Here is a 57,847-nt window from a genome sequence, read left to right on the forward strand (position 1 = left end):
GGGGTTTCCCCATCCCAGAACAGAGGGGACCCCACAGCACCCAAGCCCACCCAAGCTCATTGTCAGTACCAGAACCTCAGACCCTGCTGGCTGCACCCTGAGGAACTGGCTCACTTCTTTCTTCAGGTTCTCAGGGGACAGGCCTCCCAAGAGGAGAGACCCCTGTGAGACTCTAGAGCACCCCTAAAGAGGAGACTCCTGAGATGCCTTTGTTAGAGTCACCAAGGATGTGTTTCTCAGCTGAGACCTCTCATGCTCCCTCTCTTCCGCAAGCCCATAGGTCCCATCACCCCCTCCTGTGCATACTGTGCCAACAGTAATCATTATTCCCACTCCAAAGTGTTGGTGTCACATGCTTGAAGAACACCTTTAGTCCCAAAGTGTGACACAGGGTCTTTTGGGGACACAGGTTCCTGAAGCTAAGGAGAATGCAACCTCCTTCTTCTCCTCCTATTCCTCCCCTTTTTCTTTCTCTTCTTCCTTCTCATCCTCCTCTTCCTATTCCTCCTCTTCCTCTTCCTTCTGTTACTTTCTGATCCCAGGCACTATGAAGATTTCTGCTGCTTCTGGATCACCAGGTCTTCTCCAGAGTCCTCAGAGAGCCTGCTCCTCCCCCACTGCCATAGAAGTCACTCCATCAATCAGATCAGATCAGGGCTCCAGAAGCCAAGAAGAGGACGGGCCAAACACTTTGCAGTCCCTGCCAGAAACTGTGCTCTTACTTGAAGATGCCATAGATGATAAGGTAGCTGACCTGGTGGCATTCCTGCTTCTCAAGTATAGAACAAACGAGCTGACCACACAGGCAGAAATGCTGAAAACTGTCAGCCAAGATTACCAGGAGCTCTTCCCTGTGATCTTCAGCCAAGCCTTTGAGTGCATGCAATTGGTCCTTGGTGTTGATGTGAGGGAAGTGGATTCCAGTGATCATGCCTATGTCTTAGTTACTGCCCTGGGCCTCACCTGCGATGAGATGCCGAGCAGTGAGCAGAGTGTGCCCAAGACTGGCCTCTTGATAAATATCCTTGGTGTGATCTTTATGTATGGCAACTGTGCCCCTGAGGAGGATGTCTGGGAAGTGCTGGGAGTCATGGGGGTGTACGATGGTCAGGAGCACTTCATCTATGGGGAGCCCAGGGAACTCCTCACCAAAATCTGGGTGCAGGAAGGCTACCTGGAGTACCGGCAGGTGGCGGGCAGCAACCCTGCCTGCTACGAGTTCCTATGGGGTTCCAGGGCCCATGCCAAAACCAGCAAGATGAAAATCTTAGAGTTTTTGGCCAAGGTCAATGATACCATCCCCAGTGCCTTTCCTGTCTGGTATGAGTAAGCTTTGAGAGATGAGGAAGTGCGATCCCAAGCCAGGGTTGCAGCCAGGGATGTAGTGGGAGGGCCAGCACCAGGGTCAGTTTTAGGGCCATATCCAGCAGCTTGTCTTGCTCCAAGGGAAGTCTGAGGCAGTTATTTCATTTTGTGTTTGAAGAAAGCAGTCACTGGTATAAGTGTTAAAGAGGCAGAATTGGGTTTGGTGGTGGTGGTAGGGTTGGGTGTATAACATCTTTGTGTGCTTGTTCCATAAGAATGATTTGGAATTTCCTCCTTTTGGTATTTTTCAAATGTTGCTCCTATTAATGGAAGATTTAATTAACATCAAGTACTAAGTTTATAAATGACATTAGTCACAAATATATTGCTACTTACTCCATTTAATAAGTATCTTGTGTGTTTTATACTTAGTTATATTTATTTCTTTTGTCTTTAACTTTCATACTAGCTTTATAAGCAATTAATCCACTACCTTTACTATATATTTAATTTTACTGGTGAGATTTATACTTTCATATGTTTTCTTGTTACTAATTAGTGTGCTTTCTTTTTTTTAATAAATTAATTTTTATTGGTGTTCAATTTACCAACATACAGAATAACACCCAGTGCTCATCCCGACAAGTGTCCCCCTCAGTGCCCGTCACCCATTCACCCCCACCCCCTGCCCTCCTCCCCTTCCACCACCCCTAGTTCATTTCCCAGAGTTAGAAGTCTTTATGTTCTGTCTCCCTTTCTGATATTTGCTCTCCCTTCCCTTATATTCCCTTTCACTATTATTCATATTCCCCAAATGAATGAGAACATACACTGTTTGTCCTTCTCCGATTGACTTACTTCACTCAGCATAATACCCTCCAGTTCCATGAGAAAATGCTCTGCATCACTTGCCATCAGGGAAATACAAATCAAAACCACAATGAGATCCCACCTCACACCAGTGAGAATGGGGAAAATTAACAAGGCAGGAAACAACAAATGTTGGAGAGGATGCGGAGAAAAGGGAACCCTCTTACACTGTTGGTGGGAATGTGAACTGGTGCAGCCACTCTGGAAAACTGTGTGGAGGTTCCTCAAAGAGTTAAAAATAGATCTGCTCTAGGACCTAGCAATTGCACTGCTGGGGATTTACTCCAAGGATACAGATGCAATGAAACGCCGGGACACCTGCACCCCGATGTTTCTAGCAGCCATGTCCACAATAGCCAAACTATGGAAGGAGCCTCGGTGCCCATCGAAAGATGAATGGATAAAGAAGATGTGGTTTATGTATACAATGGAATATTCCTCAGCCATTAGAAACGACAAATACCCACCATTTGCTTCAACGTGGATGGAACTGGAGGGTATTATTAGTGTGCTTTCTTAAGGAAATCCCTATAACATTTCTGGCCAGTTCAGTGGTGATGAACATCTTGAGCTTGTGCTTGTCTGGAAAACCATTTATCTTTCCTTCAATTTTGAGCCATGACTTTGCTGGGAAGAGTATCTTGGTTTGAAGGTTTCTTTTTTCTTTCAACACTTTGGGTATATTGTGCCACTCTCATCTGCCCTGCAAAGTTTTTGCTGAAAAATCAGTTGATAGTGTTATGGGAGTTCCTCATAACAAGTTGTTTTTCCCTTGCTGATTTGAAGATTTTCTGTGTTTTGCTATTTTGTAAAACAAATTAGGAAACCTTCCGTCTCACTTTGAGATGTGGAACAAGATAACATAGCATTGGAAAAGAAGTTTCCTTAAAAATGTGAAAGAAGTCAGCGATAAAACAGATGGAGTCAAGAAATAGAGAAACAAATGGGGCACCTGGATGGTTCAGTTGGTTAAGTGTTGACTCCTGATTTTGATTCAGATCATGATCTCAGGGTTGTGAGATCAAACCCTGTGTCAGGCTCATGTGCTGGGCACGGAATCTGCTTGAGATTCTCTCTCTCCTTCTCCCCCTGCCCTTCCCCCCTGTAAAAAAAAGAAATAGAAAAAGTAAAATTTAGTTAATTATTGCTTTCTGTTCTCCCTTGGAGTGTATCATTCTATAAAATTAAAAGCTGTATTTATCATGGTGAACATGGAATAATGTATAGGATTGGGTTTTTAAATGTTTTTACTTAAATTCCAGTTAACATACAGTGTAATTTCAGGTGTACAATTTAGTGATTCAACACTTTTATACAACACTGATGCTCAACAGGACAAGTGGACACCTTAATCCCCATCACTCATTTCACCCATTCCCCTACCCACCTCCCCTCCACAAACCTTTAGTTCTCCAAAGTTAAGAGTCTATTTCTTGGTTTGCCTTTCTCTCCTTTTTTCCTTTTATCAATTTTTGTTTCTTAGATTCCACATTTGAGTGAAATCATATAGTATTTGTCTTTCTCTAACAGACTTTTTTACTTAACATAATACACTCTAGTTCCACCCATGTCATTGCAAATGGCAAGATTTCATTCTTTTTGATGGCTGAGATATTCTGTGTGATTGTGTGTGTGTGTGTGTGTGTGTATACACCACAAGTTCTTTATACATTCATCAGTTGATGGACATTTGAGCTGTTTCCATAATTTGGTTATTGTAGATAATTCTCTTATAAACATTGAGGTGCGTTTATCCCTTCAAATTATTATTTTTGTGTTCTTTGATAAACACCTAGTATGTAGTTGCTAGATCATAGGGTAGTTCTACTCTAGAAAACAGTATGGAGGGTCCACAAAAAAATTTTAAAGTTAAAAATGGAATTGTTGAATCACTATGATTATATAACTGAAACTAATATAACATTGTATGTTAACTATACTTCAATTAAAAAATATATACCAGGATATACTTGACTAATTCAAAAGTGTCTCAGATATTAAATCTTAATAAATAAGACCCCTGCTCCGGGGTTATTTTATTCCCCATTCATTAAGTAGGCACTGACTGTTTAGAAGGCCTGGTGTAAATGGTGAGGATGCTAGCATACACAAGACACCCTCCCCCCCGCCACATTCCATACAATTATAAAGTCTAGGAGCAGAAAACATATCAGGACAATAGTGAGATAATTTCTAACTCCTAAATAAGAAACAAAAGAAGGGATGAGAAAGGGGGGTGTACAGGTAATAATCAAATGTAGATGTCTCAAGCCTGGGAAGTTTGGAATTGTGCAAAACTGCGATTCCTTTTGTAGGAGTTAATTATAGTGAAGTTGAGGGGAGCCAGCAGCCAGATTCACACACGCTGTGTCTTAGGACTGAAAGAGGAGCCAGGAATAGAAAACTCAACTTAGCAGGGTGTTTGATTCTTTCTTTATGATTAGTGGTTAAACCAGAAAAGAATCTCTAACTGACGTAGATAGGAAGCACTGCACTCTTGTCCTGGTGCAGTGGAACAGTGTACAGACTAGGTGTTTTTTTTTTTTTAAGATTTTGTTTATTTCTTCATGAGAGACACAGAGAGAGAGACATGCAGAGACACAGGCAGAGGGAGAAGCAGGCTCAATGCAGGGAGCCTGATCCGGGACTCGATCCCAGGACTCCAGGTTCACAACCTGGAACAAAGGCAGATGCTCTACCACTGAGCCACCCAGGCATTGCTGAACTAGGAGTTTTATATGCATCATGTGCAGGGATTTCTGGGGAAATACAGTCCTATATTCCTTTGAAGGAGCTCCGAAGACTCTCGACTAACTCTCTTGTTCCTGACCACGGAAAGTCAGAGCCCATGGCATCAAAAAGACATTTTAATTTGGTTCTCTCGAGTGCCATCGGAACAGCTGTACATCAGCAAGGTCTAGGTTTGGGCGGGGAGAATTGAAGGAAAGCAGTGGTTTGGGTGCAAGAGCAGCCGGGAGGGAGGGAAGGAGTCGGTCTTTGACTCGAACTGTAGGCTTGTCGCGCCTCTGTGTTGTATCCTGCTGGGACAACTCTCTGCACCCGAGTTCCACACCTCGCCTCCTATAGCCCACGTACAGCCCCTGATTTAGAAAATGGATTAAGTTTCATATTTGAAGCACCTTCTCTGGCCGATTCGCTGTTCCAGGTCAGGTTGAGCTGCAGGCACTCTAACTCTGGCCGGGCTAACAAAACCTATCCCAGAGGAGAGAGCGGGAAGCCCCGGGGTCAGGACAGCATTCAACATAGCTGCCGTTCATCCAGGTTCCAATATATGCCAGATGCCATGCAAGGTGCTTCCCATCCCCGACACACATTCCTGCCGTCCGACGGGGCAGGGTGGCTCCAAACCACATACTTCAGAGGTGACAACCCCGAGGCTCTCAGGGTTGGTCCTTGTCCCAGGATCACATGGCTGGTGAGTGACGACGCGGAGACTAGAACCCTGGTGTGAAGCCGTGTCGAGTCCACGCTGTCCCCTCCCTGCCCAGCCTGTGGCCTGCCTTCTGACTCCTACATCAGGAGTGGGGACAGCGTGGTGTCTCCCAGGTGACAAAAGGGAGGATGCCGTGGCGAAGGTTCTGAGACCCGGGCTAAGGAAGGCAGGTGATAATGAGAATCAAACAGGATTTGGGTCATGTCTGTGGGCTTGTTAACCTAGAGTTCTTGTGTCTGAGCCCCAGAGATCTTTTTTTTTTAATAAATTAATTTTTATTGGTGTTCAATTTACCAACATGCAGAATAACACCCAGTGCTCATCCCGTCAAGTGTCCCCCTCAGTGCCCGTCACCCATTCACCCCCACCCCCCGCCCTCCTCCCCTTCCACCACCCCTAGTTCGTTTCCCAGAGTTAGGAGTCTTTATGTTCTGTCTCCCTTTCTGATATTTCCCACACATTTCTTCTCCCTTCCCTTATATTCCCTTTCACTATTATTCATATTCCCCAAATGAATGAGAACATACACTGTTTGTCCTTCTCCGATTGACTTACTTCACTCAGCATAATACCCTCCAGTTCCATCCACGTTGAAGCAAATGGTGGGTATTTGTCGTTTCTAATGGCTGAGTAATATTCCATTGTATACATAAACCACATCTTCTTTATCCATTCATCTTTCGATGGGCACCGAGGCTCCTTCCACAGTTTGGCTATTGTGGACATGGCTGCTAGAAACATCGGGGTGCAGGTGTCCCGGCGTTTCATTGCATCTGAATCTTTGGGGTAAATCCCTAACAGTGCAATTGCTGGGTCGTAGGGCAGGTCTATTTTTAATTCTTTGAGGAACCTCCACACAGTTTTCCAGAGTGGCTGCACCAGTTCACATTCCCACCAACAGTGTAAGAGGGTTCCCTTTTCTCCGCATCCTCTCCAACATTTGTTGTTTCCTGCCTTGTTAATTTTCCCCATTCTCACTGGTGTGAGGTGGTATCTCATTGTGGTTTTGATTTGTATTTCCCTGATGGCAAGTGATGCAGAGCATTTTCTCATGTGCATGTTGGCCATGTCTATGTCTTCCTCTGTGAGATTTCTCTTCATGTCCTTTGCCCATTTCATGATTGGATTGTTTGTTTCTTTGCTGTTGAGTTTAATAAGTTCTTTATAGATTTTGGAAACTAGCCCTTTATCTGATATGTTATTTGCAAATATCTTCTCCCATTCTGTAGGTTGTCTTTGAGTTTTGTTGACTGTATCCTTTGCTGTGCAAAAGCTTCTTATCTTGAAGAAGTCCCAATAGTTCATTTTTGCTTTTGTTTCTTTTGCTTTCGTGGATGTATCTTGCAAGAAGTTACTGTGGCCAAGTTCAAAAAGGGTGTTGCCTGTGTTCTCCTCTAGGATTTTGATGGAATCTTGTCTCACATTTAGATCTTTCATCCATTTTGAGTTTATCTTTGTGTATGGTGCAAGAGAGTGGTCTAGTTTCATTCTTCTGCATGTGGATGTCCAATTTTCCCAGCACCATTTATTGAAGAGACTGTCTTTCTTCCAGTGGATCATCTTTCCTCCTTTATCGAATATTAGTTGACCATAAAGTTCAGGGTCCACTTCTGGATTCTCTATTCTGTTCCATTGATCTATGTGTCTGTTTTTGTGCCAGTACCACACTGTCTTGATGACCACAGCTTTGTAGTACAACATGAAATCTGGCATTGTGATGCCCCCAGATATGGTTTTCTTTTTTAAAATTCCCCTGGTTATTCGGGGTCTTTTCTGATTCCACACAAATCTTAAAATAATTTGTTCTAAGTCTCTGAAGAAAGTCCATGGTATTTTGATAGGGATTGCATTAAACGTGCAAATTGCCCTGGATAACATTGACATTTTCACAATATTAATTCTGCCAACCCATGAGCATGGAATATTTTTCCATCTCATAGTGTCTTCCTCCATTTATTTCAGAAGTGTTCTATAGTTTTTAGGGTATAGATCCTTTACCTCTTTGCTTAGGTTTATTCCTAGGTATCTTATGATTTTGGGTGCAATTGTAAATGGGATTGACTCCTTAATTTCTCTTTCTTCAGTCTCATTGTTAGTGTATAGGAATGCCATTGATTTCTGGGCATTGATTTTGTATCCTGCCACGCTACCAAATTGCTGTATGAGTTCTAGCAATCTCGGGGTGGAGGCTTTTGGGTTTTCTATGTCCAGTATCATGTCATCTACGAAGAGGGAGAGCTTGACTTCTTCTTTGCCATTTTGAATGCGTTTAATGTCTTTTTGTTGTCTGATTGCTGAGGCTAGGACTTCCAATACTATGTTGAATAGCAGTGGTGAGAGTGGACATCCCTGTCTTGTTCCTGATCTTAGGGGAAAGGCTCTCAGTGCTTCCCCATTGAGAATGATATTTTGAGCCCCAGAGTTCTTCGGGAACTGGCTGCCCAGGTGCTGGCAATGTTTGCAGACTTAGCACTTTCCCGATTGGCAGCTCCTTCCCCTGGTTTTCCCCTCGTGTTCTTCTGTCTACCTCTTGGACCTGGCCCGCTAATGAGTCATCATTGGTCTGCGTAGAACAGGTAGGAATCACCTTGTCTCCCCCGACACAGAACCTTACTCTGCAGTAGCCTCTGGCCATTAAATGCATAAAGCGAATCGTCCCCGCTGAGATTACAGAATCATTTGAAAACTAGACGTGGTCCTCTATTTGGAAGTAGGTGTCACACAAGAGATGCTTGAAAAAGTTCAAAGAATTCCAAGGCAAATGTGACCTCAGAAACTCCTCCCAGGGATACAGTCAGTTGTCACAACAAATCACGTAGTCGTGTTTGGTTGAGCACCTACTGTGTAACAATAGTGTCCCTGGCTCAGGAGGCCTCCCGGGGCTTCTGAGGTCGTGGTGTAGCAGGGGCGCGAGTCATGTGCTGTGGCATGATGGCTGGCCTGTGCCACCAGGACTGGCCCAAGGTGCACATGTTTGCGGGGTGGGTGGGAATCCTGTGGAGATGGCGCCTTTTCTTATTCAACTGGCGAGGAAGGGTGGGCTCCAGGGCAGGAGAAGGCGCGTGCATGGGCTGAGAATCTCCTGATAGACCACGTTTCCTAGGAAGGAAGCACCGTGGACCATCCTGTGCAGAGCATCCCCACCTCCAAGATGGTGTTTGGACCTGGGAAGAGACGTCCATGGTGATACCCTCTTCTATATTAGTTTCCCTTGGAATTCTCGGGTATGTGAGCAGTTGGAGAACTGTGAGTTTTATCCATGAAGGTGGAAGGCCCAGGCAGGGGGCACGCTCCACATTCTGTGTCAGTGAATGACCCTACAGCAACTTGATTCACATACGCATATGTATATGTATGTATGTATGTATGTATGTATGCAATTTTTAAGGAAACATGGAAAAATTCCTCTGATAGGTGGATTTCTGGTTGAGTACAGGCATATATATGCCATTTTGGGTTACTTTTTTTTTATCATTTTGGATTACTTTTTAATACTCTGCTCCTGACATCCTTGTTAAGGCTGAGCATAGGTCCACCAGAATTCAACATTTACTTCCTCTAACCTTGCATCAGGCAGCTGGAAGCTCTGCAGTAACTAAAAGTACTCATGAAAAACAGAGCAAGGACAACTTTGGGTCCAGGAGGTAGCTTTCCATGAATCCGTCATAACGCCCTTTACCTAAGTGGAAAATGTCCATGATGCAGGGAGGACAGAGGGGACCTCACAGGGTTCAGGCCCCAGGGTCAGCCCAAAAGACCCCAGGGCTGCATGGAGACAAGGTCAAGTGTGACTTCTGCATCCAGGTCCCAGAGAGCCTGTGGGCCTGGTGGCAGGAGCAGATGTTCAGGCAGGAGAGGTGAGGGCCCTGGCGGGTATCGGGAGGGAAGGCAAGGGATGAAGCCGGAGGGAGGACAGAGGGAAGGAACCCCAGCAGGAGGCCATCAGCGATGTCAGGCCTGCATGGCCCCTGGGCTGGGAGGGGGAACCGCGGGGAGGGGGGCAGCACAGTCCGATTTCGACATCCGGGTTTCCCGAGAGACTGACGGCTCCTGGATTCAGAAGCAGGGTGTCCCTCAGGTGGACAGAGCGTGGACCCAGGTCCTCCTGGTGAAGATATGGAGGGATGATGGAGGGACTCGGGACTTCAGAAACGTCAGCCCGGGAAGGCCGCGCGGGAGCGGGATGGGGACAGATCGAGGCGGCAGGTGCGGCAGGCCTGGCACATCCAGGTAGCCAGAGAGCAGGAGGCCCGGTGTGGCGGGAGTAGATGCTGAGGGCGGAGGGAGGGTCGCGGGGCTAAGGGGAGGCGAGGGATGGACCATTGACAAGGACAAAGGGGCCCCGGCGAAGGTCAGGGCCCACGGTCACCCCGGGAAGGCCACGGAGGAGCGGGATGGGGCCAGATGGAGGCGGCAGGTGCGGCAGGCCTGGCACATCCGGGTAGCCAGAGAGCAGGAGGCCCGGTGTGGCGGGAGCAGACGCTGAGGATGGAGGGGAGGGTCCCGGGGCTATGGGGACTGAGGGATGGACCCTGAGGGGGACAGAAGGGACCCGGCGGAGGGCAGGGCCCACGGTCACCCCGGGAAGGCCGCGCAGCAGCGGGATGGGGCCAGATGGAGGCGGCAGGTGCAGCAGGCCTGGCACATCCGGGTACCCGAAGCCTGGGTGCAGAGCCTGGGTGTGGCGGGAGCAGATGCAGGTAGACGGAGAGGAGGGCCCCGGCGCGAAGCAGGAGGGGAGGCAAGGGATGGACTCTAAGGGGAACAGAGGGCACCTGGCAGAAGGTCTCCAGGGATGGGAGCACCCCCATTCCAGGCCGACTGGAGATCTTCCGTTGGGCAGGTGCCAGACGACCCGACTTTCCCGTCTGGGTCCCTAAGAGACTGGGGTTCCTTGGCGTCAGGAGCGAGGCCTGGACGGTGGGCAGAGGGGGGCGGGGGACCCAGGCGCCGCAGGGATTTCCGGTGAGCAGGGGGAGGAGGGGCGGGATGCGGAACCCTAGACTCCAGGGGGGTCTGTCCCCGGACGGTGGGGGGGGTTGATGGGGGATCAAACACGTGATGAGGGCCCAATTCCGCATCCGGGTCTCTGAGAGACTTGGCGTTAGGAGCGGCTCTTAGGTGCTCAGAGTCCACGGCTGAGGAGCTACGGGGAGGCAAGGTACGAACCCCGAGGGAGGACAGAGGGGACCCGGCGGAGGTCAGGGCCCACGGTCAGCCCGGGAAGGCCGCGGAGGAGCGGGATGGGGCTGGATGGTGGCGGCGGGTGCGGCAGGCCTGGCACATCCGGGTACCCGAGAGCCTGAGGCCTGGTGTGGCGGGAGCAGATGCTGAAGCGGGATGGAGGTAGGGTCGCGGGGCTAAGGGGAGGCGAGGGATGGACCCTGAGGGGGACAGAGGGGACCCCATCGGAGGGTCATCGAAGGCCCCCGTGGGGATGGGGACCTGCCCTCCTGTGGGAGTATGGGTGCTCAGACCTCCACATCCGGGCCTCTCGAGGCACTGGGGGCCCCTGGCGTCAGGAGCAGGGACTAGGACATGTGGGCAGAGGGGAGGGCCCCGGGTACTGCTGGGAATCCCGGTGAGGATGTGGAGGAGGCCCCGGGGACCCCACACCCCAGCCCAGAGTCGGTCCGGGGAAGGTCGTGGTGGGGGTGGAACACGTGGTGAGGCCCCCTCCCCATCCGGGGTCTCAGAGACCAGGGGCCTGGTGTTCAGAGCAGGGCCTCCCTGAGGGGGCAGGGGGTGGGCCCAGGTCCTGCTGGGTTCCTGGCGACAATGTCCATGGAGGACGGAGGGACCCCGCACCCCAGTCCACAGTCCGTCCCGGGAGGCAGGCAGTGGAGCCAGGCAGAGGCCCAGGCGCCCAGGGAGCCCCACCAGCAGGGGTGGGGAAGAAGGGCCCAGGGAGTCTCTCCCCGGCCCCCCAGCTCAGCCCCCTCTGTGAGCCCTGGGAAGCCCCCGGGCTGGGTCGCGGTCCTGATGGAAAGACGGTCACTCCCTGTCCCCGTTGGGGTCCGGGCAGACGGGAGGGCCTGGGTGTGAGCGGCCCGGCCTCGGGACGGCTGCCCGAGGAGACTGGGGTCAGCTAGGGCTGGACGCGAGGACCCCCGAGGGACTGAGACTCCCGAGGGAGTGGGTCCCCAGGGAGCCCCCAGCACCGAGACCCTGCCTCTGCTTCAGCTTCGAGAGGCTTCAGGGGGTGGACAAGCCCCGAGCTGCGTGGCGGCTGGTGCGTCGGGGCCTCCCACACTATGGGAGCTGGAGCTGGAGCACTGCCTCCAGGGTGTGGGCGGTGGTGGGGTCAGGTAGGGTGAGGGGCAATGGCCCACGTGTGGCTGGCAGCGAAGGCCAGGACTGCAGGGGCACTGAAGCCCTAGGGACGCAGCCTAGACTGGGTCCTGGGAGCCACCCAGGCCGATGACCACCTGGGGCGTGTTCTGGCTTGCCAGCCAAGTCTCCTCGAGCATGGGGGCTTGGTGGAAGGAGCAGGCTGGGGGCCCGCCTGGGGCCTGGTGGGATTGAAGGTGAGGACCAGAGGGAGGCTTGACGGGCCCTGGGCCCCAGCACGTGCAGTCCAGGGAGGCGGGAGGCAGGAGGCCCCATGCAGGATGAGCCGATGCTGCCGTCCTGATGTCCACCTGTGGGTGTTAGAGCCTGAGGGCTTGTGCTTCAAAGGAGCAGGGCCTTGGGGGTGGTTGGGGTGACGGTGTGTGTGGAGGGCACATGACCTGCGGGGAGTCAGAGTTAGGACCTTGGGGACACCCTGGCTCGCCCCACCCGGCAGGTGAACAAAGAAGCCAGTGCAGCAAAGTGGGTCGGAGTGAGGCCCTTCCCCGTGGGCAGCCCACCGAGGATGGGAGAGCGCTGGCCCTCAGTGCCATGCTGTCCCTGGGGCGGGTGGGCGGGAGGAAGGTGGGCTGACCTGGGGAGGGTGAGGTCTTGGTGTGAGGGGCACGTGTCCTCTATAGGAGGCTGGGGGCCCGGAGGAAGAGCAGGCCCTGGCAGGATAATGCTGAGGACCCTCCCGGGAGCCTGAGGGCATTCGCAACACAGGACAGAGGGGCCGGATTCCAGGCCTGCCCTTCCTGATCTTGCTGGGGGACTTCGTGGGGGGTTTTGTGGCTGTGACCCACCTGAAAGGGGACACGGGACAGGATGGGGACACAGGACACAACAGGGTACCTCCTCCTGCTCCTCTCCCAGTTCTCAAGGAGGTGAGGACCCCACTGGGAAAGGTCCCAGTCAGGGCCTGGGAGGAAGCCCACCTAGAGGATAGATACCCAAGAGTCCTAGGGCCTGCCAAGAGTCAGTGCGGGGACCCCTGCCCACCCCACATTGAAGGGGTGAGTGGCTCCCAAGCCAGCCCTCAAGCCCAGGAGGGGATGTCCCAGAAATCTGGGTGCCCCTCCCTGGCAGCCCTGGGAAGGAACCCGGGGCGGGGCCTGTGCCACCCACAGAGCCCCTCCTCTTGTTCAGATCCCTGGGCTCAGGGAGGGGAGGGCCTGGGCCTGAGGGTCTGGACTCAGGTCAGCAGAGGAGGTGGGTGCCCTGCCCTGGTTCTGTACCCAGCCCTGGCGGGGGTCGAGGTGAGAAATGAGGGGATGCCTCCCACAACAGGATCCCTAGGGACCAGGCCACCCCGGCCACGTGTGTGGGCCATGGGGAGAGGCGGGACGGGTGGGCCGACTGATTTCTCTGGACTTTGGCTGGTGGCAGGTCGTAGCAGGGGCCTTGCAAGGAACCAGGCGGGTGTTTCAGGGCCAGCTGGAGAGTCTTCCCAGGCCTTGTGTGGGGTCCAGGTGAAGACCCAGAGTTGCCCCATCCCAGCCCAGATGGAAGCCAGAGCTGGCCCATCCCTTGTGCATGATCCAGGACCAGTCCTGGAGACTTTGGCAGGTGTGGCCACGGCTGGGCCCCTGGCTTCCTTCTGTGGAGTGTCGGGGCCCTGTGTTCTTGCAGGGACACTTTGGCCTGAGAGGGACAGGGCCGGGGCAGACCCTTGAGAGGCCCAGGGGGGGACCGTCCCACCTGGACTGCCGGGGACCTCCCAGACTGTAAGCCAGCCCTCCTGTCCACACTGGGCCCCAGGGCTGGGCTGGCAGTCTGCACCCTGAGGACCCTTCTCCTTCCCTCCTGCAGGGACTTCAAGAACTGGCAGCGGAGGCCTCGGTCTGAGGCGGGGGTCCCTCAGGACACAGAACAGAGGAGGCGCGGGCCAGAACCACTTGTCCAGGTGAGGTGCACGCCCTCTCTGAGCCCAACACAGGGGAGCCCTCTGCAGGGGAGCCTGGCAGGGCCCTCTCTCAGCCCTGGCACTGCAGGCTCTCTTGGCTGGGCTGCACTGTGAGAAGCCATTCCACCTCTCTCTTCAGGTTCGGCCGGACACTGACACCATGTCCATGGAGCAGAAGAATGAGCTCTGGAAGCTGGAAGAAGACCCAGTAGACTCCCAGGACCTGGTGCATGCACAGTTGTCTGGGGCTGAAGAGGATACCTCCTCTTCCTTCTCTTCCTTCTCCTCCTCCTCCTTCTCCTCTTCCTCCCTCTCCTCCTCTTCCTCCTCCTCCTCTTCATCCTCCTCCTCCTGCTCTTCCTCCTACTCCTCTTCCTCCTCCTTCTCCTCCACTTCTACCTCCTCCTCCACTCCTTCTTCTTCCTCCTCTTCCCCTTCCTCCTCCTGCTCTGCCCTGTTCCTGATCCCCATTGAGGAGGGGTCTGCTGCTGAGTCCCTGAGTCCTCCCCAGGGCTCTCAGAGTGCTGACGCATCTCCTAGCAGCGGGGAAGCCACTGCCTGGAGCCAGCCCAAACATGGCTCCAGCATCCCAGATGAGCAGGGGTCAAGCACCTCGGAGGAGCCGGAAGATACCCAGCCCTCAACCCAAGGAAGGCTCCACGTGAAAGTGTGTGATCTGATGGTGTTTCTGCTCTTCAAGTATTGCACCAAGCAGCCTACCAACAAGGCAGAGATGCTGGAGATCGTCAGCAAAGAATACCAGGATGACTTCCCCATCATCTTGGGCCAAGCCTCCGAGTGTATGCGGCTGGTCTTTGGCATAGACGTGAAGGAAGTGGATTCCAGCGAGCACTCCTACATCCTGATCACCATCCTGGGCCTCAGCTGCGATGGGATGCTGAGTGGTGAAAGGGGCCTGCCCAAGACCAGCCTCCTGGTCCTGCTCCTGGGGGTGATCCTCCTGGAGGATGGTTGTGCCCCCGAGGAGGAGGTGTGGGAGGCGCTGAGGGTAATGGGGGTGTATGATGGCCAGGAGCACTTCATCTATGGGGAGCCTAGAAACCTCCTCACCAATGTCTGGGTGCAGGAAGGTTATGTGGAGTACCGGCAGGTGGCGGGCAGTGACCCTGCCCGCTATGAGTTCCTGTGGGGGCCCAGGGCCTACACAGAAACCAGCAAGTTGCAAGTCTTGGAGTATTTCCTGCAGGTGAATAGGAGGCAGCCGGGCTCCTCCCTGTCCCTTTCTGAAGAGGAGGGGACTGATGAGGAAGAGTAGACCTGAGCCCCAAGGCAGCCAGGCCCATTCCAGCCTTTACTGGGGTACACAGCTTCTCCTGTGATCTGGGCATTAAGGGAGGCCTTAGGGTGCTTCCTCCTCATGTTATTCTGTTGGGTGTGTAAAGAGAAAGTCCTGGATGTATAAGAAGTTAAGGGGCAGGGCAGGTTGGGGGAAAGCAGGGCCAAGAGCCTGGGCTCTGTGATGACTCTGAAACCCAGAGCTTAGCGTCCTTGAGGAAGCGCTCCAATGTTTGTCCCTTGGGATAGAAGGTTTCCTCAGCCCAGCGTGTCAGTGACACACCCCCCTTTGCGTTCGCACTTCCCCAGTTCAAGAGTTAAAAGTTTTGTCATGTCCTGTAAACCAGTTGGGAGACCTTCCCTCCTTGTTTGGGTTGTGGATGAAATCACAGGGCACTGGCGTTGGAATCTGTTGGAAAGGACAAGGGTGCAGCAGGCAAGAGCTGGAGCGTGGAAATAGGAAAATAAACCTTCTTCACTTTTGCTTCTTACCCGTGCCGTGTGTCTTTTTTCCAAAGTAACATAGATGTGCGCTCGTGCATTCACTTGGTTTTTCGGGAACGTGAGAGAAGGGTCCTGAGGCCAGGGGAGCCCTGCTGGCGGCTCCCTCACGGCCACACAGCGGCTGAGCTCTGCTCCCTGCAAGGCCCTGTGTGTGAGCAGTGAGGACACGAGGGCCCCGGGGCCACACTGCCTTTGGGGAATGTGTCTAGCGGCTGCTGTCCTGCAGGAAGGCGGGGAGGGGTGCCCTGAGACCTGGGCCAGCCTGCCAGCCCCAAGTGGCAGAAGGATGAGGGGGTGGGGCAGCTCCTGGGCCAGGCTCTGCAGGGGCCAAGGCCCCCGTGGCTGGGGTTCTCTCGTCACGGTGACTCCTTGTGTGCAGCTGATGACCATGATGTTGAGGGGTGACACGCCCGTACATGGAGACAGGGTGCCTTAGGGGTGGGAGCAAAGTCTAACACGGACAATTGCTCTGAGAATTTCCTTCTGGATCATGGACGAACCAGAGAGAGTCATGTCTTCCAGGGGCAGGAGAGGAAGCTGTCCTGCACTCTGGTCCCAGTGCAGTGGAACACAGTGCACAGACTAGGTGTTTTATATGCATCCTGTGCAAGGATTTCCGGAGGAACACAGTCCTATATTCCTTGAAGTGGAGCCCCGAAGACTCTCCACTGACTCTCTTGTTCCTGACCGTGGAAAGTCAGAACCCACGGCATCAAAAAGACATTTAATTTGGTTATCTTGGGTGTCATTGGGACAGCTGTACATCAGCAAGGTCTAGGTTTGGGCGGGGAGAATTGAAGGAAAGCAGTGGTTTGGGTGCAAGAGCAGCCGGGAGGGAGGGAAGGAGTCGGTCTTTGACTCGAAGTGTAGGCTTGTCGCGCCTCTGTGTTGTATCCAGCTGGGACAACTCCCCACACCCGAGTTCCACACCTCGCCTCCTATAGCCCACGTACAGCCCCTGATTTAGAAAATGGATTGAGTTTCATACTTGAAGCGCCCTCTCTGGCCGATTCGCTGTTCCAGGTCAGGTTGAGCTGCAGGCACTCTAACTCTGGCCGGGCTAACAAAACCTATCCCAGAGGAGAGAGCGGGAGGCCCCGGGGTCAGGACAGCATTCAACATAGCTGCCGTTCATCCAGGTTCCAGTATATGCCAGGCGCCGTGCAAGGTGCTTCCCATCCCCAAAACACACATTCCTGCCATCCGACGTGGCGGGGTGGCTCCAAACCATGTACTTCACAGGCGACAACCCCGACCGAGGCTCTCAGGGTTGGTCCTTTCCCCAGGATCACATGGCTGGTGAGTGACGAGGCGGAGACTAGAACCCTGGTGTGAAGCCGTGTCGAGTCCACGCTGTCCCCTCCCCGCCCAGCCTGTGGCCTGCCTTCTGACTCCTACATCAGGAGTGAGGACAGCGTGGTATCTCCCAGGTGACAAAAGAGAGGATGCCATGGCGAAGGTTCCGAGACCTGGGCTAAGGAAGGCAGGTGACAATGAGAATCAAACAGGATTTGGGTCGTGTCTGTGGGCTCGTTAACCTGGAGTCCTTCTGTCTGAGCCCCAGAGGTCTTCGGGAACTGGCTGCCCAGGTGCTGGCAATGTTTCCAGACTTAGCACTTTCCCGAATGACAGCGCCTTCCCCTGGTTTTCCCCTCGTGTTCTTCTGTCTACCTCTTGGACCTGGCCCGCTAATGAGTCATCACTGGTCCGCGTAGAACAGGTAGGAATCACCTTGTCTCCCCCGACACAGAACCTTACTCTGCAGTAGCCTCTGGCCATTAAATGCATAAAGCGAATCGTCCCTGCTGAGATTACAGAATCATTTGAAAACTAGACGTGGTCCTGTATTTGGAAGTAGGTGTCACACAAGAGATGCTTGAAAAAGTTCAAAGAATTCCAAGGCAAATGTGACCTCAGAAACTCCTCCCAGCGATGAAGTCAGTTGTCACAACAAATCATGTAGTTGCGTTTGGTTGAGCACCTACTGTGTAACGATAGTGTCCCTGGCTGATGAGGCCTCCCGGGCTTCTGAGGTCGTGGCGTAGGAGGGGCGCGAGTCACGTGCTGTGGCATATCACAGCAGGGGCTTGCAGTCACGTGCTGCTATGCTGGCCTGTGTCACCAGGACTGGCCCAAGGTGCACATGTTTGCGGGGTGGGTGGGAATCCTGTGGAGATGACGCCTTTTCTTTTTTTTTTAATAATAAATTTATTTTTTATTGGTGCTCAATTTGCCAACATACAGAATAACACCCAGTGCTCATCCTGTCAAGTGCCCCCCCAGTGCCCGTCACCCATTCATCCCATCCCCCGCCCTCCTCTCCTTCCACCACCCCTACTTCATTTCCCAGAGTTAGGAGTCTTCATGTTCTGTCTCCCTTTCTGATATTTCCTACCCATTTCTTCTCCCTTCCCTTCTATTCCCTTTCACTATTATTTATATTCCCCAAATGAATGAGACCATATAATGTTTATAGCCATATCACCCTGAACGCGCCCGATCTCGTCTGATGGTGCCTTTTCTTATTCAACTGGTGAGGAAGGGTGGGCTCCAGGGCAGGAGAAGGCACGTGCATGGGCTGAGAATCTCCTGATAGACCACGTTTCCTAGGAAGGAAGCACCGTGGACCATCCTGTGCAGAGCATCCCCACCTCCAAGATGGTGTTTGGACCTGGGAAGAGACGTCCATGGTGATACCCTCTTCTATATTAGTTTCCCTTGGAATTCTCGGGTATGTGAGCAGTTGGAGAACTGTGAGTTTTATCCATGAAGGTGGAAGGCCCAGGCAGGGGGCACGCTCCACATTCTGTGTCAGTGAATGACCCTACAGCAACTTGATTCAATACGCATATGTATATGTATGTATGTATGTATGTATGTATGCAATTTTTAAGGAAACATGGAAAAATTCCTCTGATAGGTGGATTTCTGGTTGAGTACAGGCATATATATGCCATTTTGGGTTACTTTTTTTTTTATCATTTTGGATTACTTTTTAATATTCTGTTCCTGACATCCTTGTTAAGGCTGAGCATAGGTCCACCCGAATTCAATATACACTTCCTCTAACCTTGCATCAGGCAGCTGGAAGCTCTGCAGTAACTAAAAGTACTCATGAAAAACAGAGCAAGGACAACTTTGGGTCCAGGAGGTAGCTTTCCATGTATCCATCGTAACGGCCTTTATTTTATTTATTTATTTATTTATTTATTTATTTATTTATTTATTTATTTATTTTATTTATTTATTTAGTTATGATAGTCACACACACACAGAGAGAGGCAGAGACATAGGCAGAGGGAGAAGCAGGCTCCATGCACCGGGAGCCCAACGTGGGATTCAATCCCAGGTCTCCAGGTTCGCGCCCTGGGCCAAAGGCAGGCGCTAAAGCGCTGCGCCACCCAGGGATCCCCCATAACACCCTTTATTTAGGTGGAAAATGTCCATGATGCAGGGAGGACAGAGGGGACCTCACAGGGTTCAGGCCCCAGGGTCAGCCCAAAAGACCCCAGGGCTGCAAGGAGACAAGGTCAAGTGTGACTTCTGCATCCAGGTCCCAGAGAGCCTGTGGGCCTGGTGGCAGGAGCAGATGTTCAGGCAGGAGAGGTGAGGGCCCTGGCGGGTATCGGGAGGGAAGGCAAGGGATGAAGCCGGAGGGAGGACAGAGGGAAGGAACCCCAGCAGGAGGCCATCAGCGATGTCAGGCCTGCATGGCCCCTGGGCTGGGAGGGGGAACCGCGGGGAGGGGGGCAGCACAGTCCGATTTCGACATCCGGGTTTCCCGAGAGACTGACGGCTCCTGGATTCTGAAGCAGGGTGTCCCTCAGGTGGACAGAGCGTGGACCCAGGTCCTCCTGGTGAAGATATGGAGGGATGATGGAGGGACTCGGGACTTCAGAAACGTCAGCCCGGGAAGGCCGCGCGGGAGCGGGATGGGGCCAGATCGAGGCGGCAGGTGCGGCAGGCCTGGCACATCCAGGTAGCCAGAGAGCAGGAGGCCCGGTGTGGCGGGAGTAGATGCTGAGGGCGGAGGGAGGGTCCCGGGGCTATGGGGACTGAGGGATGGACCCTGAGGGGGACAGAGGGGACCCGTCGGAGGGCAGGGCCCACGGTCACCCCGGGAAGGCCGCGCAGCAGCGGGATGGGGCCAGATGGAGGCGGCAGGTGCAGCAGGCCTGGCACATCCGGGTACCCGAAGCCTGGGTGCAGAGCCTGGGTGTGGCGGGAGCAGATGCAGGTAGACGGAGAGGAGGGCCCCGGTGCGAAGCAGGAGGGGAGGCAAGGGATGGACTCTAAGGGGAACAGAGGGGACTCGGCGGAGGGTCTCCAGGGAGGGGAGCACCCCCCACTCCAGGCCGACTGGAGATCTTCCGTTGGGCAGGTGCCACTCAGACTTTCCCGTCTGGGTCCCTAAGAGACTGGGGTTCCTTGGCGTCAGGAGCGGGGCCTGGACGGTGGGCAGAGGGGGGGGGAAGACCCAGGTGCCGCAGGGATTTCCGGTGAGCATGGGGAGGAGGGGCGGGATGCGGAACCCTAGACTCCAGGGGGGTCTGTCCCCGGACGGTGTGGGGGGGTTGATGGGGGATCAAACACGTGATGAGGGCCCAATTCCGCATCCGGGTCTCTGAGAGACTTGGCGTTAGGAGCGGCTCTTAGGTGCTCAGAGTCCACGGCTGAGGAGCTACGGGGAGGCAAGGTACGAACCCCGAGGGAGGACAGAGGGGACCCGGCGGAGGTCAGGGCCCACGGTCAGCCCGGGAAGGCCGCGGAGGAGCGGGATGGGGCTGGATGGTGGCGGCGGGTGCGGCAGGCCTGGCACATCCGGGTACCCGAGAGCCTGGGGCCTGGAGTGGCGGGAGCAGACGCTGAGGGGGGCGGGGGATGGGTCCCGGGGCTAAGGGGAGGCGAGGGATGGACCCTGAGGGGGACAGAGGGGACCCGGCCGAGGGTCTCCAGGGATGGGAGCACCCCCCCCCCCTCTTTGCCCTCTGGAGATCTTCCGTTGGGCAGGTGTCCGGCGGTCGGACTTTCCCGTCTCGGTCCCTAAGAGACTGGGGTTCCTTGGCGTCAGTAGCTGGGCCTGGACGGTGGGCAGAGGGGGACGGGGGACCCAGGTGCCGCAGGGATTTCCGGTGAGCAGGGGGAGGAGGAACGGGATGCGGAACCCTAGACTCCAGGGGGGTCTGTCCCCGGAAGGTGGGGGGGGTTAATGGGGGATCAAACACGTGATGAGGGCCCAATTCCGCATCCGGGTCTCTGAGAGACTTGGCGTTAGGAGCGGCTCTTAGGTGCTCAGAGTCCACGGCTGAGGAGCTACGGGGAGGCAAGGTACGAACCCCGAGGGAGGACAGAGGGGACCCGGCGGAGCTCTCCAGGATGGGAGCCCCCCAACCCCGGGCCGACTGGAGATCTTCCGTTGGGCAGTTGCCAGACGACCCGACTTTCCCGTCTGGGTCCCTAAGAGACTGGGGTTCCTTGCGTCAGGAGCGGGGCCTGGACGGTGGGCAGAGGGGGGCGGGGGACCCAGGTGCCGCAGGGATTTCCGGTGAGCATGGGGAGGAGGGGTGGGATATGGAACCCTAGACTCCAGGGGGGTCTGTCCCCGGAAGGTGGGGGGCATTAATGGGGGATCAAACACGTGATGAGGGCCCAATTCCGCATCCGGGTCTCTGAGAGACTTGGCACTAGGAGCGGCTCTTAGGTGCTCAGAGTCCCGGCTGAGGAGCTACGGGGAGGCAAGGTACGAACCCCGAGGGAGGACAGAGGGGACCCGGCGGAGGTCAGGGCCCACGGTCAGCCCGGGAAGGCCGCGGGGGAGCGGGATGGGGCCGGATGGTGGCGGCGGGTGCGGCAGGCCTGGCACATCCGGGTACCCGAGAGCCTGAGGCCTGCTGTGGCGGGAGCAGATGCTGTCGGGGGCGGAGGGAGGGTCGCGGGGCTAAGGGGAGGCGAGGGATGGACCATTGACAGGGACAAAGGGGACCCGGCGGAGGGCAGGGCCCACGGTCACCCCGGGAAGGCCGCGGAGGAGCGGGATGGGGCCGGATGGTGGCGGCAGTTGCAGCAGGCCTGGTATATCTGGGTACCCGAGAGCCTGAGGCCTGCTGTGGCAGGAGATGCTGAGGGGGGGTGGAGGGAGGGCCCAGGGGCTAAGGGGAGGCAAGGGATAGACCCTGAGGAGGACAGAGCGGACCCGGCGGAGGGTCTCCAGGGATGGCAACCCCTGCCACCTTGAGCTGCCTGAAGGTCTTCCGTTGGGCAGGTGCCAGACGACCCGACTTTCCCGTCTGGGTCCCTAAGAGACTGGGGTTCCTTGGCGTCAGGAGCTGGGCATGGACGGTGGGCAGAGGGGGACGGGGGACCCAGGCGCCGCAGGGATTTCCGGTGAGCATGGGGAGGAGGGGCGGGATGCGGAACCCTAGACTCCAGGGGGGTCTGTCCCCGGACGGTGTGGGGGGGTTGATGGGGGATCAAACACGTGATGAGGGCCCAATTCCGCATCCGGGTCTCTGAGAGACTTGGCACTAGGAGCGGCTCTTAGGTGCTCAGAGACCACGGCTGAGGAGCTACGGGGAGGCAAGGTACGAACCCCGAGGGAGGACAGAGGGGACCCGGCGGAGGGCAGGGCCCACGGTCAGCCCGGGAAGGCCGCGGAGGAGCGGGATGGGGCCGGATGGTGGCGGCGGGTGCGGCAGGCCTGGCACATCCGGGTACCCGAGAGCCTGGGGCCTGGTGTGGTGGGAGCAGATGCTGAGGGGGGCGGAGGGAGGGTCCAGGGGCTAAGGGGAGGCGAGGGATGGACCCTGAGGGGGACAGAGGGACCCGGCGGAGGTCAGGGCCCATCGGTCAGCCTGGAAGGCCGCGGAGGAGCGGGATGGGGCCGGATGGTGGCGGCGGGTGCGGCAGGCCTGGCACATCCGGGTACCCGAGAGCCTGGGGCCTGGTGTGGCGGGAGCAGATGCTGAGGGGGGCGGAGGGAGGGTCCAGGGGCTAAGGGGAGGCGAGGGATGGACCTTGAGGGGACACAGGGGACCCTGTCGGAGGGTCGCAAGGGCTGTGAGGCCCCCGGGGGACCGGGACCTGCCCTCTGGTGGGCAGCACTCGGGTAGCTGACACACTTCCATATCCGGGCCTCCCGAGACACTGGGGCCCCTGGCGTCAGGAGCAGGGCCTAGGACACGTGGGCAGAGGGGAGGGCCCGGGTGCTGCTGGGAATCCCGGTGAGGATGCGGAAGAGGCCCGGGGGACCCCACACCCCAGCCCAGAGTCGGTCCCGGGGAAGGTCGTGGTGGGGGTGGAACACGTGGTGAGGCCCCCTCCCCATCCGGGGTCTCAGAGACCAGGGGCTGGTGTTCAGAGCAGGGCCTCCCTGAGGGGGCAGAGGGTGGGCCCAGGTCCTGCTGGGTTCCTGGCGAGGATGTCCATGGAGGACGGAGGGACCCCGCACCCCAGTCCACAGTCAGTCCCGGGAGGCAGGCCGAGTGGAGCCAGGCAGAGGCCCAGGCGCCCAGGGAGCCCCGCCAGCAGGGGTGGGGAAGAAGGGCCCAGGGAGCCTGTCCCCCGCCCCAGCTCAGCCCCCTCTGTGAGCCCTGGGAAGTCCCCGGGCTGGGTCGCGGTCCTGATGGAAAGACGGTCACTCCCTGTCCCGTTGGGGTCCGGGCGGAGGGGACGGTCCTCGGGACAGCTGCCCAGGGGCCCGAGGTCTCCTAGGGCTGGAGGGAGGACCCCCGAGGGACTGAGACCCCCGAGGGAGTGGGTCCCCAGGAGCCCCCAGCACCACCGCCCTGCCCCTGCTTCAGCCTCGGAGGCTGCAGGGGGTGGACAAGTCCTGAACTTCATGGCCGTTGGTGCGATGGGCCTCCCACACTGTGGCCATTGGGCTGGAGCACTGCCTCCAGGGTGTGGGCGGTGGTGGGGTCGGGTGGGGTGAGGGGCAATGGCCCATGTGTGGCTGGCAGCCAAGGCCAGTACCACAGGGGCACTGAAGCCCTAGGGACACAGACCACAATGGGTGGGTGGGTGGCAGGAAGGTGGGCTGACCTGGGGAGGGTGAGGTCTTGGTGTGAGGGACACATGTCCTCTATGGGAGGTTGGGGGCCTGGAGGAAGAGCAGGCCCTGGCAGGATAATGCTGAGGACCCTCCCAGGAGCCTGAGGGCATTAGCGCCCCAGGAGGGAGGGGCCAGGGGAATTTTAAAAAACGTCTCCAGGCCTGCCCTTCCTAATCTTGCTGGGGTACTGAGGGGAGGGGGTGGAGGTGGGGTTGCTGTTGTGACCTGCCTGGCCGGGGACACAGGACAGGATGGGGACACAGGACATAACACGGTACCTCCTCCTGCTCCTCTCCCAGTTCTCAGGGAGGTGAGGACCCCACTGGGAGAGGTCCCAGTCAGGGCTTGAGAGGAGGCTCACCTAGGGGATAGATACTCAAAAGTCCTAGGGCCTGCCAAGATTCAGTGCGGGGACCCCCGCCCACCCCACATTGAAGGGGTGAGTGGCTCCCAAGCCAGCCCTCAGGCCCAGGAGGGGATGTCCCAGAAATCTGGGTGCCCCTCCCTGGCAGCCCTGGGAAGGGAACCTGGGGCGGGGCCTGTGCCACGGAGCCCCTCCTCTTTTCCAGATCCCTGGGCTCAGGGAGGGGAGGGCCTGGGCCTGAGGGTCTGGACTCAGGTCAGCAGAGGAGGCGGGTGCCCTGCCCTGGCCCTGATCCCAGCCCTGGCGGGGGTCGAGGTGAGAAATGAGGGGATGCCTCCCACATCAGGATCCCTAGGGACCAGGCCTCAGGGACAGCTGGGGAGTCTTCCCAGGCCTTGGGTGGGGTACAGGTGAAGAACGAGAGGCCCCCCATCCCAGCCCAGATGGAAGCCAGAGCCGGCCCATCCCTTGTGCATGATCCAGGACGATTCCTGGAGACTTTGGCAGGTTTGGCCACGGCTGGGCCCCTGGCTTCCTTCTGTGGAGTGTCGGGGCCCTGTGTTCTTGCAGGGACACTTTGGCCTGAGAGGGACAGGGCCAGGGAAGTCCCTTGAGAGGCAAAGGAGGGGACCCCCACACCTTGCCTGCTGGGGACCTCCCAGAGTGCAAGCCAGCCCTCCTGTCCACACTGGGCCCCAGGGCTGGGCTGGCAGTCTGCACCCTGAGGACCCTCCTCCTTCCCTCCTGCAGGGACTTCAAGAACTGGCAGCAGAGGCCTCGGTCTGAGGCGGGGGTCCCTCAGGACACAGAGCAGAGGAGGTGCGGGCCAGAGCCACTTGTCCAGGTGAGGTACACACTCTCTCTGAGCCTGGTGTTAGGGGCTCTCCCAGCCCAACACAGGGGAGCCCTCTGCAGGGGATCCTGGCATGGCCCCCTGTCAGCCCTGGCACTTTGGGGTGTCTTAGCTGGGCTGCCCCCTGACAGGTCTTCCCTCCTGTCTCTTCAGGTCAGCCCGAATCTGACACCATGTCCCTCAGGAAGAGCAATGAGCTTTGGGAGCTGGGAGAAGACCTGGACAAAGCCCAGGGCCTGCTGGATGCCCTGCAGTCCAGGGCTGAGGAGGAGGAGGAGGAGCAGGTTCCATCTCCCTGGTCTCTTCCCTCTCTGTCCTCTTCCTCCCCTTCCTTTTCTTTCTATGGCCTCCTTGGCCCCCCAGAGGAGGGGTCTACTCCTGAGGGTCCCCAAGTCCTCTCCAGAGCTCTCAGAGTGCCGTCACGTCCCCCTATGACGGGGCAGCCAGGGGCCTTGGCCAGCCCCAGCCTGCCAGCCCCTACAGCCCAGGGGAGGTGGGCTCAAGCGGAAGTGAAGGGCAGGAAGATGCTGACCCGTACCCCTGTGGCTGGGCATCCATTGGCCTTGGCCAGCCCAGCCTGCTGGCCCCAATGGCCCAGGGATGGTGGGGTCAAACCACCTGAACAGCAGGAAGATGAGCAGCCCCAGGGCACTTTTCATGTGAAGACGGCTGCGCTGGTGAAGTTCCTGCTCCTCAAGTATCGCACCAAGCAGCCCACCAACAAGGCAGAGATGCTGGAGGTCATCACCCCAGCATTCCAGGATGACTTCCCCGTCATCTTGAGTGAAGCGTCCATATGCTTGCGCCTGGTCCTTGGCCTAGACGTGACTGAAGTGGATCCCAGGGAGGACTCCTACGACCTCAACATCGTCCTGGGCCTCACCTGGGATGGGATGGTGAGCGGTCAGGGGGACCTTCCCAAAACCAGCCTCCTGGTGCTGGTCCTGGGGTTGATCGTCCTGGAGGATGACTGTGCCCCGAGGAGGAGGTGTGGGAGACCCTGGGGGTCATGGGGGTGTATGATGGCCAGGAGCACATCGTCTATGGGGAGCCAGGGACCTCCTCACCAATGTCTGGGTGCAGGAAGGCTACCTGGAGTGCCGGCCGGTGGCGGGCAGCGACCCTGTCCGCTACGAGTTCCTGTGGGGGCCCAGGGCCTACGAGGAAACCACCAAGTTGCAGGTCATGGACTATGTGTTCCAAGTCAGTAGCAGCCTCGTGGTTTCCTCCCTGGCCCTGTGTGAACAGATTCTGAGATAAGGAAGAGGGGGCCACAGCCCCAGAGGCGGCCAGGCCCTTTCCAAGCTTTGGTGGGGCCGGCATGAAGGGGGACTTAGGGTGCTTCCTCCCGGTGTTGTCCTGTTGGGTGAGTAAAGAGAAAGTCCTGGGTGTTAGGGCCAGGGCAGGTTGGGGAGAGCATGGCCAAGAGCCTCTCTGGGGCCTGGGCTCTGCAATCACCCTGAAATACAGAGCTTAGCGTCCTTGAGGAAGCGCTCCAATGTTTGTTCCTTGGGATAGAAGGTTTCCTCAGCCCAGTGTGTCAGTGACACACCCCCTAAGCGTTCGTACTTCCCCAGTTCAAGAGTTAACAGTTTTGTCATGTCCTGTAAACCAGTTGGGAGACCCTCCCTCCTTGTTTGGGTTGTGGATGAAATCACAGGGCATTGGCGTTGGAATCTGTTGGAAAGGCCAAGAGTGGAGCAGGCAAGAGCTGGAGCGTGGAAATAGGAAAATAAACCTTGTTCACTTTTGCTTCTTACCCGTGCCGTGTGTCTTTTTTCCAAAGTAACATAGATGTGCGCTCGTGCATTCACTTGGTTTTTCGGGAACGTGAGAGAAGGGTCCTGAGGCCAGGGGAGCCCTGCTGGCGGCTCCCTCACGGCCACACAGCGGCTGAGCTCTGCTCCCTGCAAGGCCCTGTGTGTGAGCAGTGAGGACACGAGGGCCCGGGGCCACGCTGCCTTGGGGACTGTGTCTAGCGGCCGCTGTCCTGCAGGAAGGCGGGGAGGGGTGCCCTGAGACCTGGGCCAGCCTGCCAGCCCCAAGTAGCAGAAGGATGAGGGGGTGGGGCGGCTCCTGGGCCAGGCTCTGCAGGGGCCAAGGCCCCCGTGGCTGGGGTTCTCTCGTCACGGTGACTCCTTGTGTGCAGCTGATGACCATGATGTTGAGGGGTGACACGCCCGTACATGGAGACAGGGTGCCTTAGGGGTGGGAGCAAAGTCTAACACGGACAATTGCTCTGAGAATTTCCTTCTGGATCATGGACGAACCAGAGAGAGTCATGTCTTCCAGGGGCAGGAGAGGAAGCTGTCCTGCACTCTGGTCCCAGTGCAGTGGAACACAGTGCACAGACTAGGTGTTTTATATGCATCCTGTGCAAGGACTTCCGGAGGAACACAGTCCTATATTCCTTGAAGTGGAGCCCCGAAGACTCTCCACTGACTCTCTTGTTCCTGACCGTGGAAAGTCAGAACCCACGGCATCAAAAAGACATTTAATTTGGTTATCTTGGGCGTCACTGGGACAGCTGTACATCAGCAAGGTCTAGGTTTGGGCGGGGAGAATTGAAGGAAAGCAGTGGTTTGGGTGCAAGAGCAGCCGGGAGGGAGGGAAGGAGTCGGTCTTTGACTCGAAGTGTAGGCTTGTCGCGCCTCTGTGTTGTATCCAGCTGGGACAACTCCCCGCACCCGAGTTCCACACCTCGCCTCCTATAGCCCACGTACAGCCCCTGATTTAGAAAATGGATTGAGTTTCATACTTGAAGCGCCCTCTCTGGCCGATTCGCTGTTCCAGGTCAGGTTGAGCTGCAGGCACTCTAACTCTGGCCGGGCTAACAAAACCTATCCCAGAGGAGAGAGCGGGAGGCCCCGGGGTCAGGACAGCATTCAACATAGCTGCCGTTCATCCAGGTTCCAGTATATGCCAGGCGCCGTGCAAGGTGCTTCCCATCCCCAAAACACACATTCCTGCCATCCGACGTGGCGGGGTGGCTCCAAACCATGTACTTCACAGGCGACAACCCCGACCGAGGCTCTCAGGGTTGGTCCTTTCCCCAGGATCACATGGCTGGTGAGTGACGAGGCGGAGACTAGAACCCTGGTGTGAAGCCGTGTCGAGTCCACACTGTCCCCTCCCCGCCCAGCCTGTGGCCTGCCTTCTGACTCCTACATCAGGAGTGAGGACAGCGTGGTATCTCCCAGGTGACAAAAGAGAGGATGCCATGGCGAAGGTTCCGAGACCTGGGCTAAGGAAGGCAGGTGACAATGAGAATCAAACAGGATTTGGGTCGTGTCTGTGGGCTCGTTAACCTGGAGTCCTTCTGTCTGAGCCCCAGAGGTCTTCGGGAACTGGCTGCCCAGGTGCTGGCAATGTTTCCAGACTTAGCACTTTCCCGAATGACAGCGCCTTCCCCTGGTTTTCCCCTCGTGTTCTTCTGTCTACCTCTTGGACCTGGCCCGCTAATGAGTCATCACTGGTCCGCGTAGAACAGGTAGGAATCACCTTCTCTCCCCTGACACAGAACCTTACTCTGCAGTAGCCTCTGGCCATTAAATGCATAAAGCGAATCGTCCCTGCTGAGATTACAGAATCATTTGAAAACTAGACGTGGTCCTGTATTTGGAAGTAGGTGTCACACAAGAGATGCTTGAAAAAGTTCAAAGAATTCCAAGGCAAATGTGACCTCAGAAACTCGCCCCAGGGATAAAGTCAGTTGTCACAACAAATCATGTAGTTGCTTTTGGTTGAGCACCTACTGTGTAACGATAGTGTCCCTGGCTGAGGAGGCCTCCCGGGGCTTCTGAGGTCGTGGCGTAGCAGGGGCGCGAGTCATGTGCTGTGGCATGATGGCTGGCCTGTGCCACCAGGACTGGCCCAAGGTGCACATGTTTGCGGGGTGGGTGGGAATCCTGTGGAGATGGCGCCTTTTCTTATTCAACTGGCGAGGAAGGGTGGGCTCCAGGGCAGGAGAAGGCGCGTGCATGGGCTGAGAATCTCCTGATAGACCACGTTTCCTAGGAAGGAAGCACCGTGGACCATCCTGTGCAGAGCATCCCCACCTCCAAGATGGTGTTTGGACCTGGGAAGAGACGTCCATGGTGATACCCTCTATATTAGTTTCCCTTGGAATTCTCGGGTATGTGAGCAGTTGGAGAACTGTGAGTTTTATCCATGAAGGTGGAAGGCCCAGGCAGGGGGCACGCTCCACATTCTGTGTCAGTGAATGACCCTACAGCAACTTGATTCACATACGCATATGTATATGTATGTATGTATGTATGTATGTATGTATGCAATTTTTAAGGAAACATGGAAAAATTCCTCTGATAGGTGGATTTCTGGTTGAGTACAGGCATATATATGCCATTTTGGGTTACTTTTTTTTTATTATTTTGGATTACTTTTTAATACTCTGCTCCTGACATCCTTGTTAAGGCTGAGCATAGGTCCACCAGAATTCAACATTTACTTCCTCTAACCTTGCATCAGGCAGCTGGAAGCTCTGCAGTAACTAAAAGTACTCATGAAAAACAGAGCAAGGACAACTTTGGGTCCAGGAGGTAGCTTTCCATGAATCCGTCATAACGCCCTTTACCTAAGTGGAAAATGTCCATGATGCAGGGAGGACAGAGGGGACCTCACAGGGTTCAGGCCCCAGGGTCAGCCCAAAAGACCCCAGGGCTGCATGGAGACAAGGTCAAGTGTGACTTCTGCATCCAGGTCCCAGAGAGCCTGTGGGCCTGGTGGCAGGAGCAGATGTTCAGGCAGGAGAGGTGAGGGCCCTGGCGGGTATCGGGAGGGAAGGCAAGGGATGAAGCCGGAGGGAGGACAGAGGGAAGGAACCCCAGCAGGAGGCCATCAGCGATGTCAGGCCTGCATGGCCCCTGGGCTGGGAGGGGGAACCGCGGGGAGGGGGGCAGCACAGTCCGATTTCGACATCCGGGTTTCCCGAGAGACTGACGGCTCCTGGATTCTGAAGCAGGGTGTCCCTCAGGTGGACAGAGCGTGGACCCAGGTCCTCCTGGTGAAGATATGGAGGGATGATGGAGGGACTCGGGACTTCAGAAACGTCAGCCCGGGAAGGCCGCGGGGGAGCGGGATGGGGCCAGATGGAGGCGGCAGGTGCGGCAGGCCTGGCACATCCAGGTAGCCAGAGAGCAGGAGGCCCGGTGTGGCGGGAGCAGACGCTGAGGGCGGAGGGAGGGTCCCGGGGCTATGGGGAGGCGAGGGATGGACCCTGAGGGGGACAGAGGGGACCCGGCGGAGGGTCTCCAGGGATGGGAGCACCCCCCCCCTCTTTGCCCTCTGGAGATCTTCCGTTGGGCAGGTGTCCGGCGGTCGGACTTTCCCGTCTGGGTCCCTAAGAGACTGGGGTTCCTTGGCGTCAGGAGCGGGGCCTGGACGGTGGGCAGAGGGGGGCGGGGGACCCAGGCGCCGCAGGGATTTCCGGTGAGCAGGGGGAGGAGGGGCGGGATGCGGAACCCTAGACTCCAGGGGGGTCTGTCCCCGGAAGGTGGGGGGGGTTGATGGGGGATCAAACACGTGATGAGGGCCCAATTCTGCATCCGGGTCTCTGAGAGACTTGGCACTAGGAGCGGCTCTTAGGTGCTCAGAGACCACGGCTGAGGAGCTAAGGGGAGGCAAGGTACGAACCCCGAGGGAGGACAGAGGGGACCCGGCGGAGGGCAGGGCCCACGGTCACCCCGGGAAGGCCGCGGGGGAGCGGGATGGGGCCGGATGGTGGCGGCGGGTGCGGCAGGCCTGGCACATCCGGGTACCCGAGAGCTTGAGGCCTGCTGTGGCGGGAGCAGGCGGTGAGGGGGGAGGGAGGGTCCAGGGGCTAAGGGGAGGCGAGGGATGGATCCTGAGGGGGACAGAGGGGACCCGGTTGAGGGCAGGGCCCACGGTCAGTCCGGGAAGGCCGCGCAGGAGCGGGATGGGGCCAGATGGAGGCGGCAGGTGCGGCAGGCCTGGCACATCCAGGTAGCCAGAGAGCAGGAGGCCCGGTGTGGCGGGAGTAGATGCTGAGGGCGGAGGGAGGGTCCCGGGGCTATGGGGACTGAGGGATGGACCCTGAGGGGGACAGAGGGGACCCGGCGGAGGTCAGGGCCCACGGTCAGCCCGGGAAGGCCGCGGGGGAGCGGGACAGGGCTGGATGGTGGCGGCGGGTGCGGCAGGCCTGGCACATCCGGGTACCCGAGAGCCTGAGGCCTGGGGTGGCGGGAGCAGACGCTGAGGGGGGCGGAGGGAGGGTCGCGGGGCTAAGGGGAGGCGAGGGATGGACCATTGACAAGGACAAAGGGGCCCCGGCGAAGGTCAGGGCCCACGGTCACCCCGGGGAGGCCACGGAGGAGCGGGATGGGGCCAGATGGAGGCGGCAGGTGCGGCAGGCCTGGCACATCCGGGTAGCCAGAGAGCAGGAGGCCCGGTGTGGCGGGAGCAGACGCTGAGGATGGAGGGGCGGGTCCCGGGGCTATGGGGACTGAGGGATGGACCCTGAGGGGGACAGAGGGGACCCGGCGGAGGGCAGGGCCCACGGTCACCCCGGGAAGGCCGCGCAGCAGCGGGATGGGGCCAGATGGAGGCGGCAGGTGCAGCAGGCCTGGCACATCCGGGTACCCGAAGCCTGGGTGCAGAGCCTGGGTGTGGCGGGAGCAGATGGAGGTAGACGGAGAGGAGGGCCCCGGCGCGAAGCAGGAGGGGAGGCAAGGGATGGAATCTAAGGGGAACAGAGGGCACCTGGCAGAAGGTCTCCAGGGAGGGGAGCACCCCCCACTCCAGGCCGACTGGAGATCTTCTGTTGGGCAGGTGCCACTCAGACTTTCCCGTCTGGGTCCCTAAGAGACTGGGGTTCCTTGGCGTCAGGAGCGGGGCCTGGACGGTGGGCCGAGGGGGGCGGGGGACCCAGGTGCCGCAGGTATTTCCGGTGAGCAGGGGGAGGAGGGGCGGGATGCGGAACCCTAGACTCCAGGGGGGTCTGTCCCCGGATGGTGGGGGGGGTTGATGGGGGATGAAACTCATGATGAGGGCCCAATTCCGCATCCGGGTCTCTGAGAGACTTGGCGTTAGGAGTAGATCCCCTGTAAGGTGCAGCTCTCAGGTGGTCAGAGACAAGGGCCCAGGAGCTAAGGGGAGGCGAGGGATGGACCCTGAGGGGGACAGAGAGGACCCTGCGGAGAGTCGCCTGGGCTGTGAGGCCCCCTGGGATGGGGACTTGCCCTCACGTGGGAGTATGGGTGCTCAGACCTCCACATCCGGGCCTCCCGAGGCACTGGGGGCCCCTGGCGTCAGGAGCAGGGCCTAGGACACGTGGGCAGAGGGGAGGGCCCCGGGTACTGCTGGGAATCCCGGTGAGGATGTGGAAGAGCCCCGGGGGACCCCACACCCCAGCCCAGAGTCGGTCCCGGGAGGCAGGCCGAGTGCGGGACGGGGCCACGCCGCGTGTCTGTGTGCATATCCCGACCGGCGCATCCGGGTCCCTGAGACGCTGCCCGCCCCTCATGTCCGTGTCCTGGAGCCGATGGGCCGGCAGGCAGTGGAGCCAGGCAGAGGCCCAGGCGCCCAGGGAGCCCCGCCAGCACGGGTGGGGAAGAAGGGCCCAGGGAGCCTGTCCCCCGCCCCCCAGCTCAGCCCCCTCTGTGAGCCCTGGGAAGTCCCCAGGCTGGGTCGCCGTCCTGATGGAAAGACGGTCACTCCCTGTCCCCGTTGGGGTCCGGGCAGAGGGGAGGGCCTGGGTGTGAGCGGCCCGGCCTCGGGACGGCTGCACGAGGAGCCCGAGGTCTGCTAGGGCTGGAGGCGAGGACCCCCGAGGGACTGAGACCCCCGAGGGAGTGGGTCCCCAGGGAGCCCCCAGCACCACCGCCCTGCCCCTGCTTCAGCCTCGGGAGGCTGCAGGGGGTGGACAAGTCCTGAACTTCATGGCCGTTGGTGCGATGGGGCCTCCCACACTGTGGCCATTGGGCTGGAGCACTGCCTCCAGGGTGTGGGCGGTGGTGGGGTCGGGTGGGTTGAGGGGCAATGGCCCACGTGTGGCTGGCAGCCAAGGCCAGTACCACAGGGGCACTGCAGCCGTAGGGACACAGACTAGACTGGGTCCTGGGAGCCCCCGGGCCCGATGACCACCTTGGGCTGCCCTGGCTTGCCAGCCAAGTCTCCTAGAGCCTGGGGACTTGGTGGAAGGAGCAGGGTAGGAGCCCGCCCGGGCCAACCTGGGTCCTAAGGGATTGAAGGTGAGGACCAGAGGAGGACTGATGGACCCTGGGCCCTAGCACGTGCAGTCCAGGGAGGACGGGAGGCCCCCGTGCAGGATGAGCCCATGCTGCCGATCCTGATGTCCACGTCTGGGTGTTAGGGCCTGAGGGCTTGTGCTTCAAAGGAGCATGGCCTCGGGGGTGGTTGGGGTGAGGGTGTGTGTGGAGGGCACACGACCTGCGGGGAGTCAGGGTGAGGACCTTGGGGACGGCCTGGCTCACCCCACCCGGCCAGGTGAACAAAGAAGCCAGTGCAGCAGAGTGGGTCGGAGTGAGGCCTTGCCCTGTGGGCAGCCCACGGAGGATGGGAGAGCGCTGGCCCTCAGTGGCATGCTCACTTGTCCCTGGGGCGGGTGGCTGGCAGGAAGGTGGGCTGACCTGGGGTTGGTGATGGTCTTGGTGTGAGGGGCACATGTCCTCTATGGGAGGCTGGGGGCCTGGAGGAAGAGCAGGTCCTGGCAGGATAATGCTGAGGACACTCTCCGGGAGCCTGAGGGCATTGACCCCCAGGACACAGGGGCCGGTCATCAGGCCAGCCCTTCCTGATCTTGCTGGGGGACTTGGGAGGGGGGGGCTTTGCGGCTGTGACCTGCCTGGCCAGGCACACAGGACAGGACGGGGACACAGGACATAACAGGGTACCTCCTCCTGCTCTTCTCCCAGTTCTCAGGGAGCTGAGGACCCCGCTGGGAGAGGTCCCAGTCAGAGTGTGGGAGGAGGCCCACCTGGGGGATAGATGCCCAGGAGTCCCGGGGCCTGCCAAGACTCTATGTGAGGAACCCTGCCCACCCCACATTGAAGGAGTGAGTGGCCCCCAAGACAGCCATCAAGCCCAGGAGGGGATGGCCCTGAAATCCAGGGTGCCCTTCCCTGGCAGCCCTGGGAAGGGAACCCGGGGTGCGGCCTGTCCCACGGAGCCCCTCCTCCTCTCCAGATCCCTGGACTCAGGGAGGAGAGGGCCTGGGCCTGAGGGTCTGGATTCAGGTCAGCAGAGGAGGCGGGTGCCCTGCCCTGGCCCTGGTCCCAGCCCTGGCTGGGGGTCGAGGTGAGAAATGAGGGGGTGCCTCCCACAGCAGGATCCCTAGGGACCATGTGTGGGCCATGGGGAGAGGCGGGTCAGTTGGGCCGACTGATTTCTCTGGGCTTTAGCTGGTGGCAGGTCGTAGCAGGGGGCCTTGCAAGGAGCCAGGCGGGTGCTTCAGGGCCAGCTGTGGAGTCTTCCCAGGCCTTGTGTGGGGTCCAGGTGAAGAGCAAGAGGCCCCCCATCCCAGCCCAGATGGAAGCCAGAGCTGGCTCATCCCTTGTGCATGATCCAGGACGAGTCCTGGAGACTTTGGCAGGTGTGGCCACGGCTGGGCCCCTGGCTTCCTTCTGTGGAGTGTCGGGGCCCTGTGTTCTTGCAGGGACACTTTGGCCTGAGAGAGACAGGGCCGGGGCAGTCCCTTGAGAGGCCAAGGAGGGGACTGCCCCACCTGGCCTGCTGGAGACTTCCCAGAGTGCGAGCCAGCCCTCCTGTCTACACTGGGGCCCAGGGCTAGGCTGGCAGTCTGCACCCTGAGGCGCCTCCTCCTTCTCTCCTGCAGAGACTTCAAGAACTGGCAGGGGAGGCCTTGGTCTGAGGCGAGGGTCCCTCAGGACACAGAGCAGAGGAGGCACAGGCCAGTGCCACTTGTCCAGGTGAGGTTCATGCTCTCTCCAAGCCTGGTGTCAGGGGAGCCCTCTGCATGGGAGCCAAGCATGGCCCCCTGTCAGCCCTGGCACCTCTAGGTCTCTTGGCCAGGCCCCCCCTGACAAGCCCTCCCACCTCTCTTTTCAGGTCACCTCAATTTTGACATCATGTCCGTAGGAAAGAGCAGTGAGCCTTGGAGGCTGGGAGAAGACCCAGAAGAGGCCCAGGGCGTGGTGGATGCCCTACAGTCCAGGGCTGAGGAGGAGGAGGAGGAGGAGCCGGGGGAGGTTTTATCTCCCCGAACTCCTCCCTCTCTGTTTTCCTCCTCCCCTTGCTTATCCTTGTCTGGCGGGTGTTCCGGCGCCCAGGAGGAGGAGTCTGCTAATGAGGGGTCCCTAAGTCCTCTCCAGAGCTCTCAGAGTGCTAACACCTCCCAGGGGGGCAGGGAAGCCAGTGCGCAGTTTGCTGGCCCCAACAGCCCAGAGGAGGTGGGCTCAAGTGGCAGTGAAGGGGAGGAAGATGCTGACTCGTCCCCCTGTGGCAGGGCATCCATTGGCCTTGGCCAGCTCCAGTCTGTTGTCCCCAGCAGCCCAGAGGAGGTAGGGTCAAACCCACCCGAACAGCAGGAAGATGAGCAGCCCCAGGGCAGTTTCCACATGAAGACGGCTGCGCTGGTGATGTTACTGCTCCTCAAGTATCGCACCAAGCAGCCCACCAGCAAGGCAGAGATGCTGGAGATCGTCACCCCAGAATTCCAGGACAACTTCCCCGTCATCTTGCACCAAGCGTCCATCTGCTTGCGGCTGGTCTTTGGCCTAGACGTGATAGAAGTGGATCCCAGCGAGCACTACTACAACCTCAGCATCATCCTGGGCCTCACCTGGAATGGGACGCTGAGTGGTCAGGGGGGCCTGCCCAAGACCAGCCTCCTGGTGCTGGTCCTGGGGTTGATTGTCCTGGCGGATGACTGTGCACCCGAGGAGGAGGTGTGGGAGGCGATGGGGATCATGGGGGTATACGATGGCCAGGAGCACATCCTCTTTGGGGCAGCCAGGGATCTCCTCACCAATGTCTGGGTGCAGGAAGGCTACCTGGAGTGCCGGCAGGTGGCTGGCAGCAATCCCGCCCGTAAGGAGTTCCTGTGGGGGCCCAGAGCACTCCAGGAAACCAGCAAGTTGCAGGTCATGGACCACGTGCTCCAGCTCGGTAACAACAACCTTACTTACTCCCTGGCCCTGTGTGAACAGATTCTGAGATAAGGAAGAGGGGGCCACAGCCCCAGAGGCAGCCAGGCCCTTTCCAAGCTTTGGTGGGGCCGGCATGAAGGGAGGCCTTAAGGTGCTTCCTCCCCGTGTTGTCCTGTTCGGTGTGTAAAGAGAAAGTATTGGGCATTCTCAGGAGTTAAGGGCCAGGGCAGGTTGGCAGAGAGCATGGCCAAGAGCCTCTCTGGGGCCTGGGCTCTGCAATCACCCTGAAATACAGAGCTTAGTTTCTTTGAGGAAGCTCTCAATATTTGTTCCTTGGGATAGAAGGGTTCCACAGCCCAGTGTGTGAGTGACACATCCCCCGTCGCGTTTGTACTTCCCCAGTTCAAGAGTTAAGAATTTTGTCATGTCCTGTAAACTAGTTGGGAGACCCTCCCTCCTTGTTTGGGTTCTGGATGAAATCACAGGGCAATGGCGTTGGAATCTGTTGGAAAGCCCAAGAGTGGAGCAGGCAAGAGCTGGAGTGTGCAAATAGGAAAATAAACCTTCTTCACTTTTGCTTCTTACCCGTGCCGTGTGTCTTTTTTCCAAAGTAACATAGATGTGCGCTCGTGCATTCACTTGGTTTTTCGGGAACGTGAGAGAAGGGTCCTGAGGCCAGGGGAGCCCTGCTGGCGGCTCCCTCACGGCCACACAGCGGCTGAGCTCTGCTCCCTGCAAGGCCCTGTGTGTGAGCAGTGAGGACACGAGGGCCCCGGGGCCACGCTGCCTTGGGGACTGTGTCTAGCGGCCGCTGTCCTGCAGGAAGGTGGGGAGGGGTGCCCTGAGACCTGGGCCAGCCTGCCAGCCCCAAGTGGCAGAAGGATGAGGGGGTGGGGCGGCTCCTGGGCCAGGCTCTGCAGGGGCCAAGGCCCCCGTGGCTGGGGTTCTCTCGTCACGGTGACTCCTTGTGTGCAGCTGATGACCATGATGTTGAGGGGTGACACGCCCGTACATGGAGACAGGGTGCCTTAGGGGTGGGAGCAAAGTCTAACACGGACAATTGCTCTGAGAATTTCCTTCTGGATCATGGACGAACCAGAGAGAGTCATGTCTTCCAGGGGCAGGAGAGGAAGCTGTCCTGCACTCTGGTCCCAGTGCAGTGGAACACAGTGCACAGACTAGGTGTTTTATATGCATCCTGTGCAAGGATTTCCGGAGGAACACAGTCCTATATTCCTTGAAGTGGAGCCCCGAAGACTCTCCACTGACTCTCTTGTTCCTGACCGTGGAAAGTCAGAACCCACGGCATCAAAAAGACATTTAATTTGGTTATCTTGGGTGTCATTGGGACAGCTGTACATCAGCAAGGTCTAGGTTTGGGCGGGGAGAATTGAAGGAAAGCAGTGGTTTGGGTGCAAGAGCAGCCGGGAGGGAGGGAAGGAGTCGGTCTTTGACTCGAAGTGTAGGCTTGTCGCGCCTCTGTGTTGTATCCAGCTGGGACAACTCCCCGCACCCGAGTTCCACACCTCGCCTCCTATAGCCCACGTACAGCCCCTGATTTAGAAAATGGATTGAGTTTCATACTTGAAGCGCCCTCTCTGGCCGATTCGCTGTTCCAGGTCAGGTTGAGCTGCAGGCACTCTAACTCTGGCCGGGCTAACAAAACCTATCCCAGAGGAGAGAGCGGGAGGCCCCGGGGTCAGGACAGCATTCAACATAGCTGCCGTTCATCCAGGTTCCAGTATATGCCAGGCGCCGTGCAAGGTGCTTCCCATCCCCAAAACACACATTCCTGCCATCCGACGTGGCGGGGTGGCTCCAAACCATGTACTTCACAGGCGACAACCCCGACCGAGGCTCTCAGGGTTGGTCCTTTCCCCAGGATCACATGGCTGGTGAGTGACGAGGCGGAGACTAGAACCCTGGTGTGAAGCCGTGTCGAGTCCACGCTGTCCCCTCCCCGCCCAGCCTGTGGCCTGCCTTCTGACTCCTACATCAGGAGTGAGGACAGCGTGGTATCTCCCAGGTGACAAAAGAGAGGATGCCATGGCGAAGGTTCCGAGACCTGGGCTAAGGAAGGCAGGTGACAATGAGAATCAAACAGGATTTGGGTCGTGTCTGTGGGCTCGTTAACCTGGAGTCCTTCTGTCTGAGCCCCAGAGGTCTTCGGGAACTGGCTGCCCAGGTGCTGGCAATGTTTCCAGACTTAGCACTTTCCCGAATGACAGCGCCTTCCCCTGGTTTTCCCCTCGTGTTCTTCTGTCTACCTCTTGGACCTGGCCCGCTAATGAGTCATCACTGGTCCGCGTAGAACAGGTAGGAATCACCTTCTCTCCCCCGACACAGAACCTTACTCTGCAGTAGCCTCTGGCCATTAAATGCATAAAGCGAATCGTCCCTGCTGAGATTACAGAATCATTTGAAAACTAGACGTGGTCCTGTATTTGGAAGTAGGTGTCACACAAGAGATGCTTGAAAAAGTTCAAAGAATTCCAAGGCAAATGTGACCTCAGAAACTCCTCCCAGGGATAAAGTCAGTTGTCACAACAAATCACGTAGTCGTGTTTGGTTGAGCACCTACTGTGTAACGATAGTGTCCCTGGCTGAGGAGGCCTCCCGGGGCTTCTGAGGTCGTGGCGTAGCAGGGGCGGGAGTCATGTGCTGTGGCATGATGGCTGGCCTGTGTCACCAGGACTGGCCCAAGGTGCACATGTTTGCGGGGTGGGTGGGAATCCTGTGGAGATGGCGCCTTTTCTTATTCAACTGGCGAGGAAGGGTGGGCTCCAGTGCAGGAGAAGGCGCATGCATGGGATGGGGAATCTCCTGATAGACCACCTTTCCTCTGCATACTAGCACACTACCAACCCCTTTCTTACTTCCCTAAATTCTCATCAACCACTCCCCTAACCCAGGTACACATAAGACACACACCATCCTCTTGCCTACCTTTCTCTGTTCTCAGCACAGGACTGTCTATTCTCCCTCCGATTCCCTGCTGCCTCCCACCCTCTGTGATTTGCACAGGCTCTTCTGCTAACACCAATCCCTGGCTTTACCTACCCAAACTCTTCTCTGGGCAAGAGGTGCTTCCCAGACCTGGTAGTCTCTCAGCATTTAGTCGGTCCTCTATCTTTCCCCCGTGCTTATCTCTTTCAGAAATTATTCTTAAATTTTGTCAAATTTTCTCAATGAGAATGGTGAGTTTGGTTCATTTTGCTTTCACCATTTGCCTCTGCTCACAACAGGGCACACAGTCCCTTTGACTGATACCAGATTCCCTAGTCTCAATCAAAATCTATGTGATAGGCTGTATAATAACCTTCTTAACATTATCCATGTACTAATTACTGGAATGTCTGAATATTACGTTCATGGCAAAAGTACTTAGCACATGTGTTTAAGGATAGTGACATTTGGAGATTTTTCTGGATTATATACATGGGCCCTACATGTAATCACACGAATCCTTCTTAGTTGGAAAAAGAAGGATATTTACAAAAGACAGAAGAGGACAGTGACCACAAAAATAAAATTTGAAACATTTCAGTGATGTGGCCACAAACCATGGAATGATAGCAGTCTTAGGTGTGGCAAAACCCAGTTCTGAAGATTTAGTAAAAACTAATTTTGGATTTCTGACTAACAGATCTTTTTTTTTAAATTTTTTTTTAAATTTTTATTTATTTATGATAGTCACAGAGAGAGAGAGAGAGGCAGAGACACAGGCAGAGGGAGAAGCAGGCTCCATGCACCGGGAGCCCGACGTGGGATTCGATCCCGGGTTTCCAGGATCGCGCCCTGGGCCAAAGGCAGGCGCCAAACCGCTGCGCCACCCAGGGATCCCCTGACTAACAGATCTTAAGAGAATAAACTTGTGTAATTGTAAAGCATGATAACTTAGTTTTAGCTGGAACTCAGTTAATTACTTGAAAACAGTATGATTTTTCTGAAACTTGCTTTAAGGTTTGTTAGGGGAGATGAGAGCAGTTTTTAAACTGTGGTCAATAATTCTTCACTACTAAGGAAAACCATTCTGTGTACTTTAACCAGTGCACTATGAATTATAAAATTTTCCACTCTATTGCTATCAAGAACTATATGTAGCCCTGTGTGAGCTCAGGAGATTTCTTTGTGCACCTTTTCTCTCTCCAGCATGCTATTATGCAAGCTCTAGCCACCTTGGCCTCCATAGTTTCCCAGCTCCAACTCCTCAACAGAAGGAGAAAATGTGGCCCCCCACTATTCATTGTGGTCTGCAATCTCTATGATGTAAGATGGGGGCAATTGTAGGGCTTGCCTTATTTGTTTCTTCATTTATCAGAAATCACTCTCCCTTGTTGCCTAATTCCAATAAATTAAAAAGTTTTGTTTCATAGACATGTATATATATACACACACACACATATATATATGTATTTATATACATATATATTTTTAATTGTTTTAGGTAGGGATGTATATTTGATTCCTATTACTCCATATTGGCCTGAAGCAGAAGTCCTATACTCAAAATTTAAAAGATAAATTATATGTGCATAACAAATGTCCCAACATTTCAAATTTATTCAAATTAAATAGTTGATGGAGATTAAGGAGTGTGTTTGTTGTGAAGAGCACAGGAGTTGTATGAAAGTGTTGAAACACTATATTGTATACCAGAATTTAATATTACACTATATGTTAAGTAAATAGAATGAAAATTAAAAATTAAAAAAAGAATATGTAGTATTTTTGAAAATAGATGTGAAGATAGAGATAAAAAGAGAAGGACCAATTGAATATCCACTTAAAGAGTATTTAGAGCACCATATCCCCTCTTTACCTCAGTTTGGTGGATGGTTGCCATGTTTACTCTCACCCCCACAGAATTCTGAGGTTTTATTCTCTGGAGAGGTCTCTGAACTGTAGGATGCCAAATACAAACCCTAACCCTAACCAGGACCTTAACTCTGACCCTAAACCTAAATCTACCCCTAACCAATAACCCCTAAACTCTACTTCTAGCCCTAGCTCTAGTCCTGAACCTAACCTCTGGAGAGGTCTCTGAATGGTACATACCCTCACCCTAACCCTAACTCTACCTAACCCAAACCCTAACTCTAACCCCTAACCCCTCAACCAAACCATAACCATAACTATAACCCTAATCCTAACTTTATCGCTCTGAAGAAGTCTCTGAACTGCAGGATAATAAGCATATATACTCATCCTGGACCTAACCCTAACCTTAACTCTTATTCTATAGCCCTAAACCTATTCCTAATCCTAGATCTGAAAAAGAAAATGATTTGATACACACACACACACACACACACACACACACACACACACACACACTTACACACGTTCATGTAGACAAATAACAACCAGGAGAGTAAACAGCAAAATAGCAACAATCGTTTTTCTCTTGCTAGTGGAAATATAATTTATTTAATTATTCTTTCAATATTTTTTTTGCTTTTAAATTTTTATTTTTTTTATAATTTAATTTTTATTGGTGTTCAATTTACCAACATACAGAATAACACCCAGTGCTCATCCCATCAAGTGCCCCCCTCAGTGCCCGCCACCCATTCACCCCCACCCCCCGCCCTCCTCCCCCTCCACCACCCCTAGTTCATTTCCCAGAGTTAGGAGTCTTTATGTTCTGTCTCCCTTTCTGATATTTCTCACACATTTCTTCTCCCTTCCCTTATATTCCCTTTCACTATTATTCATATTCCCCAAATGAATGAGAACATACACTGTTTGTCCTTCTCCTATTGACTTACTTCACTCAGCATAATACCCTCCAGTTCCATCCACGTTGAAGCAAATGGTGGGTATTTGTCGTTTCTAATGGCTGAGGAATATTCCATTGTATACATAGACCACATCTTCTTTATCCATTCATCCTTCGATGGACACCGAGGCTCCCTCCACAATAGCCAAACTTTCAATATTTTCTAATCTCTTCTGAAACACATATAAACTCCCTCCATAATTATAAAATATAATAAATATTTTAAATGTGACTTAGACTACCAGAAATGAACATGCATCCTCTAGATGGTTAGTTTCCAGTATCGATCAACCTCTTGCTAGATTATACTGAGCCTCCAGTGTGCTTACCATTTGTGTAACTAGAAAGAAACAAAAAACTTTGAAATCCAACTAGTTGGCTACATGAAGTCACACAACTTCTTTTCAGACTTTCAAATACAATGCCACAGGTAATAACCTACCTTATTTATGAAGCCTTCCCTCCTCACAAAGTATTAACTAGCCTTTTAAAGGGAAAATTATATTTATATTTAGATCATGTTCCATATGACACAATTAGATCCAATATTTACATAAAGGCCCATGCACAGGCAAGAGGAATTATAATGATTACATTATTATACGTTATTTATACATCTTTTTTCCAAGTTAATAATAAACCAATAAAAGTGTTTTTTTAAAGCGTGCTTCAGTCAATACTGTCATTAATTCCCAGGATTGCCTGAAAACACACTTTGATTTAAACATTTCTTGATTTTCATAAGAACAATGCAAGATTTTCATGAGTATGATCAGCAATTTCCTTCATTGACAATTATACAACACATATTTTTATGACAAATGATTATCTTTCACAAAGTAAATACCATGTAAAAAGAACTGTAATTCATAATTCTGTTAAAATTTCTTCTGTACTATAGGTGTTATGTGCATTTCCCTTTTCGGAAGAACTAAATATCTTTTTCTTTCTCCTGTGAACTCTCTAATTTTTGTTCCATAGACTTTTTGGGGGCAAAACTCATAAGCTCCTGAGTTTTATCAAATTATTTTGATTCAAAAAAGATTCTATAAATTTTCAGTTATAAAATATATACACATAATTTATTTTTTTGTAATGGAACAATCTTAAAATATTTTTAATTTCTAATTTTAAAATGTAGATTTACAATCTCAAAAAAAGGATAAATTGAAATAAGTAAGCACTAGTATTTTTGCAAATATCCTTTTCTTGCCAACACCATTTTATAGTCACTCAGAATTTTCCCCTTGCAAAATAAAAAAAAAAAGTTCTCTATTTTTTCACATTCTCACTTTGTTTCCTTTATATGCATTTGTTGTATATGTAAATGATTTGCTGATTATTCCACACTTTTAAACAATTACACATTACCATTAGGGCATAATATATTTACTGATTTTATGTGTTTAGTCATTTTCATCCTTTCTCCAAATTCCTGTATCATATATACCTTGTTCCTTATGTATAGTTTCCTATACTTTAAAAAAATTTTAAATTCCAGTAAATATATTAGTATTAGTATTAGTTTCTGGTGTAGAATATAGTGATTCAACACTTACATACATTAGTTTCCTATACTTTTATCTGTATCCAAAGCTATTGCTTATAAAAACACTCTTGAAAATTCCTCAAGCCAGCATAAAGTATTTCAGCTTCTCTGACCTTTTCAAAAAATTATTTTACATTATTCATTATTTTTCTAATCTTAATTTCATTAATTTCTGTTTTTATCTATATTATCACCATCCTTGCCTTGGATTTAATTTACTTTTTATATTTTCTTAGAGGAAGCTTAAATTTTTATTTTTATTATTTTTTTGAAGCTTGAATTTTTAAATCTGAGTTCCTTCTTTCTTATATAAGCATTTATTGACATAAATTCCCATGTAAAGCATGACTGGCTGAATCCCACAAATTCTGATATTTTTTCACTTTCACTAAATTGAAAGTGTTTTCTAATTTCACTGAATAGTTCCTTTTGATACATGACTTAGTAAATATGTATTGTGTAGTTCCCAAATAATTGGAGACCTCACAGACACTTTTTTGTTAAATTCTTTAGTTTAATTCCATTATGGTTAAGAAAAGATTAAGTTGGTTAATAGCGTTGTTAGGTTTCTTCTATACTTCCAGATATTTGTTTTATCTTCTACTATCATTTACTCAGAAAGGAGTGTTTAGTCTCCAAATATAATTGTAGATGTGACTATTTCTCCTTTCAGGCTTATCAGTTTTGGTTTCATGTATTTTGAAATTCTACCCTAGGTGTATATACATCAGGATTGTTATGTCTTTATGAATCAGCTCTTCCATCATTATGTAATGTTCTTATTTATCCATATTACCATTTTTATCCCCACCATTCACGGATGGAAGTTCCAGTTGTTGGTCTTCCTTGCTTGCTTTTAGTAATGCTCTTTTAAAATTAAAAATTTTTTGTTTTAATTTTAACCTCTCTCAAATGTGTGCTGTGGTATTACATCATGGTTTAATTTGCATTTCTCGGGCAGCCCGGGTGGCACAGTGGTTTAGCGCCTCCTGCAGCCTGGGGTGTGATCCTGGAGACACGGGATCGAGTCCCACATCGGACTCCTTGCATGGAAACTGCTTCTCCCTCTGCCTGTGTCTCTGCCTCTCTCTGTGCGTGTCTCTCATGAATAAATAAATAAAATATTAAAAATTTGCATTTCTCTATGGCTAATGATGCAGAACACTTTTTATATGCTTATTAGCCATCCTCACATTCACTTTGGTGGAGTGTTTATTGACATCTTTTGCTGATCTTAAAATTGTGCTCTTTTCTAATACTGGAATTTTGAGAGCTCTTTATATATTCTGCACATAAGACCTTTGTTGGATATATGATTTACAAAAATGTTCTCTTCCTGTTTGTAGCTTGACTTTTTTTTTTGTAGCTTGACTTTTTATTCTTATTCTCAGAGCAAATTTTTTTTCAGAGCCAGTATTTTTAATTTTGAATTATCTAATGTATCATTTTTTCCCTTTGTGGACCATGCTTTTTGTGTCATGTTTAAGACCTCTTTGCCTAGGGATCCCTGGGTGGCGCAGCGGTTTAGCGCCTGCCTTTGGCCCAGGGCGCAATCTTGGAGACCCGGGATCGAATCCCACATCGGGCTGCCGGTGCATGGAGCCTGCTTCTCCCTCTGCCTGTGTCTCTGCCCCTCTCTCTCTCCTCTGACTATCATTAAAAAAAAAAAAAAAAGACCTCTTTGCCTAACTTCAGGCCATGAAGATTTAGCTCTAGGTTTTCTTTTAAATATTTTGTAGTTTTTCATTTAACATTTAGATCTTAATTTTAGTATGAAGTTTGATGTTTAGATAAGAGATCACTTTTTAACATACCACTTATTGAAAAGGCCAGCATTTCTCAATTGGATTGTCTTCCTCCTTTGGAAAACTCCACAGGCCATTTTTGTATGAATCAATTTCTGGGCACTCTATTTGTTTTCATTGATCTATGTGTCTATCCCTTAGCCAATACCACATGGTCCTGATTACTATACTTTTATAGTAAGTCTTAAAATCAACTACTGTGGTTCTTCAAGCTTTGTTTTACTTTTTAAAAATGTATCCCTTCTCTGATATTTTCACTCATTTTCTCTCCTTTCCCTTTATTCCGTTTCACTATAAGTGAGGGTGACAAAACATGAGAGACACCTAACTCTGGGAAATGAACAAGGGGTAGTGGAAGGGGAGGTGGGCAGGGGGGGGGTTAGGGTGACTGGGTGATGGGCACTGAGGGGGGCACTTGGTGGGATGAGCACTGAGTGTTATGCTATATGTTGGCAAATTGAACTCCAAAAAAATTTAAAAATAAAAATGTATCCCTTCTAAAAAGAGGGGAAGGAAATTTAATAAACTTCTCTTGATTTTAAAGATAATATAATTTTTTTCTAAGATTTTATTTATGTATTTATGTATTTATGTATTTATTTATTTATTTATTTATTTATTTATTTAAGAGAGAGAGAGAGCACAAGCAGGAGGTAGGAGCAGGCTCCCCACTGAGGATGGAGCCCTGATGTGGTACTCGATCCCAGGAATCTGGGATCATGCATGACCTGAGCTGAAGGCAGATGCTTAACCTACTGAGCCACCCAGGCACCCCAGAAAATAAGTTTTTCTAAACACTGACACAATTGTATCTGTATAAGAGATCTTTTTATTGGAAAAAACTGGTATGTCTTGAGTCTGAAAAAACTAAAATAAATATAAAAAATTAAAACAAATTGCTCTTCTGGTTCCATTGCCTTTTGATACTTTTTGGATTAGCTTGCCTATATCTACAAAAACTTCTGAGATTTTTTAAGATTATTTATTTATTCATGAGAGAGAGAGAGGCAGAGACACAGGCAGACAGAAAAGCAGGCTCCATGCAGGGAACTCGACGTGGGACTCGATCCTAGGTGTCCAGGATCAGACCCTGGGCCGAAGGCAGCGCTGAACCACTAAGCCACCCAGGGCTGCCCAAACTTCTGAGATTTTGATTGACATTGCTTTGACTCTAAATCATTTTGGTGGGAATTGACCACTTCACTATGATGAATCTTTCAGTTCATGTTTTCTCCATTTATTCAGTTCTTTGTTTTCTGCCATCAGCATTTTGTAGTTTTCAGCATACAGATACTATCTTTGGTTAGATTTATATGTAAATAAGTATTTCATTTATTTGAACTATTGAAAATGGTACTTAAAAATTTTTGTGTTCCAATGTTTATTGTTGTTATATGGAAATATGATTTATATTTGAGTATTAACTTGCTATCCTAATATTTTGCTAAGCTTACTTTTTAATTCTAGGAGTTTTTCATAGTTTCCTTGAAATTTTTAACATAGATAATTGTGTCTTCTAAGAATAAGGACACTGTTTTTCCATTCCACCCTGTATACTTCTTATTTATATTTCTTGCTTTATTCCACAAGTAAGAATTCCACACAATCTTGAATAGAAAGAAAATAGTGAAAATAGACATTCTTGCCTTGTTCCTGATCTTAGGAGGAAGACACTCAGTCTTTTACTATAAAGTTTAATATTAGCTCTGGGTTTTTTGTAGATGTCCTTTATCAAGTTGAGTAGAGCTCCTTTCTATTTTTTGTTTTCTGAGCATTTTTATTATAATTGGATATTTTGTGTTATTTTGAAATATTTTTTGCTTCAGTTGAATTATAAAATTATTTAGTCTGTTAATATGGTTTATCACACTAATTAATTATGCAACTGAACCAGCCATGCATTTCCCAGATAAATCCCATTTACTTGTGGTGCATTATTATTTTTCTATATTTCTGGACTCTCTTTGCTATTATTTTTTGAGGATCATTGCATCTGGTTCATGAGGGGTATTGATCTGTAGTTTTCCTCTTCTTATGCTATTTTATCTTGGTCTTAATATGAAGGCAATGCTATTCTTAAAAAATGAGTTGCAAAAATCTTCCTCTTGTTCTATCTTCTGGAAGAGATTTTTATATAATTGATGACAACTCTTCAAAACTTTGGGAGAAATTGCTAGCAAAACCATCTGGATCTAGGCATGCCTTTTTAAATGTTTTAAAGTATTCCATTAATTTATGTAATAGTGTATAGTACTACTCAAGTTATCCACTTTATCTAGGATGAGCTTTGGTAGTTCCTGATTTTTAAGGAATTGTTCAGTTTCATCTAAATTTTTGAATTAGTTTATCCAAATTCTTCTTAGTATTTTTTCATCCTTCTAATGTCTGCAGGGTTTGTAATGGTATCCCTTGTTTCATTTCTGAAATTAGCCACTTAATGTCTTTTTTCTCTTTTTCTTTGTCTCTCTAGAGTTTTATGAATTCTCTTAATCTTTCCAAAGAAACAGCTTTTGGTTTCCTTGGCTTCCTCTATTTATTTTTTTAATCTCATCAATTTCTTACCTTTTATTTCCTTCCTTCTGCTTGCTTTGTCTTTTTATTTCCCGGTTAAGGTGGAAGCTTAGATTATTGAATTGAGACCTTTATTCTTTCTTAATCTAATCATTAAATGTTATCATTGTCCCTCTAAATATTCCTTTAGCTGCATTCCACAAGTTAAGATATGTTGCATTTTAATTTCAATTCACTTCAGTGCATTTTTAGTTTCTTAAGACTTTCTCTTTGACCCATTAAGAATGTATTATTTAGGGCAGCCTGGGTGGCTCAGCGGTTTAGCGCTGCCTTCAGCCCAGGATGTGATCCTGGAGACCCGGGATCAAGTCCCACATCGGGCTCCCTGCATGGAGCCTGCTTCTCCCTCTGCCTGTGTCTCTGCCTCTCTCTCTCTCTCTCTGTGTGTCTCATGAATAAATAAATAAAATCTTTAAAAAAAAAAAAAAAGAATGTAGGGATCCCTGGGTGGTGCAGCGGTTTGGCGCCTGCCTTTGGCCCAGGGCACGATCCTGGAGACCCGGGATCGAATCCCACATCGGGCTCCCGGTGCATGGAGCCTGCTTCTCCCTCTGCCTGTGTCTCTGCCTCTCTCTCTCTCTCTGTAACTATCATAAATAAAAAAATAAAAAAAAGTAAAAAAAAAAGAATGTATTATTTAATGTCCAAGTGTTGTGATCTTTTTCCCAGTGTATTTGTTATTGTTTGATTTCTAATTTGATTCCATTATGTTCAGATAATATACTTTTCATGGGTTCAAGTATTGAAAATTTGTTGATCCTTGTTTTATGACCAAGAATATTGTCTATTTTACTGTATATTCAATATGTGCTTGAAAAAATGTGTTTTGCTGTTCATGAGTAAAGTAATATTTGTTCCATATATACTTGTTTTCTATATGAGTAGCTGGGGTTGAACTGGGGGCTTGATACACCACCTGATGGAAATCTTTTCTCATATTCCCTCTTCTCAGCAATGTCCACTACACTCTGACTCTAAACGACTCCCTTTCGGTCCTCTAGCTAAAAAATGGGTCTGTAATATAGCCAGTCAGCTGTGCACTTTCTTTGAATGGTTTTTCTTCAGTGGTCACATTGTGGGAAAATAAAAACTAGGAAAAGGGACTCTTCTCACATCACACTTTTTGGATCTACATTTGTGTTAGAGAGATGAATTCCCTTCTGAGAGTTTTAGGTGCCTACACAGCTATTGCTGATGCTCTCACCACAAAATGATAGCTAATATTCCAGTTTTATTTATTTTTGAGTTTTATATAAATCGAATCATATAGTACATAGTCTTTTATGTTTGGCTTCTTTAATGCAGTGTTATGTTTGTGAGATTCATCCATGTTGATATATCATTAGTTTATTCACTCCCATTGCTGTTTAGTTTTCTATTGTATAAATGACCATGATTTTAAAAATTAATTTCACTATTTGCAGATATTTTAAGGTTTTTCTAGTTTGGGGCATTATGGATGATTCTACCATTAAAATTATTAAAAATGTCCCAGAGCAATTTCTGGGATATACTATGAACATGTCTTCAAATCTAGTAAATAATGCCCTAATATTTTCCCAAGAGACTATAGCAATCTACACTCCTACTAGTAGTGTTTAGATCTTACTGGTGCTCTCCATCATTATCAACATTTCTTTTTGACACTTATTTTATCAATCCTGGTTGGCATATTGTATCTAGTATCTTATAGTGGTTTAAATCTGGATTCCTGAATTTACTAAATAGGTTGACCACCATTTTATATCCTTATTGTCAATTTGTACAACTTCTCTTATGAAGAGTCTATTCTAGTGTCTTGCACATTTTAATATTATGCTGTCTTTTCAGTATAAGAAGTTCTAAAATTTCATAAATATTGTAGTATCTAGGTGGTGGGTATATGTGCATTCATTATATAATTCGTTCAATTTTTTGTGTATTTGAAAATTTTTATAATGAAATGTTGAAAAACTTTCCATTGTCACCACTATTCTATGTTAGGTACATAATACTGTAATGGAGAAAGCCAGAGGCAATAATAAATTTTTTCCTTCAGAGCTAAAATAAAATTAACCACCCTACCTCACACAGTCATTATTACTCCTACACAGAACAAGCAGTGAAGATATGTGATTTTCCACAACCTTACAAGAGGCACTTCATTCCAAGTAATATAGATGATAATTACAGTATAGGTTTCCAGTATTCCATTTTTCCACCTGCAAAGAGGTCCTCACTGAATTTCAGCTCAAAAACCACCTCCAGAAATTCATTGTGAGTGCCTATTTCTTAGGAGCACTCTTTTTTTCCATATTAAGATTGCATTTTTTATTTTATTTTTTGGTATACATTTTATTGGAGTTTGATATGCCAACATATAGCATAACACCCAGTGCTCATCCCGTCAAGTGCCCTCCTCAGTGCTCATCACCCAGTAACCCTAACCCCTCGCCCACCTCCCCTTCCACTAACCCCTTGTTTGTTTCCCAGAGTTAAGAGTCTCTCACGGTCTGTCACCCTCACTGATATTTCCCACTCATTTTCTATCCTTTCCCCTTTATTCCCTTTCACTATTTTTTATATTCCCCGAATGAATGAAACCATATAATGTTTGTCCTTCTCCAATTGACTATTTCACTCAGCATAATACCCTCCAGTTCCATCCACATCAAAGCAAATGGTGGATATTTGTCCTTTCTAATGGCTGAGTAATATTCCATTGTATACATAGACCACATCTTCTTTATCCATTCATCTTTCGATGGACACCGAGGCTCCTTCCACAGTTTGGCTATTGTGGACATGGCTGCTAGAAACATCGGGGTGCAGGTGTCCCGGCGTTTCACTGCATCTGTATCTTTGGGGTAAATCCCCAGCAGTGCAATTGCTGGATCATAGGGTAGTTCTATTTTTAACTCTTTGAGGAACCTCCACACAGTTTTCCAGAGTGGCTGTACCAGTTCACATTCCCACCAACAGGGCAAGAAGGTTCTAGGGGCACTCTTTATACAAGAATTATATCAGGCAGAGCCCAGCCTGGAAAACAGAAAGGAGAATTAAGCACAAAAAAATTGTTACATAGCTAGAGAACAAACAGAGTGAGGCAACTCAGTGAAGACTGGAAAATATCTACCATCTTCAGGTCTGAAGAGACAATGGAGAAAGTGGTAAAACCTGAGAAAACTAGAAGTTGGTGTCATCCATTAAGAACCACAGTAGAGGGATCCCTGGGTGGCGCAGCGGTTTGGCGCCTGCCTTTGGCCCAGGGCGCGATCCTGGAGACCCGGATCGAATCCCACATCGGGCTCCCGGTGCATGGAGCCTGCTTCTCCCTCTGCCTGTGTCTATGCCTCTCTCTCTGTGTGTGTGACTATCATAAATAAATAAAAATTAAAAAAAAAACCACAGTAGAGAAAAAAAAGAACCACAGAAGAGGGGCACCTGGGTGGTACAGTTGGTTAAGCATCCAACTCTTTTTTTTTTTTATGATAGTCACACACACACAGAGAGAGAGAGAGAGAATGGGAGGCAGAGGGAGAAGCAGGCTCCATGCACCGGGAGCCCGACGTGGGATTCGATCCCGGGTCTCCAGGATCGCGCCCTGGGCCAAAGGCAGGCGCCAAACCGCTGCGCCACCCAGGGATCCCCCCAACTCTTATTTTTGGCTCAGGTCTTGATCTCAGGGTCATGTGATTGAGCCCTGAGTTGGGCTCCATGCTCAGTGTAGAATTACTATAAAGATTCTTTCTCTTTCTCCCTCTGCTCTTACCCACCCCCACCCCCTCTCTAAAATAAGTAAATAATTCTTTTTTTTAATAAATTAATTTTTATTGGTGTTCAATTTACCAACATACAGAATAACACCCAGTGCTCATTCCGTCAAGTGTCCCCCTCAGTGCCCGTCACCCATTCACCCCCACCCCCCGCCCTCCTCCCCTTCCACCACCCCTAGTTCATTTCCCAGAGTTAGAAGTCTCTATGTTCTGTCTCCCTTTCTGATATTTCCCACACATTTCTTCTCCCTTCCCTTATATTCCCCTTCACTATTATTCATATTCCCCAAATGAATGAGAACATACACTGTTTGTCCTTCTCCGATTGACTTACTTCACTCAGCATAATACCCTCCAGTTCCATCCACGTTGAAGCAAATGGTGGGTATTTGTCGTTTCTAATGGCTGAGGAATATTCCATTGTATACATAATCCACATCTTCTTTATCCATTCATCTTTCGATGGACACCGAGGTTCCTTCCACAGTTTGGCTATTGTGGACATGGCTGCTAGAAACATCGGGGTGCAGGTGTCCCGGCGTTTCATTGCATCTGAATCTTTGGGGTAAATCCCTAACAGTGCAATTGCTGGGTTGTAGGGCAGGTCTATTTTTAATTCTTTGAGGAACCTCCACACAGTTTTCCAGAGTGGCTGCACCAGTTCACATTCCCACCAACAGTGTAAGAGGGTTCCTTTTCTCCGCATCCTCTCCAACATTTGTTGTTTCCTGCCTTGTTAATTTCCCCTATTCTCACTGGTGTGAGGTGGTATCTCATTGTGGTTTTGATTTGTATTTCCCTGATGGCAAGTGATGCAGAGCATTTTCTCATGTGCATGTTGGCCATGTCTATGTCTTCCTCTGTGAGATTTCTCTTCATGTCTTTTGCCCATTTCATGATTGGATTGTTTGTTTCTTTGGTGTTGAGTTTAAGAAGTTCTTTATAGATCTTGGAAACTAGCCCTTTATCTGATATGTTAGTTGCAAATATCTTCTCCCATTCTGTAGGTTGTCTTTTAGTTTTGTTGACTGTATCTTTTGCTGTGCAAAAGCTTCTTATCTTGATGAAGTCCCAATAGTTCATTTTTGCTTTTGTTTCTTTTGCTTTCGTGGATGTATCTTGCAAGAAGTTACTGTGGCCAAGTTCAAAAAGGGTGTTGCCTGTGTTCTCCTCTAGGATTTTGATGGAGTCTTGTCTCACATTTAAATCTTTCATCCATTTTGAGTTTATCTTTGTGTATGGTGTAAGAGAGTGGTCCAGTTTCATTCTTCTGCATGTGGATGTCCAATTTTCCCAGCACCATTTATTGAAGAGACTGTCTTTCTTCCAGTGGATCGTCTTTCCTCCTTTGTCGAATATTAGTTGACCATAAAGTTCAGGGTCCACTTCTGGGTTCTCTATTCTGTTCCATTGTTCTATGTGTCTGTTTTTGTGCCAGTACCACACTGTCTTGATGACCACAGCTTTGTAGTACAACCTGAAATCTGGCATTGTGATGCCTCCAGATATGGTTTTCCTTTTTAATAATTCTTAAAAAAAATAACCACATTAGGAGCAGTCTAGTTTGGCCTGGGACCCAAGAGGGACTTGAGTAAATGTCTGATAGGCTGTTCAAAGAGGAAGGGGATCCTGGTTTCTCCCTTTCGTTTACACACTAGTCTTACACATCACAGCCGCTTGTTGACTGAACCTATATGAAAGATGGTTAGTAAGGTAAGCTGAGAGGGATCCCTGGGTGGCGCAGCGGTTTGGCGCCTGCCTTTGGCCCAGGACGCGATCCTGGAGATGCGGGATTGAATCCCACGTTAGGCTCCCGGTGCATGGAGCCTGCTTTTCCCTCTCTCTCTGCCTCTCTCTCTGTGTGACTATCATAAATAAATAAAAATTTAAAAAAAAGCTGAGAAATATGGTTCCCTGCAATGCAGAGCAGTACATGCAAAGGCCAGGGAAAGCATATGGCAGCAAGTGAGCTAACGATAGGCATAAGGAGAGTGCTCTCTTTTTTCTTTTTTCTTTTTCCTTTCCTGGAAGATTTTGTTTAAGATTGATGTTTTTTATTCCTTAAATATTTAGTAAAATTTACTGATGAAGATATCTGAGTTTGGATTTTTTTCTCAGAAAATTTTTAATTACTGATTCAATTTCTTTAATATTTATATAACTATTGAGATTTACAAATTCCTATGGGGTAACTGGGTGACAGGCACTGAGGAGGGCACTTAATGAGATGATCACTGGATGTTATACTATATGCTGGAAATTGAATTTATTTTTTTTGTTTTTTTAAATTTTTTTAATGGAAATTGAATTTAAATTTAAAAATGACGGGACGCCTGGGTGGCTCAGCGGTTCAGCACCTGCCTTTGGCCCAGGGCGTGATCCTGCAGACCCAGGATTGAGTCCCACATCAGGCTCCCTGCATGGAGCCTGCTTCTCTCTTTGCCTGTGTCTCTGCCTCTCTCTGTGTCTCTCATGAATGAATGAATGAATGAATAAATGAATAAATAAATAAATAAAAAAATTTAACAATGTAAATAGAAAATTTAAAAAAAGATTTATAAATTTCTTGTAATGTAAATTTGGTAAGCTGTATTCATCAGGATTTTGACAATTTTATCTAAAATTATAAGTTTATGAGCCAAAGTTTTTTTTTAATTTCAAGTTTTAAATTCTAGTTAATGTATATATTATAATTGATCTCAAGTGTAGAATTTAGTGATGCATCACTTACATATAACAGCCAGTACTCATCACAAGTGTGCCCTCTTTAATCCTCATCACCCATCTAGCCCATCCCCCACCCACCTCCCTCCATTAACTCTCAGTTTCTTCTCTATATTTAAAAGAGAATGGCTTCTTATGGCTTCCTTCTCTCTCTCTTTCTCTCTCTCTCTTTTTTCCCCCTTCCCCTCTGTTCATCTGTTTTGTTTCTTAAATTCCACATGTGAATGAAATCATATGATATTTGTCTTTCTCTGGCTGACTCATTTTGCTTAGCATAATACACTCTAGCTTTATCCATGTTGTTGTAAAAGGCAATATTTCATCCTTTCTGATGGCTGGGTAATATTCCATTGTGTATACCACATCTTCTTTATCCATTCCTCAGACTGTGGACATTTGGGCTCTCTCCATAATTGGCTATTGTAGATAATAATGCTGCTATAAACATTGGGGGGGTATAAACCCCTTCAAATCAGTACTTTTGCATCCTTTGGGTAAATACATGGTAATGTAATTGCTGGGTTGTAGGGTAGTACTATTTTTAACTTTTTTGAGGAACCCTCCCATACTGTTTTCCAGAGTGGCTGCACCAACATTGCATTCCCACCAACAGTGTAAGAGGGTTCCCCTTTCTCTGCATCCTCGCCAGCATATGTTGTTTGCTGTGTTGTTACTTTTAGCCATTCTGACAGGTGTGCGGTGGTATATCATTGTGGTTTTGATTTGTATTCCCTGATGCTGAGTGATGTTGAGCATCTTTTCTTTTTTTTAATAATAAATTTATTTTTTATTGGTGTTCAATTTGGCAACATACAGAATAACACCCAGTGCTCATCCCGTCAAGTGCTCCCCTCAGTGCCCGTCACCCATTCACCCCCCCCTGCCCTCCTCCCCTTCCACCACCCCTAGTCCGTTTCCCAGAGTTAGGAGTATTTATGTTCTGTCTCCCTTTCTGATATTTCCTACCCATTTCTTCTCCCTTCCCTTCTATTCCCTTTCACTATTATTTATATTCCCCAATTGAATGAAACCATATAATGTTTGTCCTTCCCTGATTGACTCATTTCACTCAGCATAATACCCTCCAGTTCCATCCACGTTGAAGCAAATGGTGGGGATTTGTCGTTTCTAATGGCTGAGTAATATTCCATTGTATACATAAACCACGTCTTCTTTATCCATTCATCTTTCGATGGACACCGAGGCTCCTTCCACAGTTTGGCTATTGTGGACATTGCTGCTAGAAACATCGGGGTGCAGGTGTCCCAGGGTTTCATTGCATCTGTATCTTTGGGGTAAATCCCCAGCAGTGCAATTGCTGGGTCGTAGGGCAGGTCTATTTTTAACTCTTTGAGGAACCTCCACACAGTTTTCCAGAGTGGCAGCACCATTTCACATTCCCATCAACAGTGCAGGAGGGTTCCCCTTTCTCCGCATCCTCTCCAACATTTGTGATTTCCTGCCTTATTAATTTTCCCCATTCTCACTGGTGTGAGGTGGTATCTCATTGTGGTTTTGATTTGTATTTCCCTGATCGCAAGTGATGCAGAGCATTTTCTCATGTGCGTGTTGGCAGTCAACAAAACTAAAAGACAACTTACAGAATGGGGGAAGATATTTGAAAATGACGTATCAGATAAAGGACTAGTATCCAAGATCTATAAAGAACTTATTAAACTCAACACCAAGAAACAAACAATCCAATCATGAAATGGGCAAAAGACATGAACAGAAATCTCACAGAGGAAGACATAGACTTGAGCATCTTTTCATGTGTCTGTTAGCCATGTGGATGTCTTCTTTGGAAAAATGTGTACTCACATCTTCTGCTCATTTCTTCACTGGATTATTTTTGGGATGTTGACTTTGATAAGTTCTTTATATATTTTGGATAGTAATGCTTTATCTGATATGTCATTTGCAAATATCTTCTCCCATTCCATAGGTTGCCTTTTAGTTGTGTTGATTATTTCCTTCACTGTACAGAAGCATTTAATCTTGATGATGTTTATATATAGTATTTTCATTTTTTTCCACTCAAAATATTATTTAATTTACATTGTGCTATATTCTTTGACCTATGAGATATTTAGAAGTAAGTTTCTTAATCTCCAAACCCATGGGTATTTTCCAGTTGTCTGTTACTTTTTCTTGCTTAATTTTATTGTAAATATTGCTCTATGTGAGAGACAACATACATAACAGATAACATAACAATATGATTTCTATTTTTTGAAATATGAGGTTTGCCATATGATCCAGCATATAGACAACTTTGTAAATGATCCATGATCACTTGGAAAGAGTGAGAATTCTGCATTCGTTGTATGCAGTGTTCTATAGATATCCATCATATCAAGTTCACTATTTGTGTTGGTCAAGTATTCTATGTGTTACTAATTTTTTTTCTGCTTGATCTTTTAGTAATGGAGAGAGATGTGAAAAAAATTTGGTACTGTAATTGTCAATTTGTCTATCTCCATTTTTAGTCTTAGTAATTTTTATTTTATATGTTATACTTTATATTATTAGATAAATACAAAACTTGAGAAGTTATAGCTTCTTGATGCCTTGAAATTTAGCATTAATAACTGTCCCTCTTCATTTCTAGTAATGCTTTTCACTATGAAGTCAACTTTGAAATTAATATAGCTATGCTGACTTCCTTTTGATTTGTGGTTTTTATATCATAATTTCTCATACTTTGACTTTCTGGTTTCCTGTATCCGTATATGTATCTCTTGTAAATAGCATTTTAGTCTTTCACAGTTAATGTAATTACTTAAATATATGAGTTTAAATCAATCATCTTACTTTTTGTTCTATTTTTTTGTCTCACCCATTCTATGTTATTTTCCCTCTTCCCTTGCATTCTTTTTGGTTTGGTTAGGATTTTTTTCTCTGATTTTTCTCTCAAGTAACTTGGAAGCAATGTATCCCTGCATTGTTGTTTTTGTCGTTATTCAAAATATTCCTCTATACTTGTCTGACTTAACAAATATTTATATAAATTACTAATTATATCCTTTTCCCTAATAATTCAAGTGACTTAGAATATGTTAATTCTGTTTAGTTCATCCTACTTCCAAGTATTTGTTTTTTTTTAACTATACACTTTTATTATGCACACATATACATATATACACATATGTGAGTATGCATGAATAATTATATTGTTGTATGCAGTCAATATTTATTTAAATTTACCAATAAAGTATTTATCATTTCTTTTGCTCTTTGTTACTCTTTGTATCTTTGGGCTCCAACTGGAATCATTTTTCTTCTGTTGGAAAAACCTATTTGATATTCTGCCATTAGGAGAGATCTGATTGTGATAAATTTGGTTGGTTTTTGTTGTCTGAAAAAATTCTTATTTTACCCTTTAAAAATTTTTTTAAAATTATTTAAGATAGAGAGAGTACACTCGAGAGAGTACAAGTGAGGGGGGAGGGGCAGAGAGAGAGGGAGAAGCAGACTCCCTGCTGAACAGGGAGCCTGAGGTAAGGCTGCATCCCAGGACCCTGGGATCATGACTTGAGATGAAGGCAGATGCTTAACTGACTGAGCCACCCATGTGCCTCTTACCTTCATTCTTGAAGTATATTTTCTCTGGATATAGAATTC

The 57,847-nt window shown here is 50.7% G+C and overlaps 4 protein-coding genes and 1 non-coding gene across 5 annotated transcripts in view; 3 read left to right on the top strand and 2 right to left on the bottom strand.

Annotated features, from left to right (window-relative positions):
* LOC129518129 (melanoma-associated antigen 10-like) overlaps window positions 1-1,456 on the top strand; it is a 3,877-nt gene extending 2,421 nt beyond the window's left edge. The window contains 1 exon segment of the mRNA XM_055338138.1: window positions 318-1,456. Within this exon segment, the coding sequence (XP_055194113.1) occupies window positions 318-1,456 (1,139 nt within the window).
* A 3,352-nt stretch (window positions 1,457-4,808) lies between these two features.
* Window positions 4,809-4,891, bottom strand: TRNAH-GUG (transfer RNA histidin (anticodon GUG)). The gene has a single exon. It is a non-coding gene; the product is annotated as a tRNA-His (tRNA).
* Window positions 4,892-12,355: 7,464 nt separating this feature from the next.
* LOC129518130 (melanoma-associated antigen 9-like) lies at window positions 12,356-15,141 on the top strand. Its single transcript, XM_055338139.1, has 5 exons — window positions 12,356-12,544; window positions 13,592-13,686; window positions 13,772-13,865; window positions 14,005-14,091; window positions 14,344-15,141. Exons 1-5 carry the CDS (start codon window positions 12,356-12,358, stop codon window positions 15,139-15,141), a joined length of 1,263 nt encoding a protein of 420 aa, XP_055194114.1.
* Window positions 15,142-25,105: 9,964 nt separating this feature from the next.
* LOC129518132 (melanoma-associated antigen 8-like) lies at window positions 25,106-26,192 on the top strand. The gene is made up of 2 exons (XM_055338140.1): window positions 25,106-25,920; window positions 25,988-26,192. The coding sequence occupies exons 1-2, from the start codon at window positions 25,106-25,108 to the stop codon at window positions 26,190-26,192; spliced, it is 1,020 nt and encodes a 339-aa protein (XP_055194115.1).
* A 3,729-nt stretch (window positions 26,193-29,921) lies between these two features.
* Window positions 29,922-32,433, bottom strand: LOC129518133 (basic proline-rich protein-like). The gene is made up of 4 exons (XM_055338141.1): window positions 32,178-32,433; window positions 31,216-31,650; window positions 30,634-30,955; window positions 29,922-30,561 (listed from the first exon to the last, which is right to left on the bottom strand). The coding sequence occupies exons 1-4, from the start codon at window positions 32,431-32,433 to the stop codon at window positions 29,922-29,924; spliced, it is 1,653 nt and encodes a 550-aa protein (XP_055194116.1).
* Window positions 32,434-57,847: the final 25,414 nt, after the last annotated feature.

The sequence above is a fragment of the Nyctereutes procyonoides genome, unplaced genomic scaffold (assembly GCF_905146905.1).
Source record: "Nyctereutes procyonoides isolate TBG_1078 unplaced genomic scaffold, NYPRO_anot_genome, whole genome shotgun sequence".
NCBI lineage: Eukaryota > Metazoa > Chordata > Mammalia > Carnivora > Canidae > Nyctereutes > Nyctereutes procyonoides.

Coding starts and splice junctions, on each gene's coding strand:
- LOC129518130 (XM_055338139.1), top strand. CDS start 12,356: ATGACCTGCGGGGAGTCAGAGTTAGGACCTTGGGGACACCCTGGCTCG. Junction 13,687..13,771: donor TGCCGGGGACCTCCCAGACT/GTAAGCCAGCCC, acceptor TCCCTCCTGCAG/GGACTTCAAGAACTGGCAGC. Junction 13,866..14,004: donor GGCCAGAACCACTTGTCCAG/GTGAGGTGCACG, acceptor CTCTCTCTTCAG/GTTCGGCCGGACACTGACAC.
- LOC129518132 (XM_055338140.1), top strand. CDS start 25,106: ATGTCCCTCAGGAAGAGCAATGAGCTTTGGGAGCTGGGAGAAGACCTG. Junction 25,921..25,987: donor GACTGTGCCCCGAGGAGGAG/GTGTGGGAGACC, acceptor ATGGGGAGCCAG/GGACCTCCTCACCAATGTCT.
- LOC129518133 (XM_055338141.1), bottom strand. CDS start 32,433: ATGAGGGGCGGGCAGCGTCTCAGGGACCCGGATGCGCCGGTCGGGATA. Junction 31,651..32,177: donor CGGGAGGCCCGGATGTGGAG/GTCTGAGCACCC, acceptor TGTTCCCCTTAG/ATTCCATCCCTTGCCTCCCC. Junction 30,562..30,633: donor TCCCCCGCGGCCTTCCCGGG/GTGACCGTGGGC, acceptor GCCTCCCCTTAG/CTCCTCAGCCGTGGTCTCTG.